Source organism: Opisthorchis viverrini (genome assembly GCF_000715545.1).
Source record: "Opisthorchis viverrini unplaced genomic scaffold opera_v5_37, whole genome shotgun sequence".
Lineage (NCBI taxonomy): Eukaryota > Metazoa > Platyhelminthes > Trematoda > Opisthorchiida > Opisthorchiidae > Opisthorchis > Opisthorchis viverrini.
In genome coordinates this window covers 1,533,005-1,605,093 of record NW_008751693.1, presented here as the reverse complement: position 1 = coordinate 1,605,093, position 72,089 = coordinate 1,533,005, and the positions used below count along the sequence as shown (strand labels likewise).

The 72,089-nt window shown below is 45.2% G+C and overlaps 3 protein-coding genes across 3 annotated transcripts; all 3 read left to right on the top strand.

The window, feature by feature from the left end:
• Positions 1 to 4,771: 4,771 nt before the first annotated feature.
• On the top strand, positions 4,772 to 6,893 carry T265_02849 (hypothetical protein; the record flags this gene model as incomplete). Its single annotated transcript, XM_009167193.1, has 3 exons — positions 4,772 to 5,045; positions 5,349 to 5,464; positions 6,693 to 6,893. The coding sequence occupies 3 exons, from the start codon at positions 4,772 to 4,774 to the stop codon at positions 6,891 to 6,893; spliced, it is 591 nt and encodes a 196-aa protein (XP_009165457.1).
• A 34,914-nt stretch (positions 6,894 to 41,807) lies between these two features.
• On the top strand, positions 41,808 to 56,757 carry T265_02848 (hypothetical protein; the record flags this gene model as incomplete). Its single annotated transcript, XM_009167192.1, has 6 exons — positions 41,808 to 42,506; positions 50,852 to 51,024; positions 51,138 to 51,812; positions 52,763 to 53,055; positions 53,727 to 54,915; positions 56,649 to 56,757. Coding segments are annotated over 6 exons (2,751 nt in total).
• A 10,935-nt stretch (positions 56,758 to 67,692) lies between these two features.
• Positions 67,693 to 67,920, top strand: T265_02847 (hypothetical protein; the record flags this gene model as incomplete). Its single annotated transcript, XM_009167191.1, has 1 exon — positions 67,693 to 67,920. One exon carries the CDS (start codon positions 67,693 to 67,695, stop codon positions 67,918 to 67,920), a length of 228 nt encoding a protein of 75 aa, XP_009165455.1.
• Between the last annotated feature and the right edge of the window lie 4,169 nt (positions 67,921 to 72,089).

Here is a 72,089-nt window from a genome sequence, read left to right as displayed (position 1 = left end):
CCACATTGCTAAGCTTGCAGAGTCACCACAGTGTAAACTCTACAAAATAGCTGGATGACACTTTCGCTAAACTGATACGTTAATTTTAAGGAAAATCCAGGTTACAGCGCACACTGCTGAGCTATGCCTGGTGCAGTGCAAAATAGCTTAAAGTAATTTGGAGTGATGGGTCAGAGTTTCCATAGTTAACGTCTGGTTATAGGGAATATGGTCCAAGATCCAGAGAGTATTCATGGATTGATACTGAGCATCTTGTAATTAAATCTAGGACTAACAGCCTAGTGATCGATAATCAACTGAGAACTTGTGATTAGACCACTTCAGAGATGACAACTAATCCAATTCGTAGGTGAAGTCAGCGGACAGATATGAAGTGTTTGACTACAGGTACGCTCCCGAGGGTCACGCGGCTAAAAACAAGCTGGTATGACTGTTGAGAAAGTAAATAATAGGGGAGATTTTGTCACGTGGATTCACTGTTTCGAATCAATGGACGGCCATGACAGCCTAGTCAATCTACAATTAGTTTCTCGCCTAACTGAAGCGAACCAGCACGTGGGTGGACCTTGCGCACAGTAGGAGATGCTGTAGGCACTGAGACAGACCACAAGAGTACAGACTTACCTACGACACCCGCTATCGCTGCTGGCATAGAGCGTATCGAATCAAGTATGGTGAGGGTGACAAAAAAGAGTGGGTGGAGTAATAGCGATGAGAGAAGCGCGGTGCTCACAGTAGTCGACCGATGAAAATGACTGCGCAACGGAAAACTTATGTGAGACCGCTTCTTGCCGAGCGAAATTCAGAGCAAAGACACGAGTGGAATCAAGCTACCTATGGTTAAGACAATCGATTACGGAACACGAAGGTTACATTCAGTAGCCTGCCGACAGACCCAGCATGGACAACTGATAGTGAAAACGGTAATTCATGTTACAAATGGAGTTAATTAGGAAGGGAGATGGCCCATCCTGACCAGGGCTCATCGATAAGAGAGACAAGCAGGTGACGTTCAGGTCCAAATTTTATGCCCTTAACCTCGATACGATGCGGTCTTTGACCTCACTTGCGTTATATCCACCTCATATGTTCCATTCAGGACCAGATGCGTACTGACTTGCTTCGCCAGAACTAACCTCACCTACTTTAGAGTTATCACTTGTAAAACTGAGCTCTCGGCTTGGTAGGGATCAGGTACCAAGATCGTGAAAAGTTGTAACGGACTACCTGATTATTCAGTCGAATTCTTAACGACCAAATGAATTGGACGGCGGTAAGTTGTTTCCATACTCATGAGGCGATATTTTTCAAGTGAATTATCGAGGCTGCGAAGCACTGGTATCGGTCAAGATATCACCAATACCTTGCATTATTATTTCACTCGGCGGATACATATATATCGTTCAGCTATAGCACCCTTCGGTGCCTAGCTGTCATGCCACCCGAAGGAAGCACGAGGGCTGGGATACCCCCTGGTTGCCCAAGCCTAGACAGGGGAAGTCGAGATGCAGAGGTCGGGTTGGAACCACGGACCTTCCTATTAGTAAATTCACGCTCTAACCACTGAGTTATAAAACACACCTCTTACAGTGGACATGACTCTACCCAGCCTTCAGTCTGCTCCGATGTTCTGTTGTCCTTATTCTTACTTTCCATGTGTATCAAACATCGTCCATCGTCATAGTCATCAAGTTGTTGCAAATGCGTCAATGACAGCGTTATCGCTTGTCCACGTTCCTGTTCTTTGACCCCTCCCCAGCTCCAAAGTGCGTCTACTAATCCCACGAAATCTAATCTCAAACTGAATTTTCAAGCATTTGGGTGCCCTCTTGAGTCTTGCCTGGTTCTCGTTGTCACTGCACGGTGATGGACACAACAGCTAACAAACGACTCTTCCCCAAATCTTACGCTGTCAAATCTTTGTTTGTCCAAGCATGTTGGACTGTATTCAGTAAAGTAATGCAGCTGAAGATAACTGCAAGATGAGAAATAAAAATGTCGAATGACTACAGTCGCACTAGAGAGGCGCACTGGCAAAGTGCAGTGAACTACTCAATTTCCGAATGTCACCCAACGCTGCACAATAACACATAAGCATAAGTCGTTCGGTAAAGTTGATTGCAACCGAATCTGCGACACAAGCTACTAACTCCATTTCAGACAGGCCCTTAAGATGAATAAAACTCTATTATTCTGACAATCTGGAGAAGAGAAAATACCAAAATTGGGGCTAGTTTCATCCCCTTTGAAATCTCGAATCTGCACAGACAATTACCAATCACCATACCAACTACCAACCAATACCAGTTGGATTCTAACGAACTGAGACTGCAGCGAGGATGACAAGTGACCGAGATGGTAAGTACTCTGTTGCGTCAAAGTCTTTATGTTTGCGTGTCAGGGAGGCTTGAGGATGGTCAATCAAATACGTTTAAAGAAAATAAGACAACAAATGCCAAAGAACCCTGGACTAATTAGGGGACCACAGAAAAGCCAAATAAGGATTTGGCTCCTAATAGCACTCGGTAGTTTTCTGCCTATTGCTCGGGAAATTCTCAGGTAAAGAGACCTCTATGAAAGAAACAGAGATAATAGGTTCCCTAGTAGAGACACGACAGAAGGGACAAATGTGACCAGATCAAAAGAAGAAAGAATCAATCGAGATTTCGTCCTGTAAGGGAAGCAAATCTGTGCCGACGAGTTGAAGAGCAGTGTGCAGCTGTTTAATCCTTGTGGGGGATCACCAGCAGCACACATCTGACAAATCTCCTGGGAGATTCAAAACCGTAATCTCACTGACAGTAGTCGAAGATCATGCTGTTCAGCCACAAATGACTTAGCAACAGTGATAAACTCGCACTTAAACTGAATGTGGCGGCACTTATCTTTGACTCATCTTATCTTATCACTTATCTTTGCTCCTCCGGTGACGATTTCATTAAATCTTCAAATCTCCCTGGAGGTTTGTGAGATGTGCATTGCTGAGAATTCACAATAAGGATTAATTAAATAGGGTCTTTCATCCAAATAGAGGTACACCTACGATTTAGTAACTCGGAACTAAATCTCAGGAGGCAGAGTGGCATGTGAGTGAGGGTGATTTCGCGGCGAGTGCAGATTAAGTGATCGTTTTGTTTGCAAGTGGGATCCCGAGGATGATCCATATCTGTATGTGGACTGCTCTCCTTTGAAATTTTGAAAACGGTATTTCCTCACAATCTTGTGTGGCTTTTGCCATAAAGATTTTGGCAACCTATGCTATCATGCTAGGAAGTAATATCGGCCAACCTATAACCGTATCACGAGATTTGACATCCTCAAGCTCGTGAATCGGGCTAGCGGTCTGTCGTCCAAGTAGCCATGAGGTGAAGTGGAATGTGGAATGACTCAATGGACAAAAACCTATGCAGGATTCAATGGTTATTCCACTCTTCTTGCTGATATGAGTGCCTCTCCTTCCGGAATTCGTTCATGTCGTACAATGAAAATATCGAAGACATGGACCCTGGTGCCGTCAAAGAATGGTTACAGACGAAATCTAGCGAAATAATCTTAAACCGTAGTGAGGCAAACACGAATAGGGCACATTTAACCTGACGTACGTACCTCATCGACAAACTGCTTTTTCTTTTGATGCTGTGGTGAAAGCGGGGCACCATTTTCGGCATTGATAATTTCTTCGAGAATTTTCGGACAAAGGACAAGGAGCATCATTTGCAACGGCCATACAAACAGCTTCTTCCGACCGCTTTCAGCGCACAAAGATGTGAACAGATAAAATAGGCGCTCACAGCACTCTACAAGGAAAACGTGCAAGTCTATAATTAGTTGACATACGTGAGACCAGATAGAGCGTTCCAACAACGAAGTAATGAAACTGTTGGGTTTAGGCTTCAGTTGAAAAATCTGGATAGTCTCAGGCGTTGAGACGATAGTAAGAGTTCTAACATCTATTGTCACGGGGAATAAAATAGTATAGTAAATATTCAGCTGTTACACCCTTCGAAGACTGAGGTCCTGTCAAGTTACCAAAGCCCAGACTGGAGAGTAGAGGTAGCAAACCGTTGTCTTATGGGGTTAAAATGAAAGAAATAGATCATCAGCTGGCATCCACTTACAGTTGAAACTGATGTACACCACGTACTTCTTCAAAGACTTTACGGTGGTGGGAAGTGAGAGCCTTGAAAAGTGTTCCTATGATATTACTCTGCACGTTCTGCTCAAAATACTAGCCCACTAGAGACCGTAGTGGGAATATCTTTTCACCTCTAGGAGATAAAGAAGCTCTCACTGAAGTGAAGGTGAGTTGCCGGCTCGTTTGATAGGTGCGAAGCCTATTTAGGGATGTCGACTAAACCCAGACTCCAAACAACCGATTTAAAGTTCACAAGAAAGTGGAAAGATAGTTTCCAGTGCGGTTCCAGCGCGACGATTGTACCATTTTGGTCAAACCTAACCACCTGAAGTTCATCAGTAAAGCACAGTTGAAGAATGGACCTATTATCTGCAGCGAATAACCTGAGGAAATCTGGAAGCAACTTTGAATCCAGAGGATCGCCTAGCTAAATGCTGCCAGTCGGAACACCTTTTTTTTCATGTAAGCCAATTTATGCTTCGTGGTCCACATTAAATAGTTCCTTTAAGGGGCTGGCAGACCTATGCTGGTAATACGATGAAAGAAAGGGTTCGGAGGGATAGGGGAAAACAGGAGCGTCCTAAACACTCGCTGATGAGTAGCTAGGGCTAGGGTCCCCTGAAGTAACTAACACGCATGAAAATGCAGACAAAATTTGTCGTTCCCGTGGAAACTCACCAGCAAGTTCATCGCTGGGTTTCTTTTGAAGTTCATCAAATTCTTGAGGATAATTTTCCAGCCAGTTCCAGATGGCCTTTGGATCAAACGAAAGCATACAAATTTCCCGTGATTACTTTGCTTCTGTATAACTGGTACATATCGAGAAATGTAGTGATAAAACCGCCAATGATTTACATCGGCGAACATTGGGATTATCCGCTTAATCCAGATGTCAACTGTTCACAACGAGGTAAATCACCCGCGTGTCTCCGGTTCTTCATGGGCATTTAGTATTTAACCAACACATGACAGCGAAGCAATTGGCTAGAGGCAGCCCACAGATCGAGAACAGACAGTGGCATTTTGGAGAACTGAAAAATCGCTGGAAAATTTCAGAATAGTTTAACGATACAACTGTATCCATGTGAATAGGGATATAGTTCGACTGTTGAAATCAAGCACACGAAAATTTTCAAGGGGGCTAGGAGAGTGCCTCATAGACATTAGAGTGAGAGATTTTATCGTGTTTAGATAAGCTGTAACACCCTTCCAGTGCCTAACTGTCATGCTACTCGAAGGAAGCACGAGGGCTGGGATACTGCCAGGTTGCCCAAGCCTAGACAGGGGAAGTCGAGAGGCAGAGGTCGGGGTCGAACCACGGACCTTCCGGTCAGTAAATTCGAGCTATAGCCACTTCAGTCATCTCTCGAAGCATGAATTGACGGAATGTAGACTACGAAGTATTAACTTCCTGTTACTACCGTTCCCACCATTCCTACTGGCAGGGCGTAAAAGAGTAAAAGGACTGCGCATCTTCTAGGGGTGAGGTGCTGATGTGAACTGATTACGTGGTGTACCTACCGACTCCGACTTTAGATCTTACAGGATGTTCCAGAATAATTCTAAAGACACCCCGGTGCTGGTAAAACCCTACGAAGACTTGACGAGCCAAATTGTAATGTACTGAGGACTGTCAAAGCCTACGCTTTGAGGTTCTTAAGAATATAGAGAATATGAAGTTGGCAGCGTTATGTCCTGTTGCTAGACTTATGAACTGCGCAGCTGTGCATGAGGGATAACCAGGTTTGCTGAAAATTAGACAGAACGAACGCGATGGAAAACGTCATAAATTTCTGTTGAAAAACGAGAATCACAACAGACTCACTCGTTCAAGGTACACCGCCAAGTGCAGCCAAATCGCCTTTTTAAGGGAGCGAAAGCGATTGCAAATTTCTATAATTGCAGGTAAGGATTAAGTAAATCAACTTGCCGAAAATGAGCCGCGAAAGCTTCCGCACATCCAAGTTGAGATGCTGGATGAGCTCGAGTTCGTTTGCCAAATCACCACTAGATTCGTCTTGGGCAGCAAGTGTCAAACTGAAACACAGAGGCACTAACTCCGAATCAACAAATTAGCATAATTGTGGGCAAATGACAGGTTTTATTACGTGGAAACTTCACCGTCTGTTCCACGAACATCAACTATTACTTTCAGAAATAATCGTCAATGAAATCCCAATTCACCTTCAGAAGAACAAGGAAGTTAAGCACCTTAATTTTGGACGAGAATTCCAGGGACCAGACGGTCGTGGTTAAGTAAAGTGAACCTGAGTTCCTAAATGCAAGTTAAGCTTCTCAAAAAGGCAGTTTTGCACCAGTATGTGTGGGCGTTCACAACCAACCAATAGCAAAAACCCAGTCAATATTCGACGAAGTGCGGACTGGATCAGCTTTAGTCTACGTATGACTAATGGATTCCTCCGTCTTCCTGAGACTCATTCAAATCCAGTTAACTAGGCGTAGATTACATACATGTATGAAGTACAGTAAGACCCCTTGAATGTATCTACTGAAGGAAATATCCGAAATCAGCTGCCCAAATGGATGAACGTTCTAGAGTTTCATAAACCGACGCCACCTGTTACGCGTGCCAGCATTTGATGCTGGAGGCGTTCCAATTGTGAAACCCATGTACTCGTGTGCAAGGTTCACGACTGAAAAACCGAGCAGAACAGGTGTCAGGGCGCGCCCAGACAGAAGAAAAAGTACATGTGCAGAGAGTGACACATCCCTAAGGTACGACGCGTCCGGAAAGTAGATGAGTTGGCGGCACCCACGAAACAAGGCTCTCACCAAACGGCTTAGCAACACACGGCCAGCGTAGTAGGCCTGAGAATGTTCACGACCGGAACACCACCATTGGCTGTACGGAACGAACAAATGAACGACCACATTTAGCCAATTAGTCATCCTATATATTTACGCAGACATTCTGTATGTTTTATCCTGGCAATACAGACGTGCCGCAAGTTCTCTGTTTTCTCACTATCGCGTAGTCTGGCAGGCTCAGCGCAGGCGTAACCAATAGCTCGGCCACCACCGCACAATACAACAACAGGACAACGAGATGTTAAGGAGGCACATCGGTGCGCGAGGGTTTTTTTTTATCGTGAATTGACCTCTGTCTCTGTTACTACATCTTCGTCACTATGTCCTTCCTAGTGCTTCCTTGATACAAGTGAGCTGGTTTCTAGGATCTAAATGCACGATAGGCATTTATTACTTGTCCCAAAACACAATTCGATGCACTTCATGCACTTCTCACGTGGCAACCGATTCCTTTGCCAAGCTTGTCAATTCGCTTGCGGACGCTTCGGAATCATATGAGTGGATATCGTCAGCATGCGGTTGGATGCTTATTTCCTGCGCGAGGGTCTGAAGATCTATCTGAAGATCTATCTGAAGACTATTGATCTCTCTAACCTGATTGGGCATTTGAGGTTTAGGATCAACAAAACTGTACGCAAGCGAAACCTCCAACAGTCAGTCAGGATAGAGAAAGTACATGAACTATACATGTGGTCATCCAGCAGCGCACATAAATGACGAATGTTAAGCTCACCGAACGGATCAGTCGCCAGCTGATAAACAAACATCTAACGCACTCGAGCTACAGATATTTCGACATATTGTCAACACAGTCCTCTTATTTGCAAGGCAAGTTGTAAAGGTGGACCGCTGTACAAAATACGGGAGAAGACAACTGAACGTGCATTCCGAGGAGACCAACGCTACTAGAGGATGATGGGTCATCTTGAAAGACCCAAAACAGGGAACTTAGAGGTCAAATGTGATGGGCCAAAAAGTGGTCACTCCAGGAATTGAGATAGACTAGAAATGCGAGTGTCCTGCTTGCAAGTCTTTGTTGATATGGCTTTCTGCTGCCTTCTCTAGATAAAAAACTAGCGCTGTAGCATATATCTATTGAACGAACTGTAAGAAATTATCAGAGCTGTTCCAAACCAGATGACTGAGAAACTGCAACTTACCAACTAAGGATTCGATTGAAAACAGCATTGAAGTATTGGGTGCTCAGGGCATAGAGAACCTGAGACACCAAAGTCAACAGCTGGTTGTACATCTTCACGTTATCACTGGTCAAATTCATAAACTTTAGAAAGATTAATGAATGAATGAGGGCGACCACTCACATTCAGTACGAGATTACGAACCCGAAACAACTCTTGAAGCAGGTTCTTCACCAAAATTGTCTCGTCTAACCGTGAAGTTTCACGGGTTTGCTAGAGGTGTAAGAGAAGTTGCTCCATGTCATGATAGCCCACTTACACAAGTTAAGCATTTTTCCAGCGTCTCCAAAACAATCAACAATGAGTCGCAAAAATTGCGTTCGGCGTCTGGCCCATAGACTTGCTGAGTAAAAAATATGGGGAAAGGCAATAGAAAACATGAGACCTTACCATACTATCGATGTTTTGAAGCATTTTTGTTAGGCCGGAAATCACCAGGGAAAATTTACATTTGCTGACAGTGATTAGACATTCTTTGTTCTGTTCCATATTCTGCGTCGACTGGGCGGTGTGAAGACCAGTTCGGATGGGCAACTGTGAAAATAGGACAATCGGAAATGTGATTCGGTGGGGACGTAGTAGGATTGAGGAACCAAATCGAAAAAAGAGGTTTCCAGATGGAACTATCCACAAACTTGGAGCTAAGCCCCAATGTTACTTTTCGCGCTGCGGGTGCAGATATCTGGACACTTGGATTAATAAAATTCGAGCAATTACTCTGTGAACAGTGTCGATGCACTGTGTTCAAATTGACAAAGACGAGTCCTATCAAGCGTAATCTTTGGGTTTTAACACGCGTGCATTACAGAAGGAATACAGAGAAGCTGACGGTTGACCTAACTGTTGTTCTTAGTATCTGTAGCATCGAACATTGTACGGTTATCTTCCGAAAATGAATCCCTCCAAAGAGCGCACATCCAAGGAGGACTCAAAACAACCTTTCTTCTTCGTGCTCTGCTTAAAGGGCATTACCGCAGATAAGCTTCAGCCGGATAAATTCAACCATTTCAAATGCGGTTGTAACATGAAAAGAGTCACTGCTCTCATGGACTAATGAATCAGTCAAGTGGCTAGCGTAGTTTCGGTGATTAAACGCAGAGGTCGAGATTCGCCAGATTCAAAATACCCAAAATGTTTGCTGTACACTGCACAGTGAATGGACTGGTAATGGCACGCCTCACTCGGAGAACCTCCGTAAACACGGAACCTGAACTTTTGGGGAAGGAGATTTTTTTCCGTTCATCTGTGACACGTCCTCGGACCACAGCTGCCATTCGATCAACGAAAGAAAGGGATATTGAAATCCTGCCAGATTTATACGTCTATCCACAAGCGCGTTTGTAATGGGAATAAACTTTACACCAGGAGAAGATATTAGCATGGCCTACAACGCAAAATTAGCTGCTGTGTGAGACTAGAGTAAGATTGAATAAGACTGATAATCTACGCCATCAGCTCGTGGAAAGCTGCAAGAAAAACATAGACTTGTATGTAGAATGAACTAAACTCGGTAAGCCATGACAAAACTGAACTACCTAAAAACTCTACTCCGCTGCAAAAAAGCTCTGTCGAACAATTCGTTTACGATGCTTGGAAGAAACGAAACGACTCAGGTGGCTAATGATGGGCTGGTAACAAAGGAAATGTTTTTCATCTTTCAGAAGGCTCTGTTCAGGGTTAGATAAAAGTTCAAGATCGAAAGCTTATGGTCTTGAGTTTCCCAAAGCCTGGCGCAACATACTGGTGGGCAAGGAAAGAGGACGGTTTCAAGATGGATCAAACGGCTATTCAGGAGCCTAAGAAATGGTATCATCAATTACACATGAGAAGGAATGATATAATTATATGCATCATAAGGCACCTGAAACGCTACTCCCACAAAGAACCCCCGTTATATTGTTCAAGAACAAAAATGAGACGAGAAAAGCACACAGGGAAGCTACAGTAAAGGGAGGCTTACCTGGGAGTCGAACCGAAGAAGCAAAAGCTGAACCCATTCATTCGGCTTTTTTTCAGCCATTGTTATAGGTAGTGAACAGAAACTATACTGGCATGATCAGCTGTAAGGCATAGAAAATGGTCAATAAATCACCGAAAAGTAGGTTACACTGACGAGGTTCAGTAATGCACATCAGCGAACCCAATGTAATCGCTCATCTCATCTCAACCCAGTGAAAGATGCACTGCCAGGGAGATGTAAACTTGCTCATACTAAGTGCCTGCAACTGTGTGAACAAGGCCTGAATCGAGCAATATGTGAGCCAAATATCTCAGCACGGTTGAAGTTAGGCGGTGTCTGAAGAAAGTAACGCCGTTCATTTGACTTCACTAAAATTCTCTCAATTAACCTGTCCGGAAGCTTCTTGTCACTGCAATCTCTTGATGGTGCTTCCAGTTAGATGAAAGGTTGAAGGCGGGTGCAGGGTGCCAGATCCCGGTTGACGGCACACTGGTTGCGAGTCCAGGGGAGACAACTGAGCCCTCGTTATGATTCCACGGCGAAGATAACGCGAATCAGCTCTGGTGAATGAGGTTATCTCAAATGACTAAGCACACCAACATGATTATATTCTATTCCGGTAGAAGTTGGCGTCTTCTGCGAAAGACTACAGTCTTACAGGGGAGCAGAAACTAGTAGTGTGGCGTTCCTGATCGTACCTTAATTCGAGGCTGTTTGAAGCTTTCTCTCACGGCACACTGAAAATTATATCCGTCATGATGATTCAGTGCGGCGCTCCATGAACAACCAGCAATCCAACAGTCTGCATCAACTTCCAAACCGCACAACCGATAGCACCCATAGACGGTAGACAACCGGTGGAACCCTTAACTGCCACTTAGTGGTCGAAACTCCACTTAACTAGGACAACGCATCTAGGTACGATATCCGGGTGATTGTACCCACGTAAAAGCTGTGAGACAGCCTTTGCCACGGATGACAGATCAAACAGCTCACCATGATAACAGGGCACGAAAAGGTAGGCTTCGTAATCCACATGGACCGGCCGTTCTAATTTTGAAGGGAAAGATATACTTTTATTAGATAGAAACAAATGCCTTTGATCTTCTTCAGGGCCTGGTCAGCCTCTGACAACAATCTTACGCAACATAGGTGAACTAATTTTTGACGCAGACGCAATTCAGCCGACGGGAATGGTACATTCCACTGAAACCCAGTAGAACAAATGTAGCTCCGAAAGATTCCAGTTAGACTGCTATAGGAATTTTCCCGTAATGAACAATCAAAAGAGGAGACGACAGGAACCACATCAAAACCAAAAAGAAGAACTAGGGTTCAAGTAGAGTGCACGGATGACGGAAACTGGGGTAGTGAGCAGCCTACCTCAAGAGTTCCAAGAAGGACGAGGTAGGTCGTGGACGTCCAAAAAACGTAGTGCTTTTCGTTCTGCAATATCTCAAAAACAGTCCCTAGCTGAAACACAAGGCGGCCTTTGCTTAGTTCATTCAGTTGAAGAATATCGAAATGAAAGATTCAGCTTGGATTCAGCATGCTGTTCCGTTAAAACCAAATTAGTTTTCAAGTGAGTATATTTTGTGAAGGTGCTTACGTCTTTGCACAATATTAGGTAGAAAAAGCTGATAATCAGGTGAAGCTATGGCATAGTTAGCAAAACGAATCTCATCCGACAGAATCATACCACACAACAAACAATCTTTACCTAGACAGTATTGCTAAGAAATAACTGCGTATGAGCCACTGGGATCGGTTGCGTTCAGGGTTTCCATATGCGTTGAAGGATCAAGTGAGCTAGAGTCAGAAAAGATCCCACAACACTATCTCAATGTAGCCGCTTTCATTCCACGTTGTTATGGTGTGGCTTTTTCCCGCCAGCTTTTTTCCAACAATCTTTTGGAACAGCGGAGGGAACATATGGTGCATGCTCTATCCACCGTAACCTGTTAAATTAAATCTACCACATGAACGACAATAATTCCTTACCAGTTACTCATGTACGCGGAGTCGCTGCCGTCAGCTGACGTTTGCTAAGCTACTGAATTAGTAGTGACCAAAGATCTGAAGGGGCCTGGTGGCTTCGGATAGGAGGGGTCAAGTTTCACAACTAAGTATAATCGTTCAGCAGTAACACCCGTTCGGTGCATAGCTGCCATGCAACCCAAAAAGAAGTATAAGGGATAGAATACTGCCAAATTGCTCAATACGGGACAGGAACAGTATAGATACTGAGGCCGATTTCTAACCACAGACCTCTCAGTCAGTAAGTTCGCGCCTTGATCATTGAGCTAGCTCGAGCTCCTCTTGATAACAGAGCAAGACTATTCTTAGAGTTGTCTTGTACACAGACATTTAGCTTCAGCGAATCTCGTTGCTCCCACTACAAGTGACGTGGGTTGGCGGAAACTGTAATGTTTTGAATTAATCTGTTACAGTAGAATCGTGACTTATGCGTTTGCCGACATAAGTTTTGAATCCTGGAATTCCAGAGAGGCACGAGAGGATGGGAGCTCTTGAAATGAGACTCCATTTTTAAGGTCCAAAGCGTGTGACATAAAACTGGACAACCTCCGATGTTCTACTTATGATATTTCACGCACAGGACTAATCTTCGAAAAACAGAACAATGTGCGCACAATTGAAGCCCATTAATCACTCCACAAATGAAATTTCGAAACCCAGATTCATGGCATCTTAGAATCTGCCTCCATGACAGCGTCGGTGACAGAGTCCAGCAAAAAAGGAGGGATCATTCAGCCTTGATGACCCCCTTTAGCTGTGAGGAGGGTTCCTTGTACGCCTGGAGGTATGGAGAAACAGGGCACGAAGGATGTTTATAACCTTTGAGGGTATCTCCGTCTTGTCAAGCACATTTAGAAGAGCTCATCTATCCACAAACTTGAAGGCCCCTTAAAGGCCAGGAAAACCAAAAGTGCCGGTCGGCAATGTGTATGCCGTTGCTCATGTGCTTGACGCAGTGTTAAGGTATGGTCAATGCATCCTCTCTCTCTGGACGAAATCTTGTTTGATGTTCTCAGCTGGTGTAGAGAGACTGGACACTATCGTGGTGTAACGGTTTGTATACCCAGATGACTCACGGGGCTATGCTGAGGGGTTTCAATTTGACACCAGGTTGGAGTTCGAAAAAGGTACAGCAACTTGTTTTTTAAAAACTTATACTACCGTATCAGTATGATGGCATTCACCCGCTGTCTTGCGGTCCGGCTTTTAGGCCAAAAATCTCTGATGGAAATCCTATCCATTGTGGGCAACGGACAAAGAGGCTTTGTATAGATGACAGTAGCCCAGCCAGCGTACAGCGATAAACGTCACAACTAGTAACTTTGTGATGACACATCGACCATCGCGTGGTGTCATCGATCGAGTCGCCTTACACAACTCAAACAGCGGGGTGGGTGAGCGAAAACCCTACACTATTGACGCTCCCTTCAAAATGTTATGTATTCTTTCTTCTACCTTACCCCACACTAATTAGCATATTTTCTCCACAGGTCCAAGTCCTGGGACTGACCGCTATATTCGCTTTGCATCACAATCAACTTCAGATTACGCGTGTCCATCTTTACTAACAACCTAAGCACCTCGATCCAGTCTATAAACCCCAAAAGCCGGTCTACTTAGCAACCAGGACAATAATAGACTCCTATTCGTACGCTAGATTTTCTCGATACTGATGCATGCTGTCCAGAAGGACCAATAATCCAATGTACAAGCAATGTAATTAAACAAACTGCTCTCTTACCCTCTTCCCTATTCTGTCTGCACACATCTGGTGATGAAAACAGAAATAAAGCTAATCGTTCAGCTATAACACCATTTCGGTACCTAGCTGCCATGCCACTTAAAGGAAGCACGAGGACTGAAATAGGGCCAGGTTACCAGTCTATACAGGGGAAGTCGAGAGGCAGACGTCAGGTTCGAATCACGGACCTTCCAGTCAGTAAATTCGCACCCTGGCCACTGAGCCACCTCATTCCCAACATCTTGTGATGTAGAGGCCGATACAGCTGGATATGTTGTAATGGGTATTGAATCAAGTCATCGGATGAAGGCGTCTTGAGAGGATACCCTTGACAGTCACCTTCGCATAGGGCAACGCGAAAGAATCGCGAGAGATCCATAGCTGCATGTTTACTGTATTGGCACAAGCCCGGACGGACTGTAGAGCTGAATCTTCCAAAGTCAGTTTCTATGGCGGTCTAGGTGCTCTTTTACAACGAGCTGAAGCTCTGACACCATCGTGGTCGCTGTTGACACGAACGCCCAGGTAGGTAGGCTTAGCGTTGCGAAAGCCCATTGGGTGGTGGTTTTGGGTTGGACACGAGATTCACGAACAAGCAGAGAGCCTACCACTGGTGTGTATTGATCACTTACTGTTCCTTTGTAGTACCTACGTAGACTCAGACCATGCAATTGTCCGCTGATGCTTTTTAGTGCGCCGCTCAAATCTACGTAAAACGCGCATATCTTGCTTAGCTAATGAGAAGCTCGTGGATGCAGAAAGTAAATAAACCTATCTGAACCCTCCACCGCTTGACAACTGATCCTATGTTGGGTGTTAACGATCATTGGGAACATAAATCCAAAACCTTACTTAGTGCCAAAACCCTTATTTATGGTAAACTAGCCAAACTCATCCAAGCACAGGTTCTCTGATAGAACTGAGGCTTTGATGGGGACTCGGTGATAGATTTATCCTGGTCCCAACCACAACTCAATCCGACGTCCCCTGCATCTTGCTACAGTTGCAAGGTCAAAGGAATGGAAAAATTCTTGGAAATGTCCCAACGCTGTTCGAATTGATTCGTTTGACTGGTCATCGGACACCTTTTAAGGACACCCTTAAGGATCACAATGGCTCTCTGATATCGAGAGAAAGTTTGGAGCCTTGGAAAGAATACTTCGAACAACAACAGAGGTGTGGGTCATGAACGTGGTGCAACTTCAGCCTTGGAATTGCTGGACATATATCACTACTCAAGCGTAATTGTGTTCCTGGTTAACCTGTTCTGTCCAAGGACAAGCTGTCCAAAGCTAGTGCTTACCTGGCCTATTTGCGTCTAACTGAGGGCAATAGAACCTCCCATACACTTGGAGCGAGATGGCTCAGTGGTTAGAGTGCGAATTTACCGACCGGAGGGTCCGTGGTTCAAACCCTACTTCTGCCTCTCACCTTCCCCTGTCTAGGCTTTGGTATCCTGGCAGTATCCCAGCCCTCGTGCTTCCTTCGGGTGGCATGGCAGCTACACACCGAAAGTGTTACGGCGGAGAGTATTTTTAAAACAATAGTGCCTATTTTCAAAGAGGGTAGTCGCAATGAATGTAGGTGGTAGTTCTATTTCTGTTGTAACAGGGCATCCGGTGTCACCGATTCTTTGTATAACGACGGCCCGTGAAACATTGACCATGGCGGTGAGCATCAAGCGGGGTTTCAACAGGGTAGAGGCAATGCCATAAGTGCAGACGGCACACAACCTTGGTTTTCCTTGACTTCAGCGATGCGTTCAATTCTATCGATCGGCAAATGCTGTTAACCACAGTTGCTCAACATGGCATGCCACAGAAGTTTATGAACACAATCCGGTCCCTATATTCACATACTTCTGGGCGTGTATACTGTATGGGTGGTAGTTCTATTTCTGTTGTAACAGGGCATCCGGTGTCACCGATTCTTTGTATAACGACGGCCCGTGAAACATTGACCATGGCGGTGAGCATCAAGCGGGGTTTCAACAGGGTAGAGGCAATGCCATAAGTGCAGACGGCACACAACCTTGGTTTTCCTTGACTTCAGCGATGCGTTCAATTCTATCGATCGGCAAATGCTGTTAACCACAGTTGCTCAACATGGCATGCCACAGAAGTTTATGAACACAATCCGGTCCCTATATTCACATACTTCTGGGCGTGTTATACTGTATGACGAGCTCTTAAAAGGCCTCCTCACAAGTGTTGTCTGAAAAGGATGCCTACACTCTCCATTCTTATTCATCTTCGTCATTGATGAAATAATAAGTCAGACCATAGAAGGCTTTCAAAACTCGCGTTCAAACCGCTGCTGATGAGAATCTTGTGGATCTGGATAACACAGGAGACGTCCTCATTTTTAGGAAGAACGTTAATCATACGCAGTGTTGAACGGGTTGATCAGCCTTATATTATCTTCTGGCATTCCATTGCGCTTAAAAATTTAGAAGGCATGCTTCAAAACGTGCAACCACTGCACATATACCTTACAATTGACGGACAGGCTCTGGATGTTGTGTACCAGACAACAGTAAGGACTGCATCGTCACACGTTGTAATTTATTGCATCTGGACAGATGATTTGCAGTGTCTTCGTCTCATAAGTGTTACTGGTATCGGATGGCGTCACGAAATCCATAACGAAGTACATAGAAAACGGGTATTTGATTGTGCAGCAGGTGATTCGGTCATAAAACCAACTACCACCATTAGTTGCGAATGCTCGGTCATTGGCTGCAAAAACCACCCTAACTTTGATTACTTCAAAGCCACCGTCGAGGAGAGTTGAGTTCACCAGCTCACTATCCTCAAGTATCGTGACCCGATTATGCTTCCCAACACCCTAGCCTTCAAAAACGCTAACCTTCACATTGACTGTGTGAAAACGAACCGTGGCAACCGGAGGATGCATTATAAGGATGATATGAAAGAGGCCTCAGTATCAAGGACCGCAGATATGGCCTTGACAGTCGCTCTCTTCTCCCCCACGGCAGAGATACCTCACTCTTTAATAGTAAATAATGGTCGTCCTGCCGTAACGCCATCTCGGTGTCTGGCTGGCATACCACTTGATGAAAGCACGAGGGACGATATGTTTCCAGATTATCCAAGTCCCGACAGGAGCGGTTACGGTGCCGGGTTGGGTTCAAACGATGGACCTTCCTGACAGCAGGTTTGCGCCTTAACCACTGAACTATCCCGAGCTGTCCGTCCCTTTAGCGTCCGACGATCGTTGGAAGTTAGAGGGTTTTGACCATGGGTGTTGATAACAAGATTGTCCCCCAAATGAAGGGGTACGAAAGCAATACTGTACTACGGGGGCATCCTGCCACGGTAATTCAATCAATCTGTTTTCTAAGCGCGAACTATATATGCGTGTACGGCAGTTCTCGCAGCCATCGACAGACGGAAGGACCGTAAATAAGGTCAATGGTGTGTTCCAGATGGAAGGAAGCGAGAAGGTTAGAAAATTAAGGGTGACAGTGAATACAAGAGCACTGCTGATTGCACGATATCACTATATCGGCGACAATATGCAACCACGTGTTATGTGAGTGTTTAGCCTTCTATCGCTGGGGCGCCAGGGTCCGAGTAGAGGGTGTAAACCAAAGTGTTTAGTTTAAGCCATTGATACTGCTTTGTTACGCCATAGCCTGACAACCTCTGACTTTCTTAAGCCCAAACCCTGGTATTTCATTCGATACTCGTCCGGGTTGATCATTTTCGTTCACGACTTCCCCTGATCTGTTCTGATGACCCTGCTTACTTGATTTCTCAGCCGTGAATGTGACTGAACATGTTAAATGGAAAGCCTGTGGTTATTTACGACCCCTCGCTCTAGTAGCCGCTCAAGTACACTTTTAATCAACTGCGTTAAGATGAAGTTAGGTTTTCCTGTACCTTTGTAGATGGATGGCTTTCCAGAGCCACGCTATTTCACCGAGCCCACTCTCCAACTGTGTGTTAACTCCGGCCGTGAATTTTGGTCCTCTTTTTCGGTGGAACTCAGTCTGCCTGGATTTCTTCAGTAAATTACATCCAAGTATAGAGATCTCTTCGTCCCTCACCTCTTTTATTTTGCATATTCTTATGACTTCTGGTAACAGTGTCACCACCTGGCTTTATGACGATCAAATCCACATAAATTCTCTTAAAATTTCGGATGTCCTCACCGTACAGCTTCGTTCTTAGGGTTTAAGAATCCCTGAGAAACCGTTAAACATTTCGATAAGACCTCACAGTCCTTGACATGTTAGACTGCACAAACTCAAACTTGCTTGTCTTACTTTATGGGGTACGCCCATGGGGGCGTCCACTGTGACTTTCCACTGAATTTCTTCCAATTAGGTTGCATTCCTTTTAGCTACGGGCACGAGGCCTGCACACAAGATTTAAGATGAAACTTAACGAAGGTGCGGCAAACGGAACCCATATTTCAGGCAGCTGGTCCGCTTACGTTGTCTTCAACAGGAAGGGGCCCTTCTAGTTTTTCGGGCTGCTGTCGCACATTCTGTCGTGATTGACAACTCCCGGATGATAAATTCACCCATATGTTTAAACACTTCCGACTTCTGGACACTCGAAACTGAGTCCACTTAATATAAACCTCGGTAAGTAAAAAGGAACACTTCGATGTGTCAGGTGGTACCTATGGGTATTTATCCCATTCAGTCACTACATTCAGACCATGCTGCAGTTGAATCCCCTAGCCTACAGTGCTGATAATCTTTATTTTATCTATGAGAACCAAGCAAACAAAACCAACCGGATGGTCGTTTGTATAAATAATGAACGGCAACGGTCCTAACACTGTTCTTTGTGTATGGGAACGGTCCCCGGAAGGAACATTACATCCTCCTGCTGTCCTGTAGGTAAGCTTTTTGGGTCAAAAGCTCAAGGTGGGGTGCCTCAACCAAACCCCCTTTCTCGACCTTCGCAACCGGGAAATATCATTTGCCCGTACAGTTCTGCGTCCCAGATGACTTCCCCAATACCTTTCCACCATAGAATAAAACGTTTTTGGATCAGTTGACTGTCATTTATCAGACCAAAAACTTGCAAAATTCACGAGGTCATTTCTACATAAGCGCTTATAACGTCCGTGCTCTATGTCAAATTGGCAAACAGGCGATGCTCGCTGACAACTTATGCACCCTTGAAATTGATGTACACTGTCTCTGAAACACGCATATAGGACCAAGCGTGATTATACATTACAGAACGTCAAAGACGAACCCAGCTCTCTCACATTTCTCCCTCTGTGTTCGTGGGAATTGCACTCAGTCCCAGAACTGAACGCGGTTTTGAGGATCGGCTCCTAGTGAATAGTCATCTTTGTGCCGTCAGGCTATCCAGCCCATTCAAGCTCAATGCTTCTCGACACAAAAATGGTGCATGTTTGTAGTGTCAGCCTATGCCCCAACGGACTACAGTTATGACGAGGAGAAGGATAATTTTTATTGAGAGTTATCTGAACTCATTCGTCGAGTAAGAAGCACTGACATTGAGATCCTTGCGGGCAATATGAATGCCCAAGTTGGTCGTCTGAGCACCTTCGTATCACATCTGGGAGGATGAGTTCGATTCGATACGGATGGTGACTCCTCCAGCCGTATACCAACCATCAACTGTTTCTGGCCCTTTCAGTACAAACGTTCGCACCAAGTGCAAATCAACCGTAGACAGAGTTAGATCACGTGGCCACCAGCCACCGATTAAAGGCCACCATTCAAGACCACCGTGGCATAAGTCTGGTAGCTGCGGCATCGAAGGTGCTCTCTGGTCTTATTCGATTTTTGGCTTAACACAGGGAGAGACGGATCTATGACAACCAAGCTAGGTGTCGCCATGCAAGAAGATGCATCGATCATATTTCACTCTCCGACAGTTCCCGGAACAGCGACACACTTCCTGCAACCAAAAATGGTCTTCCTGGACTTGAAAGCTGTCTCTGACTCATTAAAGCATCAGGTACTGTGACAGTGTTTGTGGGGCAAAGGTGTCCCTCACAAATTCTTGACCCTTCTCAAGGCGCTGCACGCCAACTCACGCTGCCGTGTGAAAGTCTACGGAGAGCTCTCTTGTGAGTTCACCACATCAAGTGGTGAAATACAGAGCTGTCCACCTTCATCTTTCCCCTTAAACTTTGTCACTGATACGATTAAAGAGGACTTACTACCAGTGAATGATGCCTGTGGAGCTTTAGGACTTGTATGGCATTCGTCCAAAGATATCCAGGATGCCCAGGACAAAGCCATTATTGGATCTGACGCCGTCGTAATGCAGACAGTACCAGGATAATCCAAATAATTCTGCGTCATGGTATGACATGCGTTTCACATCTGCAAAGTGCTGCGAGAAGACTGAGTGGGCCAGAATCCTAGCCTCATGCTTGCCGATGAGCCGATTGAGGAAGTAGACGAATCTGCTTACCTGGTGGCTATATCACACCCGGCTGACTAACCAAACTCGAGATAACCATTCGTGTTAAGAGGGCCAGAGTAGTTGTCCAATCTGTATCACCTTTGGCGCGGGGTGACATCAGCTTATCCGTCAACGGTAGCGTTACACATGCTGTGGTGCGCTCAGTAATATTATACGGGTCAGAAACCTAGTCGATCGGCACTGAGGACGTCAAAAGAATTTCAGTGTATGACAATCAAATTCTTCGCAGCATCGCCCGAATCTGGTGGGAGCTCCGGATAAGTAATGCTGAAGTACGTCTAATGGTTTTTTAGAGGAGACAACTCGTCCACGATAGATGAATTGATCCCACTCTATGCGTTACGTTGGGTTGGCCACGTGTTCCGGATTGCAGTTGACCGACTTCCTGGAAGAGCCCTTTTGCCACAATCACGTGAAGGATGAAAAGAAAGGCAAGGGGGTGTCAAACAATGACTCGGTATGAAAACCATTACCAGTAAACTTGGTTGCGCTGATCATTACCGTCTCCCAAGACGGAAACTCCGAGACGGTGCACATCAATGGCTGGAGGCATTTTCGGACATGCCCCAGTCGCACCCTCAGTGACACTTGTGCACCCAAGCGGTTGCCTACAATCCACAGCTCCCCTCCCAATCTCCCCAATGAAAAGTTTACTAACAATCCTTTATTTACACGGCAATTACATCAGAAACCGCCTGCAGCAGGTAGCTATCTACCCAAACCATTGGCAACCGTTGGCAGCATTAGCCACTGTACCACAAATACACGGTCTTTAGAGCTGATGATGATCAATTTCTGCCTTCCTTCCTCCATCGCTATGGTGACCTCCAGCAACATCACAGAGTTCCCCCAGCGGCTTCCTTTACAAAAGGGAAGAAATAATCTTACAGTTCGTCTGGCATATCCCTACCCTTGTCCTTAATCACCCTGTGTTACGTGGAATGTGACAACCCACGCCACTAAACGAAGGTCGAGTTTATGAGAGACGGTAATTAGATTCCTTATCCAATACCATAGACTGGCAAATTTTGGGGACATAGGAGTTCGTTGAAGCTGCTACTTTGCTCGGAAAGGTACCTCGTCGAGTTGTGAGACAAGTCTACTTCTGAAGTGTCATGGATGAAGCAGAAATTATTTCCGAGCGAGGGTGCGGCTAACCCGGAGGGAGGAGACGTCCAAGTGGGAGTCGCGATGACTTGTAATCGTGTTGTAGCTTCGAGAGATGACACCGAAAGTTGGCTGTTGGCGTTCAAAATAGCGGCGAGTGATAGCAATGTCTGGATGAGTTAATGATGCGGACATGAGTTCCAACAGGACTCTTACATCGTGGTCTACTCCGGCAAGACCGCCTCTCATCACTGGTCACTTGGTCATTAGAATGATGCAATATGCCGTTCGTTATCGCTCGAAAACATTATAATTCTTCATCTACGCCTTCGGAGGGATCTTGAACTTGTGGTAAAGTAATTTATTGGGTAGCCAGATACAAACATCGATAGCAATGTCTGGATGAGTTAATGATGCGGACATGAGTTCCAACAGGACTCTTACATCGTGGTCTACTCCGGCAAGACCGCCTCTCATCACTGGTCACTTGGTCATTAGAATGATGCAATATGCCGTTCGTTATCGCTCGAAAACATTATAATTCTTCATCTACGCCTTCGGAGGGATCTTGAACTTGTGGTAAAGTAATTTATTGGGTAGCCAGACCACTACAAACATCAGTAAATAGTTCATGCTCCAAAGTAATGGGAGCTGACGTCTTTAACTCAGCTAATTGATACTCTTACGTTTGAGCGACTGAACATGACGATCAGGGTAGCAACATAGAGTGCAAAAAGGCTGAGGTCTAACACATTCCGAGTTTAGGATGCACGGAAGCGCCGCCGACCCAGGCACCTTCCGCGAAGGTAGGGATGCACGGCAATTCCTGAGGACGGGAAATTGAAGAAAACATGATGGGCCAAAATCGAGTGACCAAGGTTGTACATCACCAGTACTTACATATAAATTAAACAAAATTGTACGCGCTGCACAGTACATCACGCGGTGCTTGAAAATCCGCGGGAGAGTGCAACGAATAGTTTTCGGGAAGCTAGTACAGTTCAACTTTGTTTTCCGTCCCCAAAACGCATAGTCAGTTCATAAGAGTGGTTCGTTTGAAAGGACTCAGGCTTTTCACGGATTCATGGATTGTGGCGCAAGATTGAGTCTTTCAACTAAACTTCCTAGGTCGGGTTTGCTCTTTCAATGGTTTGTCTTTCAATGGCCTATGTTCATCTGAATGGCACAAGGGAAAAAGGGTGTAGCATTGCTCACCAGAGCATAGTTCCTTAACACGATTCACCAACAGTCCGACAACTGTGTTTTCGACGAGGTGTGAAAACGTGCAAGTACCTGTGTGAGTTTGTGCGTTTTCCACCGTTTCCTACTGGGAATCCATGGTTGACATTATTGGGTTGATAGATTCAAGGATTGATACATAAAATCCAGGCGTTTACCCAAGTTTACGTGGTAGGACTCATTCTTGTCATTCGGCGGCTGCCATTCACCTGAATGGCACAAGCGAAAGAATGCGTAACACTTTTCTCTAAGTTCTCAGCACACAGTAACAAGTTAGCCGGCGGGAGCATGTACATATCGAGCGTCTAATAGTGATAAAACTGGGCACTAGACGCAGTGCGGACATCCGTCGGAGGAAGGTTATTCCACGCATCAACTACCCGAAATGAGAAAAAATTTTGTCCGACAAAAATATGCTCTCCGAGTTTGGAATTCTTTTTATTATATCACTTCTGCGTGTTAGCTGGGTCGACGGTTAAGACTGTTGGCCAAACCTTGTTCAAACATGGCATAAGTAATTATTAGGTCTCCTCGGGGGCGATGGCACTCCAGGGGAAAGAGGTCAAGAATTGCGAGACGCGTTTTATTGGCCAAGAATTCAAGGCTGTCAACAATTACAGTAGCAGCTCGCTGGATACGCTCAACGAGAGTCACATCTTTCTTGCGTCCTTATTAGACAACCTGGTTGGCCAACAACCGAACTGACGAAGGTCTCATAGAGGGTCTAGAAATTCATGTGAGTTGAAGGAGGGAGGGTTTTTAATCATCCGTAGAACGGTGAATGTCGTTTTATCCGACTTCCCATGGTGCAATAAAAAAGGACATTTTTGAAGAGGGCCAGATAACTAAACCCCTTTAAGTATCTACCCTCGCATGTCTTCTGGTTCATTCTCATCATGGGGCGTTCCCCGAGTTTCCTTCGAGTGACATATGGACGCACTTTCCGTCAGGAGATGAGGCATGTCTTCTGGTTCATTCTCATCATGGGGCGTTCCCCGAGTTTCCTTCGAGTGACATATGGACGCACTTTCCGTCATTCAGGAGATGAGCATCGAAAGAAAAATTTGGTTTATGGACATTAGAAAATTCGTTAGCCGTTATCCCACTCCTTCATAGAGAATTGATTCGTTTCCTTCGGTGGACTGTACCTTAATTTAATGAAGACATGAAGCTAGCCATGTCGCTCGTAAATAGTCCTTACTTTTGGTAGCATCAGGTGTTTTTATGACAACGAGAAGCTAACGAAAATCGTTCCTGATTTTCTCCTGGGGAGCAAATAGGTCCTAAGTGTATTGGACGGTCTGGTGCACCCTTTCTCATGCAAGATGAATGCAATACGCGTGTTATCATAATAAACCAGGCTTCAGCGTAACCTTTTATTAGAAGAGAGGTTTAAACTGAGAGGGCTAATTGCCGAACGAAACGACGGTACGAGGACGAAGAGACTTCTAATTGTGGATTTTCAGGTGGAGGTGAAACAACGTCGGTGAAGGTGACGGCCAGTTAACATAAGTCAACCACTTTCCAAGAACCAAGAATGACTGTGCATCTTGCCCAACTTTGTGGAACGAAGAGAAGACTCCAAAAAATTGGTTCCTCTTAAAGAATCTTCCAACATTTTTAAGATCACGGAAGGTTGTTTTCACGAAACAACTAAGGAGACGGAAGTCGCAAGCCAATTCCTAGACTCACACTCAAAATTATTCTGAAATCATAGATCAAAAGAACGGAACGTTCAGAATTTGACGGTATCTATTTCAAACCTTAGAATCTCTCATGGGGTCTGTTATATCCTCCTGCTGTCCCAGCTCTAGTGGCTTAGTGCAGGGAAAAAGATTCACCAACAGCTAGCGCAACACCTCTTTTGCGAACAAGTGAGTGCGGCTGTTACAAAAAAACCTCACGCTCTTCTGCAATTCACTTTTAATCGATCCAGGCTGTAGGTGAATTCATTGCTTGGCTGACTAGCCTGGTGGCTCGTCGGCTTCCCAAAGGGATGACGTTTGCTGACGCTTGGTCTCAGTGGGTCTCGAGCACTCTGGGGTCATCTTCAGGAGACTGATCTTCCCGACTTCTCTCCAACTTCTTCGTTCAGCATAAGATTGTCTGCTCTGATCAAATTGAAAAGGTTTCATCACTTTCCTAGAGTTGCAGCGCTGGGTCTGTCTTCAGCTGTAAGTGTGAATCGGTCGCTGTTGGTGCTGGTCTCGGAAGATCAAAGGTTTTGAGACACAGTTTGAGGGCCGGCAACCGTTCTTCCACTTTTGGGATAGATCATTCAGTCAGCCGTATCTCACTGGTGTGCCGTCCCTATATCTCCCGGACGCAAAAAGTCACCTCAACGATTCATTCGAGAACAAATTCAACGGTCCCGTCTCAGCGACCAGAGCGACACTGCCTCACGAGAACATGGTTTCTGGGCCGGAGCGTTAGTTTCCTCGTTTGGATGACTGAAAACAGGTTAATGCTGGTAGGATAGCGTCGTGGGTAGGGCTCAACCGTCCGTTCACCCTAACTTCTGATAGAAGCCAGCCGTCCGTAGTCTGTGGTTTGGGGGTTGCCCTATAATTCAGCACGAACATGTTCAACAACTCTGCCGCGGTCCCCCTTCCGCTTTTTTCAACTCTTGTTTAAAGGTGTTTACGAGCCATCAAACCTGATCGTCTGATTGGAGGTTGATTGGTGTGATTGTAACACTTGTGATGTCGTGTCAACGGACTAATTCGCTCAAATGATGCGATCTAAACTGAGTAACATCGTTTGATAAAACAGTTTCCGAAATGCCGCATATCAAAAGAAAAAATGAAGCAGTTTAGTGATGGTTACCATCGTCGTCTCCGACATAACAAAAACTTCGGGCCACTCACTAAATACATCAACAACGACGGGAAACTTTCTCCCGTCAAATGGTTCAGCAAAGTCCGCATGGATGCCTGACCACGTTTTATTACTGTGGCTAAGACTGCGACGACCGACGCTGGTGTAACCTCTGAGTAGCTGTGCATCGAAAACAACTTCGGCATACCTGCCGCATGTCTCACACATAGCGGGCCGATAAACAGAGCTGCGAGTGTCGGCCTTCAAGCGGCTTGTCCGTAAATGTCCATTTTGTGAACATGCCCGGACCCGGCGGCGAACCTTGGTGAAAATGATGATTGGGTCACTAAAGAAGAAGAAAGAACTCCGTCAGTGAAAAGGTTATCGGAGATTCCCGGGTGAACAGACTATTGGCCAGCTGGACTGGTGGTAGACCGTCATTTTGGTAACGTCGCGGACCTTTTGGAAGCCACGGATATTGGTTCATAGTCTTTAATCCCACCGCACGAACTTCGGTTTCGACGGCATCTGCTGCGTTAAATCGCGATTCTTGTTGCTTTCGTCCGCTTTATAACCTCCGGGTTTTGCCGCGTCTTTGACTAGCTTTTATTTTCGGGCACTGGTTTTCATTATGTCCACGTTGGATGTGCCCTCTATGGGGACACAATCGCATAAAACGCCACTCCCCGCATTGCCCCGTTTACTTCCGCCTTCAAGTTTCGCGCTACGGTATTTTCTCGAAGTCGTCTTGGCAAAATTGAAAGCAGGGTTGGATAATGGTTTTCCAACATGGCCGTGTCGTGTATGCGGTTCGAGAAGCGCCAGCGCTCGTTAGTAATCTGATGCAGCGTTATCTCAGATCGTTCAATCCTGCTCACTAGCCTCGCTTTGTTGTCACACTCTGAATTTAGCTAAAGGCCGCATATGAAAGTAAGGCACTTAAACTGGTCTCTGTTGTGGCAGATAATTTAAATTGCTGGCTTTCAAGACTAACTCTAGCATCATAATTGATAAAGTCTTCAGTATCCCTTTTCGCTAGTCTCAGCTAATATTAAACAAAGACGAACGTTCGCCGAAAATTGTTGAGAGTTGCGGATTGGTTACGTCAAAGCTGGGATTTGAACATCGTGTTTGTTCCACTGTGCCAAGCTTTCTGAGCAATGAGCACGTACTTCGGGGATCATCTGAGTGCTTCGTTTTGACTTTGAAAATATCTTCGTAATGCCTGAACCACGAATCCTTTATATTATTATCAAAAGGTTGATTTACCAACTTGTAGGGATCGTGCCAATGGAGGCAGCATAGGGTTACTGCAACCTAAACGCGGCGTGCAATAGAACAACAAGGAGGAAAGTGCAACTGCTCTTCCTGCTCGCCGACGACGGGTCTATTGCAAACAAGTGATTGCAAAACTTACAACGGATCCCATGCTCTTTTGCATTTCACTTTCTATTGACTCGGTCTTTGGTCGTATTCATTGATCGGTTGACTAGCTTGGACCCATGCCAGCTTCTTTAAGGGAATTTGGTGAGGCTTTAGGGTCTCACTATGTTCCGGGTTATTTTCAGGTAACTGACTTCCGACAGCCCTCGTGAAGACCGTGTGAAACTTCGTGGAAAAGTTAGTTTTTTACGTGTTTTTGCTGGATTGGATCATGAAGTATTTTGGAAGTAAACACAAACCGCGATTCGGTTTTTTTCTGTATTCACACGAACTTCAACGCCCATTGACGGTTGATGCAGAAAACACCCCCTATTTTGTAGCAGCCGCCATACAAGGGAGAGCCGAAAATTTTTCGCAGCTAGTACGGTTGATGGATACTTTTGTGCTAGTCAGCACGGGTGTGTGGAGATATCCTGTTTGACCGGTACACTAAACCGTTCATAGTGCAATGGGGGACTTATTTAGTTTGTGGGTAGCACGATAAAGAAGTACAATAGAGTGGCTACTGCTTTGAAGTTTTGACACAAATTCGGTGAAGTAAAACCTCGTTTGCGCGTCCGAAGCAGGATCGATGGGCAAATATTGGAGATGAGATAAATTACGGATATGGCGGTTTCGGTACCTGTGTCACAACGCCGTATTTCGCTCCATCGACAGCCCCATAAATGAACGTATTGGTCAATCAGATATGGTTATCGGATTATCTAATATTTGCATAGATCAACTACATTCTTGCGTCTATTGGCGCGGCGTGGTTCATTACTGCCATCCAAGTGAGGCAAGAAGACTAACGTGTCTGGACCGTGGCTCCGGATGTCTTCAGATGTCCGGGTGTCTCCTAGAGCTCACTGGGGTATAGGTTAGAATATGACCCGAAATATCAGGAAGCCTAGCTAGTCACTATTTTTACCCACCGTTTGATGTTGAAACGATGGCCGACATTCTGGCCAAAATAAGGATTTGTAGATGTGCGTCAGATGTGAACGTTTGCTGAACGCATGGAAATATGAGGAAGGCGCACTAATCAAGTGTTAAATAAGTAATATCATGGCTGGTTATGCATTCGTCCATGAAGGTGGGAAGGGAGCGCGGAGGTGATCGTGAGTGTCCACCAACACTATATCTGAAGCATACGGGACTTCGAATTCAGCTCGTTATAAGAAATTTCTCATCCGTTAAGCACCTGGTACGCGGGAGTTTTATGTTTATGAGCATGCTAGGCCAAGAAAGGCCGCTGGCTATTCGCACAATGAGATTGATTTCTCGAAATCTACGGCATTTTCAGACTTGCCACTTCAGATTGTAGAATGTCTATGTATAATGCTCCTATATTACTGAAAATCCTTTACTATGGCGATTTGCTTAAGTGAACGAAATCTCCAGGTCAATAAACACCGCCGACTGTGAATACGTTACCTGATGATAAAAAATCGCGAATTGTGGAAAAGGTTGACTCACATACAATGAAGGTAACTTTCACGTATTTTTCCACCGGAACAGATTTCCTCAACATTCTAGAATCGAAATGGCGTTTGGAGGTGCAACATATCCGTAGGCGCATTCGTGCAAACAAATTTTGGTCGATGATTCTTTGTTGCCAGTAAAAATTCCGTAGTGCACGCTAATTATTGGTTAAACATCGCGCACGTTTGCTCGCAAAAACCAGGGTATTTCATTACAGGTTCCGAATTATGCTAGAAAGACCTCGAGGTTCATCGATCTTAACCGACGCACACCACTAACATGCGGTCAGGGGTACGTGATTCCTAACTAACTACCCACATAGGGCCTATGTCGATAATACCAGACAGCTGAACGATCTTAACCGACGCACACCACTAACTTGCGGNTGCTTAAATATGGCGGCGGCGGGACTCCTGGGTTCCAGCCCCTGAAACCTATCCATCACTCGATTCAGTTGTTTTACGAAGACCATCGAAAGCTCTCGGGGGTGGTTTGGGAACATGTGTCAGGGGTACACCCTTTCCCCGTAGGTTGTAATCTGACAGCCATCGTTGGTGGATTGTGAAGCAAGCTAAGAAAAAGTCAATGATGAATATTCCATACTGCTCGGAACGACTGATCTTGAAATACGGAGAACAGGTGTACGCAGAGGAGCCACATCGCCTGATAGAAAGGGCATGTGCATGCTCCAGCAAAGGTGTTGACAGTCTGGTAGCATATGGGTGTTTGCACCACAAACTATAAGTCAGTTTACGTAGCTCAACCTCACCTTGTTTGTTCCGACACTTTCATATGGCAGCCGCGGTGGTCGCGGACCCAAGTGCCTCAAAACGAGACAGCATGCATATGCCATTCGAAAAACTACGTTTAGAACGTAGGCGTCACTCTCCAGGATTTGCCGCCTGTCGCAGTGGTACGGCGTATGCATCTCAAACTCCCGCATGAGCCAATCGGCGTGCCGGGACACGTTTTGAATGGCGTGCTCTAACGTGTCTGAGTGGTGCACCCAATATTTAAGGCGCCCGTTTGCATTCTCTAGTGGGTTGTTGGTTACATTACCGAAATGAACCATTCCGGACTGTGCGCGTATGGCCCATTTTCGGGTGATGTACAACCGTAAGATAGGAGAGAAATCGGGGATCGGTTCGGCGCGGAAGCTGTAGATCTTGGCGGAATCTGTGTGCTTGTAATATGATGAGCATAAAACCTACTGTACAGCACTGTCCAGACGAGCCATGCGGTGAAATATGTGCCTGCTGTTCGCAAAATGTGTCTATGACCAAAAATACATGGATATTAAATGATACATAGTGCTTCCTTGTGGCTTTGCGGACATGAAAGTAGCAAAGCATAATGTCACTGCCGAACACGACTATTGCCGCCCGCATTTGCACCGCCAACTTACCCATTACAAAGGTCCTGACCAAATACGCTTCGCCCATCATTTCTTTGAGTAAATCGAACAGCTTACGCATGGGAGCAAACTGCTCACTCTCTACGAACGCATACATATCCGGACGCCCGGTTCCCGTGCCGTCCGTTATCAAGAAAGTGTATAGGTTATATCTAAATGCGGAAGATTAGATGCTTTAAAAAACTTACCCAAGGCGGTTTGTTGCATTTGTCCCGTCCACAGTTACTACATCTGGAAAGCGTCGGAATAATGCTATCTGCTGCCATCGGGAGAAACATATGTGGATATAGTGACCTTCCTCTCCCTGACACACAAGGGGGCGTCCGGTCTCCCGAAGTTTTGCCATGACCGAAGGCATATCATCTGTTATATTAAAACCCAACCATGTGACACCTACTCAACATAGCCAGTTGACACTTCCGGCAGTAGTTGTGTATATCCTTAGTTGTAAGAATCTTTCCGAATTCATCCGCCACAAACTGCCGCACCTCAGATGACGGCGTTCCATATCTCAGCAGGGCCTTGCATGTACCCAACTCGTCTTCGGTTAGGCGTCAATTGACTGGGAGCCGATCGTACAGAAACTTTGACAGTTTTTTCTTTCTTGGAGGGCGCCTGCTGCATTTGTAGTGCACCCATTCGTAACACAATAAAGTGTCGGTGCTTCGATTACTGGATGAACGCACAAATATCACAAAATTATCCTTCATTTAAGATCTTCTCTGATGCCGTGAAGGATGAAAGTGATACACTCACAAATTTCTCAACGAAAGCCACTTCCGAAGCCATAGCAGTCGAACTTCAAAGCCGAATGTGCGCCAATAATTTTCGGAAGAAATCGATTAAAACAAATCGCAAGAAATGACGGCAGATGAGGGGGTTTTTCCCTCTACGCATACATGCAAAGAAGTGCAACATTTTGACTTTAAAGTTTATATTTCACCCGCAGGGTTTTGCAGAAAAATGCATTGTGCTTCTAGCCGCTGGCACAAAAAAGGTGTGAGAAAACCATCACAAACTTTTTATGGAATGGCTCAGTAAGTTTCAATCTGAAAAATAATGTGGGAACTGCAGAGGAAGACAAGTTACCAGTTGAAGACTACGGTGGCAGTGCTGCACCGACCGGGGATAAGGATGGCTTCATGATATTACGCTTTACGAGTAGTATGGTCACCTTCATAACAGCAAGACGCCTGGTCAATTTTACCGAAATTTTCAACGAGATGTAATCGGATATATATTGGATTTCAGGTTCATGGTCGAGTGAAAACGGTTTGCGGAAAACGAAGCGGGATGATGCACCAATACCGTCGTATGGAGTCAAGATGGCTGGGTGGTGAAGGCGCAAAGCAATCAGATAGTCCGTGGTCTAAACCCAACCTATGCTTCTTGACGTCTCCGTCCAGGCCTGGAAAGCTTGGCAGTATCTAGGCTCTGGTGCAGGGAGAGCAGATTAGTGAAGCAGGTGGGCCCCGCAATGTTGCTAAAGTCGACCCTTTAGTGAAGCAGGTGGGCCCCGCAATGTTGCTTGGTTCCTTGGTTGTACCAGTGCGCTCAATGGATACAACACTTAGAGAATATTTATTTATCACATTTTTAGTCGAGACCATGCCGTAGCAAAAACGCTCAAGGTTATAATGGTGAAGGCTCGTCACTGGTCAAAACATCAAGCTATCATTGTAACGATCGAACGGTATCTTCGAGTGACGCGTAATACCAGAACCGCCGGGTAGGCAAAACAAAGTCGAAGCTGAGTTTCTATACGTTACTATTAGGGTAAGAGGCGTTCACAATTTGTACAAACCTCGATAGTAGATACGCGTCCAAAACAAACAGTCCGCTTGGACTTCAAAAGTGCAAAGCAAGGGAGCAAACAGGCTCCCACGTGCGACAGTCACACGTGCAAAGCCAGATACAAATGGCCGGATGACCTCAAGGCCAAATGGGTGAAGTGGTAAGGACAAGCAAACGTCAGTTCATATATACACACTAAACGCAAAAGTGGGGCTGGGGTTACAAATGGGGACATAATAAACGTAGGGATTTTTATTGTGAACATAACGGATGATACAATCATATATGGTTGGGACCTCATTATCGTCGTCGCACATGGATAAGGGCCCAGCGGTTAAGGAAAGTGGCCAGGGTAAACGAAAACACGTACGTTCACAATGACGAACGGCAGCGGATGGCCACATCGTTATGTTGGTAAGCCACACGCGGTTACCAGAAAACACTGCATCATCCGCTGACTAGCCGTGAATACCTGAGAATGCGGCCATCCTCAGAGGTACATACACCGCATTGCGACTGCCTAACGCATTAGGTCGCCTTCCGTGATTATACCGAACTCCAGTCGATCGTCCCGAAATTCGGCGGATTTGTTACGTGTAAAGATCGTTACGCATACAAAAGTTATTCAAATGTCCACCTGAGTGGGAATTGTATTGTACGTTCTGTAAACGTTATCGCTGATTTAAAAAACACTACAAAACGTTGAACTGTACTTGGATTCGATTTGATACTTTATCTCGCAAACAGGTACTCAACCGCAACTCAATGTGGTTGTTACCTATGAAAAATTTTCTCACTCAAACAAAACGCTGTGGCTAATTTATCACTGAAAGTGCAATCGGAGTGGACTAACTCGCCGTAAAAATTGCATCTTTGCTTACATCATGGTTCCGTCAAAACTAATAATAATAATGTTTATTCCCAACCTGTGGGTGGCGTACCATCTGGCATGATCATGCGTTTACCGTCAGAATGATGCATGACTGGGGAGTTTGCGGGTAGTGGGGATTCCGCAAAAAGGGGACAATGTCATGAACAGTGAGAAGTATTCGGTGAAATAATAATAACAGGTTTTTTTCGCAACTCGTAGGGAACAATGGGTATGAGGTCTGATTAACTCAAATACTCAGTCGGCTGACATGAACCAAAACAGAAAACCATTGCTGGCCACGAGTGGCCTTGGGCGGTTGAGTAAGTGTCCGGAGTCACAACGAGCAAAAGTGGAGGTGGGGGCCGGGTAATTCGAATTGGGAGAACATAGCAAGTTTAGTCTCAAAAGTATGGTGTAATCTGGGAACAAGCAGAATCACTGGTTGCACTGTCGTAGGGAGGTCAGTTGCAGGGGTTAGGTTGGATGGGGACACAGAGTTGGTTGAATTCGAACGAGTAGTCCATCAGGTTGAAATGAATGTCATGGTGGTTGTTGGGGTCAGTGAAACGAGTAGGCAAGATGGCTCAGTTGGGAGGAGGAATGGAACAGTTGCGGGTGTGCTATCGAACTGAGTATGGCAGTGCCGTGCCATCATTGGCCCGACATGCTTCAGTTCTTGGACAGCCTCGTGACGGACATCACATTTGTGATGATTCAGTTGGAGCTGTGCAGTTCATTGGGCAGCTTTATTCATTTCAGCCTGATCAAGGAATCTAGCTGGAACGAAGCCGATATGGGATTGTAGGTTTTTTGTGGTCCGCTTGGTGGTCCCGGAGTTGTAGATCATAGGCCAGTTGGAGTGGATATCAGCTAAGAAGGTCGTCCAAAACGGGCACTTCCGAAGTTCAGAGCTTGGAAAGATGAGGGGATGGAAGGAGGTTTGCAAAACATGGTGAATTCGAAGGGATATAAAATGGTATAATATGCACTAATATACACAGAAAGGAAACTTGACGTCTGCTGTAATTAGGGTGGTGACAGGTGATTATATGGAGTAGGAAATAGGTAGGTTTGTACTTAGCAGGCTAGCGACCAGGGGTTGAGTTTGCTAACATACGACATTACATTACAAGGGATCTAGTAAAAGCCGATAAAAGCGCGTAGACACGTGTTTTGGGAATCAGATGCATGGGGGCTGGCGGGAGTGGAGTTCTAAGATGACTGGCTAATCTGGTGTTTGTTACATGAGTTGGGTTATACCAGTAGAGCAACTGTGTGCAAGAGAAATAGTCACTGGTCCCCGAAGCACTGCTATTAGCTCTAATCTGTAGATGGTGCATAGCAAGTGTCTACCACTGGGAGCGGCTAGTAGATGTATTCTCTGTTTGGATGACGAAATTGGCCTTGGTGCGGGGTAGCATCTGGTCTGACGTAGGCAGTTACAGCTATGCTCGCCGTTGTTGGTCATGGGCACTTGCAGAGTATCTTTGGGCTATCCCAAGTGAACTTCCAACTTTTTTCTTTACAGATGAGAGGCCAGTTATTTTGTCTGTGGTTTATGGCATTTCCAGGTGCATAACTCAACCGAGGCGAGCTCAAAACCAGCAGCAACAAACAGAAGTCATCAGTACTAATTTAGATTTATTTCTACTGATCGGCACCTCTTTCTGGGACGTTCATACTGCAAGACGTGAAAGATATGAGGAGGATTATTTGATTTTGTATGCAAAGGCATTGATGCATTTTGAAGGACGCGGGTTAGATGCAGGCCCACGAGGTGGATTATCGAAGGTCAAACCTGGCTTGAAATAACTAGATTTTTGGAGTTCGGCGTTTATCTACCGATCTTGTGGCACCTCGTTTGGTTTCTGTTGTGAAAATGCCTAAGATGTGTCCATCATTTGCTTGTACCTTAGCAGATATATCTGGGAGCATTTTGGTCACCTTTTTCAGGAGAAAACAATGACCCAACCTGGTTGGCCATTAGCCAAAATTAGACGTGGTCGAAACACACTCCATCAAGGGCGCACATTTTTGGGTGACCTTTCGTGTGTGGTAGCCAGGAGGATTGTGGGCGAACGTATGGACAAGGCCACAGTCGAACTGAAACAGCATTCATCAGTATCTATCTTACGTTTGCCGTTCAGGAGACCTTAAATAGAGTTGGCGTTCTTAAGCCGTGGACTGCTGACGGAATGACGAAAGGACGAAAGCGGTCACAAGCTTGGGACCTTTTAGCAGCTTTAAGGGTTTCCAGCCCTTCCACTGAGAGAATGGGTAACGGAAATCAGTTAAGTTTTTCGGGACAATACTCACTTTAATCCGCTTCTCTGGTATCCTGAAAGCTGTAGAATAGCAGGTTTATTGGACGTTTAATATCAAGAACTCCAGGATCAGAGAAGATGTTCACCCCCACTGAGCAGCGGTCTCGTGACATCGTCCGTTACAGAGCGCCTACGGATGAGGCAAATCTCCAGTAAGAGAGAATTACCCTCGTTGCGGGTTTGGATCCAAATAATGACGTGTGACGAACGTACGCGGGATTTGGTTGCCAGTAGGGCGACGGTAATGAGGCATGATTGTAGGGATATCGGTGCTTTTAGTTTATTAAATGCTGCATTCCAATTCTTTGAAATAAGCTTATGTGAGATGCGAAGGAGTGAAAAGTGTGACTGAAGGTTGGTAAAAGCTACATATTATTGATAAGGGCATTGGGAGCGAGGGACAAGCCCTGGTTTTAGCGCTTCATGCCCTCGTGAACCACTTCAGAATAACGCGTTGAGAACTGAAAGGTGGACCAAAAATTTGAGCACCACGGTTACGACTTGCGACGCATACGTTCCCGGCGCACCTCCAAGTCAGAACGATGGACGACTTAACTTGGGAAAGGTGATCTCTAAATCCAGTACATCTGTGGCAAGCCGAGGCCTCTGGGCGGGAAGGCGCCGATGATAACACAACATATAATCCATGGGAATCATCACACACGTTGGCGCAGTTACCTTAGACGCAATTTATCATGACCTCATTTGTCGTTCCCACTGATTGGACAAATCTGGGGGAATGGCGCGTTCTAGGCCGTATGAAGGCAGGAATAACCAAACAGGGGGAAATGAAAATGATTCACGTTAAATGAACAGACGGGTGGGGATTGCACTCTGTGTTACAGGTCATTTTGGGGTCACAGTTTGTTATGGTAGGCTTCCAAGTGGGGGGTGTGAAACTGCAGGTGGGGTAAACTAAATGGCGGACACGTCACCGAAGGAGAGGGAAGTGGTAAGGAACCGATATATAGATACTGAGTGGTGGGACAGGGGCTAGGACATCAGGTGGCTAGTGGACTCGGAAATGTGTACCGCGAAGAGAATAATACGAGTGATGGGGAGCGAAAATTTACAAGGAGATCAAGCTGGCGTATCATTGCCCAACTCTGGCGGACACAAGCCTGGACGTAGGACTAGTCCTGCTTCAGTACAGCAGGATCAACATTTTTTCCACTCTGAGCACTGCGAAAGCGGATAGCTCTCTTTTGCGGTTGTTGGCGGTATTTTTGGAGGTTGAAAACGGAGGTGTTCCTCCAGACGATGAGGGCGATTTTAGAACTGGAGGTCCGTGCTTAACTTGAGGCGTGTCCCTTTTTGGGCGGCTGGCAAAGTGATTCAACAAAGCCCGAAGCTTTATAGTGGGATAGGAGGTTGAGGACCCAGATGAAGAACCGAGTAGATCAGCAGGGTTACAGGTGACTTGGGCAGAGTAGCCTTTGAATCTGCCTTTTTTTAATTGTAAGTGTCTTGGTATCTGGAGGCTTCAAAGTAAGCTGCTTTGAAGTTCAGTAGGTCTGTGCGATTTCTGTTTGTTCTACACCTGGTACTGTGATAACAAGAAAATGGATCATGGACTGAGCCTTTCAAAGAGGGCTAGGTCGATTTAAACTTACAGGAGAACCAAACTTATTGCGATCTCTTGGTAGCCTCTGAGCGAGACGGCAGATAATATGAAATGAGATTTTATGAGCTGGGCTGTACGGTCTTATCGGAAAATGGGGCGACAAACCCCCTCCCTTGGCCATATGAGCTGCTGGTTATGTTGTACGAACATTCAAGCATAGCAGTCCAAGAAATGGAAAGAAACATCGTTACAAGTCAAAGAGGGGCTGTTTTGTTTGCTCAGTCACTTAAGAAATGATGAGAAAAAATCTGAAATGAGTTATCGGTGTGGATCTGCATTAGGCCAGGTATCGCCTTATGAGGATAAGTACAGTTTTATGGTTCACTCTAGGGTAAAACTGGGCCAAGACTTAAAGCTTTGAAGCCCGAGGGACAGTTTGAATGAGACGGCAGACATAAAGACGAGCATCTATGGCTAATACCGTGCGGTGGAATCTTCGGGCAAGCTACAGAAGTACAAAAGCCGAGAGCATTGTTCGTGTCACGTATTCCTTCGTCGGAAGTACCTGTCGCCGAAGTGTGAATAGCTTATCATGTTAAAGGGCATGATGTTAAGGCAATACTGCATTTAGGCTCTTGTTGCGGATAATACTGCGGCACATACGTTGGATGAAATAAGCTGTGTTCACGTGGGACAATTCTGTGCTCACTTTAGACACCTCGTTTCATTGAAAGCACGCGTGTACCATGAACATTTCGCTCCTCTCGTGGAATATTTTAGACCGCAGTCGATATATTCTACCTCATGGCCCACTTAGATAACGCGCCAAGTAAGTAACTATTCACCAGAACACAACCCCGGAGATTTTACCCTGAGTGAATATTCTGCGGAGGATCGACTTTAGCCTTGTTACATATCTGGGTGCAAACAGGCTGGGAATCACTCGTGTTTGAGCCATTCTTGCATAGTGCCGACTGGCTCACTCCTGAAACATTACTAGTAACCCTCTCAGAAATTCGAACGGGTGTTTGAATAGGCATTACACTACGCCGATTAACTGGAAGAGGCCATCCAGAAGGTTTTCCGGCTTAGGCACGAGTTTGAGATGTACGCAACTTACTGGTGTGACATGTGAATAGTTCGGGAAGGGGCAGAGAGCGACAGCTGTTCTTCCCGTGGTTTACCGTGTAACGACACATGCCAACAACCAGGTTCTCAGACACGTCAGCACACGCACTCTAAAACTGAAGCACCATCTGGTTGATTGCTCTGAGGTGAAAGGCATTTGGTTTTTTAGTGAAAATTCCCATATTTTTTCAGACGGTCAATACCAATCATATCATTCTACATGATCACCCCATGCAAGCCTTTTACCACACGCAGGGGCAACTCGGAAGTTAATATTTCACACATGCATCGCCCCAGTTGATTTCCATTCAACAAAGTAACTGGTGAAATGCATCGCATGAGAGAAGTATTTTTCCGTCTCTGGTAGCAAAGCCGTGGTCGTTATCTTTAGAAGGATTTCACAAGCAGCTTGAACGTGTGGTCAAACATTTGAAGTCGGCGGAGCCAGGCAAGGCCACAAAACGCACGAAGCGCTTAAGCGCACAAACCCAACTGGTGTTATGCCGATCACTGGGCTGAACAGTCAACTCTCAGTGTCAGGTGACACTGGTGGGGCCTACAAGGATGATGCCTCCTGTGGACCCCTTGAACTGCCTACAACCCCTGCTTATTACTGGTGTACACGAAACCGGCAGATTATAATAAAATTCACTGCTAGACGCAGGACAGGCGATACAAGCAGAAACGTGGTTTCAAACTTTCGTGATTAAATTCATCCAATTTTGCTAAACTGGATAATAAAATGGGGTCCAAATGTTACTTGGTTATCCACTAGAGTGGATTCGCTTTTGAAGTGATGTAAAAGTTGCCCCTGATTTCCAGGAAATAATGAACCACCAAACTTTGTAAGATTTTGGAGTCTTTTTGTATTATTAAATTGGTATTTATGTACGAATAGATGGTGTTATGTGACCTTGAAAGTTTGCCTCCCTAAACCCAGCTATGAGCACAGTTTTGGATGACTGTTGGAGAGCTTCCACTTTAAATGTTCCAACTGAATTTCGCTTCGCTTCCAGAACTGGAATTATCACCATAATCAAACCCACTGAAACTTTTTGGCCCACAATATTCCGGTGGCGCTAAGTAGCTACTGTAACTTCAGACAGGCCATCAAAACAAAAAGCACCTGCGCTCCTAGCTGTCTTGAGATCCACATACATCAAGCCCTGTTTCTTCGGATGTTCAGACGGTTTCACGCCTCACGACGCAAAAAAGCAACGGTTTTTTGGAACCAGTTTGAACACAAGACACTGAGCTTAGAAAGGTGACGCGTAGGATTAGCTGGCTGAGGTGTGACAAGTCCGCGTACTAGCGCTGGCAGTACGCTCCAGAGGTATGTTCAAGAGCACGGGTTTAGGCATCAAACCAGGTTTCACATACCTCACTGCACTTGTCCAGTAACCGGCGCCCGGGTCCGATTTGCCCCGTTCCTTGGTCAATCTACAAAGCGTTCAGGTCTGGCATCCGGTGTCCTTTGCGCTCGAGGTCAGCCCAGGTACGGTGAACCGGGGTCCAGCCAACTTTCCTGGGTTTTATGTCTTGCTCAGTAACTTCGTTTTAAAAAACGACCGCATAACCGCTCAACCTTAAACAGGAAGACGGGGAGAAAAATGTTATATACCGGCAAGAAGAATGCACCCCACAAAATTAAAATTTTTGTCGTGACGAGAAAAATTTGTATACAATAGGGCCACAACTGTGCTACCGAAAGGCCTCTTCGTATCCGACGAAACGAACAAAGGGACAAACGCACCGGTTGCGGGGTTTCGCCCGGGTGAAGTACCCTTGTGTAAGCAGCCGAAAAGTGAAGGAGCAGAAGGTCACGATAAATGCGCTTACGAGTATCCAAACCCCATGATATCGGTGAGTCCTGCGAGTCGACTACATTCAAACGTACCAGCTTTGGTCTGTCGACGGGTGTCGAATAAGGTGTACCCAGTTCATTGATAAAACAGCCACCTCTCATGGTAAGGACTTTGCCAGTTTTGTTGTAAGGAGTTCGAAGCGACTATCCCGAGTTTTGTATAGAGAGTCTGGCATCAAAACGCGGGTCATTGTTCTTTTATGCTGGTTGGCCTCAGGTCGCGCATACGGTACTGTAGATTTAGTATTTAGTGCAGCCGAAGTTAGACGAAGGTTGGTGGATGTTTAGCTCGCTATGTGTTCGAAGGGGACACCGGCAAAACAAGGCCAAACCACATGCCTGTAAAACGCTCTTTTTGAGGCGAGGAATATATACCCTTGTCAAGGAAAGCTCTGGGCCTATAGCGTCATTCTGATCTGGAAGAGAAGGGGTTCATTCAACCTGTTACCTATTACATGGCTAGTCATTGTCTTGAAGTGTTTAAAACCAGATGTGATCAATGAGTATTAAAATGTGACATCTTTTCCGAGGCAACCGGGGTGTGTGGACAATGGTTTCTGGTGTGCATTCAGGTATCTCCACTACTTCTTACCACCTAGAAATCGGGAGATGGATGTCGACGATGCAAGGTTTCTTCTAAAGTTCTTACTAGTCCGGACCCACGTGCATTTAACGGAATCGGGTGTCTGAGATGGAAATCTTGTGGAATAGTCATAGCGCATCGGTGAACCTTCGCTGGCTCACTGAGGGTAGTATATGTCCCCTTGGATATATGAATGATAAACGTGTCTTCTATGGGTAGCAAGTTTTGTGATGTAATCGAAAGACTAAAACCCGTTGAAAGTTCCTGGCAGTTAATTTCCAAGAATCACAAATGAAGAATATATCACCAGTGGGCCCAACAAACACTCTGTCTTCCAGTCCGCTTTTAAAATGCCGCATCACCTATTAGATGACAAGCATCTAATGACCGAAAGTAGCGCAGCATCCTTCGACTGGCTGCAAGCGTTTGATGTGAAGTCCAGAGGGGTAAGGCCGTTCCTCTCCACGTTGTTTCAGGATACCGCATAAGGCCACTTCCGAGGCACATGCCATCAGCAAAATCAATGCCCCGGGGTGCAGTGGGCGGCTAGTGCTTTACTTGGAAGTGCGTCAAAAGTTTGGCTAGTGATAGAGGCGAAATTCAACCTCCCCTTGATGCGACAGAGAAGTCTTGCAAGAAATTGCCGTCAGGGGCGAGCAATAACGTAAACCGACAAGACCGTCAAATCAGTGAAACTGTCTAAAGAAAGCCACCGATTGGTGTGAAGTGTAATTTCTAGAGATCCCTTGGCAATTGCGGCTGAAACGCGGTATTACAAGAACGTCACATGCGCGCAAGCGAATGGGCATTCAGCTGTATTGAACACTACCCCATTACAACATGAATGAACTAACAACGCGTAGTGAGGCTTTGCATGTTCCCGAGAGTCATCACTGGGGGCTGATTTGTCGCAGAGAGGTACATAGACAGAATATAAACCAGAACGCACATTGTCGATAAAAAATCTGCTAAATGACCTTACACTGCACGGGATGTACGGCATTCTTCGAGGCGCAAAATGAGCTTGTGATCTCTGACTGTTTTTCTGTCGGCTACTGCTGCTTAGTTCTGGCCGCACATCTTCAACAGATCATTTCTCTCAATCATCGCAATGGCGGTGGGCGACAACGGAAGACATCAAGTTAGTAAGTGTCTATCCCTGTGTCAGCACTGCAATTGCGGTCACGGGCGCGTATGCGGTCCCATGACGCTCTTGACAGCTGGAGACATTTTGGGTATGTTGTCAAACAACTTGTAGGCTTTAGCGAGTTTATCTGAGACATTTTGCCGGGTTGCGTCGTAAACCATTAACCGCCCAATGCTCTCAGCTGCAAAATCTTCAAGAGAAGAGTAAAACATTCTGTACCAAAATGTTGCATTTTGTTGCATACGTGCTCAAATCGACAACTATTCTAATCTACATTCATATTTTTGCAGCCCACCAAATTTCATCATAGACTGGAGCAATCATACCTCTAGCGGAGTAGTCTGGTGGACTAATTTTCTAGCATCGCTGGGGCTCTTGAATGCCAAAACAAGACTCCTAAGTTTGAACTGCTACTCTGAACCCAATTACTTGATTACTTTGGTCCATTACGGACAAGCCACAACTTCCGAAATTTCGATTCATTGTGCGGATACTGAACTCCGGGGCTGGGTTATGGGAGTCCGCCATTCCCCATGTTGTTCCCCTATCTATTTTCGACTGGACAAAAGGCGCTGCACATGCTTTAAAGATGCCTGGTGCTGACCATCGCTTGTCTTGAAACACCAGGAGTCCGGATTTTATTTGTTGAATTTATCGTTTTCGTGCTTTCCCACAAGGCGCTCATTTTGACGTGCCGGGTTGTCCTGCGCTGCTCGACCGGCTGAACTGTTAATTAAGTTACTACGAAATTGGATGGTTTTGTGTCCGAAGGAGTCATAAAATAGGGATCTGATTTATACATGAGTTTTCTCTGTAACGGTTCGGGGGTCGCATCCTACGAGTCACTGAAACCAATGAGAACGCGAGACTTGGCTTTGCGTTAGCTGAACTGCTGGACACTTCACTCTGAGCTTCGCGGTCGCCTCACCTTTACCGGGCGTTTCTGTCTGCTGTTTTGAAGCGTATCCATTGTTCGGATGATTCCCGGATACTTTCCATTTCTCTCCTTGTCAGGGGACCCAACGGCCATTCCACTGCATCCATCCATACTTCATTCAGCCCTCTTGCAGGGGACCAGTGGGGTACAGCAGCCACTGTCTTCAACCCAACTTTTACAGCATGCACTTCTTCAAGACTCTCTTCGTGTTCTCGGCGCCAATGTTTTTACTTCGCTCCTGTGCTCTCCGCAGTTGGGTTGCTCTGCCACTGTCGGGAATGTCGGAATTTTAGGTGGGCCTCTACAACCAACCCCTGTAAATTCTGCTACCGGTGTTGCCCCACTGTTGCTCTATCCTGCATTAAACGCTGCTCCGTTACCCGGTAACTCAACCGAGGATCCGTCTAAAAGTGTAGATTCTCACACAATCGTCCGTGCTCCAGTGATCTACAAGAATGCTGTAAGTTCGGGTGATTATTTGTTGTTTTGTTCTGGCAGCTTTGTCATTGCTGTGGTCTAAACCTTTCTACCCTGTTTCTTTGAATGCAAAAGTAAGCGTGCCAACATGCCCATCCCAGTTTGCGGTTGTCTGTGCCACAGAGCTGTCCTTTTCATTTGTTGTGCTGCATTGGGTGTAACGCTTTTCAATGTATAACCCATGGCGTATGGTTTGTGGCAGTTTTCATCCAAATAGTACATGAAAATATGAATAGTGCGGTTCTTGGTAGCCTACGTTCCGAGTAGGGGCGTGCGCGCAGTTGCATTGTGGATCCCTGAGCATTGATATTCCATAACAAGTGGGTTGAATGGGCGGAGTATTGATCCTCTAGTAAGGCATGATGGAACAACGTAATGCTGTTTACAGTCGTGGTATTATCATGCACTAATCTTGCATCCGGTTCTCGATTTGAAAGGCAGATAGGCTGATGAACCGCCTCGCAGGATCAGTTCTTAGGGGACAAAGTATCGTCAGCTTACCCAAGTAAAGGCAGAATCAGTCGAAAACTCAGGATTTATTCCGAACCACCGACCTATTACTAGTTGCTGCCTCAACCGCAGATGCACATAAGACTCACAGGACGTTGAAATGTCCAGCTAGACTAACTTTTACAGTGGTGGTCACAAAATCTATCCTTGAATCTTTACTGGTTAGCACTGCGGGATATCCAGAGAATGGCGGCAAGCCTTTGCTGACCCAAACGAGAACAACCCAGTTAACTCAGATGCTACCGCCTCGAATGGACTTGGAATGTTTATCATTGAGAGGCCGAACACAGTCCAAATTTACACGGCGCCTCCTAACTAGCCATGGCTCACTTTGATTTGGTATATGCGATAAGGGAAGTCTTTAAGGCATATCTTAGCACATCACAGCGGATCACAATGCGCCTGCTATGTGGTCGCTGTGGTGGTTGCCGGTTTGGTCGTCATATATCCTCTGAGAGTCCGCACTACCTTTGAACGGTATCCACTGGCGCTCCGTAGAGCGGAACGCTGTGCTTGTTAGTAGACAGACAAGCTTCTCTGATCGTAGGTGTACTCCTACCCCTTCATTGTGCAATAGATAGAAACCAAGCCGCCGAACGTTCAACTGTTTCCGACGCCAGTTTCAACGGCTGCGATGGTGCTCCTGCGTCTTGTACATCCCGGTCCGAATATGATAGGCTGACGTGCTTTCTGCTGACAGTCAAATAATCCAGTGATATGCTTGTATGGTGGGAAGGGATAGCAGTTAGCAAGGCGAACGATACTTCCCAGTTGTCCAACCCGAGAATGAGGGGTTGATTGAGCGACCTCATCTTGAATCTTTCAAAAAATCTGACCCACACTATGCTCGGAGGAGGAAGGATTTTTCGGGGAGCCTGTTTTTAGCCACTGACTCGAAAGTTTGACCAGCCAGGCATCCGAGAAGATCGGACTCAGCAGTCTAACTTGAGACAAGTCAATGGAATTTAACACTTTTGGCTGTCTCTGGAGCTTCAGGCTTAATTTGCTGAGTTTCACCCGCTCTATAGTAGTCGGTGAATTATGGTACACAATGTCTTTCAAAAGTGCGTAGGCATCTTTTCCAACGGAACTAGCAGAATACAGCTTTCTTGGCATCCAGAAGGTTTTCTTGTGTTATACATCGTAATTCGGATCGTTCATTGTCTTTAGCAGAGAGATTATTGTCCAGGATTTCAAGATTTAAACTTGACATCGGGACTGCTAGTATGAAAGATGCAGTAACTGTACGAACACGCAACTATTTCCGGATCAAACTGTAGCTCAATCAGCAGTACAATTGACAGCAACAATGAGGAACGCCCGTGATTCACAGCCGTATGACTTTCATTTTATTTGAATAAGGCCCTGCATCGTCATCATCATCATCATCAGCTGTAACAACCGCTTGTCGTACAGTGGTCATAGCTGCCACAGTTTCGTTCGCCGATGATTTGGGGAGGTTGGGTAGATAGCTACGCATGGAAGTTGGTTTCTAATGTAATTGACGTGTAAAAACATTGTTGTCAGTGGACTTTTCATTAGGGAGAATTGGAGGGGAGCTGTCGATCTTAGGTAACCGGTTGGATGCACGAGTGGCACTGAGGGCGCGACTCTGCCATGTCTGACAATGTCTCCAACCGTCGATGTGATATGCCTCCATCCAGAGAGATGGCAATGACCAGCGCAGCTAAGTTTTCTGGTAATCGTTTTGATACCTAGCTACCGAGTCACTGTTCGACACCCCCTTGCCCTTCTTTCCACTCCGCGTGATTGTGGGAAAAGGGCTCAACTGCAATCCGGAACGTGTGGTCAATCCAGCGTAACCTATAGAGTCTGATCAGTTCATCTAAAACCATTAGACGTCCTTCAACGTTACCTATCCGGTGTTCCCACCAAATTCGGGCAGTATTCCGAAGAATTCAGTGGTCAAACATGGACTTCCTCGGCGCGCGGCAGTCGGGTTTCTGACTCCTATAATAAATGGATCTTGTGAGATACACTGGCTGGAACTCAGTTTCTAAGGGTTCACCCGTGTCACGAAGACCAAATAGGAGCAGCCAGACCCCGTTCTGTGAGTAATCTTATTACGAGGCGGTTTGATAGTAAAGTTGTGCTGCCCTGTGGGATGGGTGTGAGAGTGATAAGGTGTTTCCTGTAGGCAAACAGTGTGCCTATACTTATAAGGGTAAGAATACTTCTTTCCTCCGCGAAGGACGGGCTACCAAAGGTTGGTCCTAAACACCGCACGTCAATCACCCAGCAGTTGATTGTGACTGCCGGTGCGCTGTTCAATACAGTCAAAATACTTTCCGAATAGTGTGCTGCTGCTCAAAAGGCATCCACTGCGTGCAGCCGCATTACAAGTCAGACGACTATGCGTCACTTCCTGCGCCCTTTGGCCATTCCAGCTCCCTGCAGTCAGGTGGGTCAAACTATAAAGTCATTGGCTCCGTCAAGAATCCCTCAAGAAAACCATAACCGTCGCTTCGAGGTCTAGACTTTTGAGCCAGGGGATAGGGAATGGATCCTGGAGCAAAATGCTACACCCTTCCACTGCAATGCGGGTCAGACTTTTCAGTCAAAGACTCAAAGTGGGGTATCTCAACCAAAATCACTTCTTCGACCTGGTCAACCGGGGTGTCATCTGCATCTGCGGCTTTTCGTTCACCGGCCCTTACACCTCCCACTAATCGTATATTGCATTGCGGTCAACCCGTCTTTTAGTCCCCTAACCACTGTCCTGTGTACTATCGCCTAGCAAAATAAACCAGACTATACCCTCCCTGAACTGCAGAGATCTGATCCACGTTTCAACCTTTGACGCCCGAAATTGCGGCAGCGAACCATCCGTGTTGAACACTGATCTGTCAAATTGGGAAACAGGGTGAAGCCTGCTGAGGCCTTGCTTTCCATTTTGGTTGATGTATGTTACGTCTCTGAAATTCGTATACAAGGCGTCACTTCTATCGTGAACCTCAAGCCACTTGGGATGAGCTCAAATGTTCCACATTCCACTCTTCGGTGTCGGGTGATCCTGACGCAATGGCTCGTGGTATGTATGGTGTGGGAGTTTCAACCGCTTCGGTGAGCGAAAACAATTCTATCATTGATATGAATGCTCAAGCTGGAAGAATAAACCCGGAAGGAACGCACTTAGGTGATAGTATCGAAGTCGCTGCTTAGTGTATGGATAATGGAGAGCGACTTCAGTTTTGTGCTAGATGTCATCTGTTCTTGGCAGTACGAACTTCCAGCACAAGCGCTCACATCAATTCGGTTGGAGGCCACTGACTCTAATCCAGACATGGGCTGTTTGATCGTTTGGTTGTCATTTACCTCTGGAGAGCCTCAATTTAAGATACCCTTTCCTTCTGAGCTACGTAAATGTACTCCGACCATGACAGTTCGCCTTCTGTCAGCATTAGGCGTGCCTAAGCAAAGCAACTTGGTCATCAGCTTCGATACCATCGAGCTAATCTGACTGTACTGCTGACGGTTGTGGTTTGAATGGCAAAAAGTGAAAGTAGCTATGCTGCTAGTCTTCAGGACGGTCTTTCTAAGCTACCCGACTCGACTAATTGAACACTGGGTGTCATCCAGATTAACAGACCTGATCACTGCCAAATAGCCCTACCAGTCACCGATGACTATGACTATGACTACGCTCACAGAACCTTCAAACGCCGGATAACCTGAAGGCCTGTCAGCCTGAAGGCTGACGGAACATTGGTGGATTGCGAAGGCCCGGGAGATGGAGGAGGCTTTCGCTGCAGGCAACAGCCTCGTCCTGTTTAGCTGACTCGGGCAACTGTCTAGAGGAAGGAAAATGTTGGCGAAGGTATCTGTGAACAAGATCTGACAGCAATTCACACACAAAATTTCATCTTGAGCGATGGACCGAACACTTTAGCAAGCTCGAGGTGGCTCACTGGTTAAGACGCGATCTCTGCCTGCCTAGTGCTCCTGTCTGTGCTTGGGCAAGCTGGTAGTTTCTCGGCCCTCGTAATTCCTTCGAGTGGCACGGCAGATGGGCACCAAAAGGGTGCTACAGCTAAACTTACTTACTTTAAGGCGCACTTCACTTGGCCTCCTTCAAAATAATCTTTAGAAGAATCTAATGAGCCCACTGTAAATAACGTGAGATATCATCCCTCCAACGCGACGGGGTGCCCGTCCTGCAAAATTCAAAGGCGGTAAAAACTTCGTGGGTAGTTTGATGACCATACTACAGGAAATTTTGAACGAAAACAACACCAGTGCAATGCGACCTCGGTCTTCAATCAGGGCGCAAGAATGTCAGGCGAGAATCATCGTGGTATCAGCCCGGCAACTTTCATATGTAAGATGCTCTCTGGCGTTGTTTTGCGCGGGGTGATCAATTATTGGGGAGACAAACAAGCCGAGTTTCGCCACTGCCGAGGAAGCATCAATCATATCTTCACCTTAGGACGAATACTTGAAAAGCCCCGCTCTTTTGGACGGCACACGTTAGTCTTTTGGTATATATGCTACTTCTAACTCTGACGATCGTCAGAAACCTGGGCGATCAGAGGTGTCTTTTCTTAATTTATATCTCAATTTATATGCGATCTCTTGTGTCAGTGGACGAGTCCACCACGTCCTGTGGTGTAATACAAGTCTCCATTCTCTCACAACTCTTCAGCTTTTTTGTTGGCACATTACTTGAAAATTCTCTGCCTGCCCCTGACGCATCCATTCTCACAGATTGACATATCCCCTCTTCTACTTCACCCCACTCTAATTTGAATATTCCCTCCTCAGGTACAAGTACCAGGACTGACCGCCTTGTCCGTAATATATCACACTGAGCTGGAGCTTCTGTGTCCGACCTGAGAAACAATCCGAACACTTCACAGTCTGTTTTCAAATATCGGAAGCCAGCTTGTTTAGCTGCCTTTAATGTTCGCACACTGAAACAAGCAGGATAACAGCAGCTCTTCTGTTTTCAAATATCGGAAGCCAGCTTGTTTAGCTGCCTTTAATGTTCGCACACTGAAACAAGCAGGATAACAAGCAGCTCTTGCTCGTGCGCTGGATTCCCTCTGCATTAATATATGATGTATATGAGGAATGAGGATACGGTACACAAGTACCATAGTTGAGCTGACTGCCCCATCTGCACACATCTCGTGTTGTAGTGGCCGTTGCAGCTGAATACGTATTGGGTAATTGAGCGGAAGTGCCTTTACTTGATTGGATACCCGTAGATATTTGCCTTACCACGGTTTGTCTGTTAAAGAATACCGAGAAATTGAGGTCTCTCGCCCCATGTTACTGGCATCTGCTTACGCTCCGACAGACTGTAGCTCTGAATCTGCAAACGACGGTTTCTACGATGCTCTAGGTGCCCTTTTACAGCCCACTAAACCTCACACATCGTCTAAGTTGCTGGCGACATGAACACTCGAGTAGGTAGAATAAGTTCCCTCAAGGCCCAGTTGGGTGGTCGTCTTGGGTTGGATAAGAGAAGGACGGACAACGGGGAGCGCCTGCTTTGGATGTATGCCGATCACAGACCATTCCTTTGTAGTACCGATTTCCGGCGTTTCGGAAATCACTTGACAACGCTGTGGCAACCAGCGTACCAGCCACTAATCAGTTTCCAGGGGCGAGGCATCAGGTCACTACCTGATGCTTTTGGAATTCTTGCGTAGACTCCGACCACGTACTTGTCAGTTACTGCTTTTGATTGCGCTTTTCAAGTCTACACGAAACGCGCGCACTCTGCTTAGCCACTGAGAATGTCGTGGACCCAGAAATCAAAAGAACCTGTCAGAAGCGGCTCTTTGAACGCCCATCAACTGGTCTGATGTTGGATATTAACAACCACTGGCAACAGATGTCCACGGTGTTACTCAAGCCGGGAAATTCTATTTTTAGTACAACCCAGAGAACTTGAGGGCGAGATGGCTCAAAAGTAAGAGCGCGAATTTACTGACTGGAAGGTCTGTGGTTCGAATCCGACCTCTACCTCTCGACTTCTCCTGTGTATGCTTTAGCAACCTGACAGTATCCCAGCCCTTGTGCTTTATTCTGGTGGCATGGCAGTTAGGCACTGAAAGGGCGCTACAGCTGAACGACCCTTTTTTCCAGAAAACCTTATCCAAACATAAGATCTCTGATAGGACCGTGGATTTGTTGGAGATCTGCCGACAGACCCATCCTGGTCTCAACCACAACTCAACTGGACGCGTCACCCGACGCTGAGTGAAACCGGCTGTCCATGCAGACCGAGAATCTTGGTGGACCAGAAAAGACGAAGAAAGAGAAGATGCGGAAAATGCTGGAAACCTCCGCAGGCTGTTTCAGTTGATTCGTTCGACTGGTCCTCCGTAGTATCTTGTCAGCAAAAGTATCAGAGATCAAAATGGGTCACTGGTATCTGGCAAAGGAGAACCCTTGAACTGTTGGACACTACTTCGGACAGCAATTAAGTTGCCCACCTGCTACCTCCATTTTGGAATGCTAGCCTCAAACCGAAGGACCGGAAAGCGGCCCGAACTTTTGACCATTTTTGTGCGGGACAGGCTTCTCGGCCGTAGCAGCGCCCAACTGCCAGCGGTAAAGCGGTATTGGTGTGGAGTTCCGCCTAAAAGAGGCAGTGCAACGTTTTCGAGCCAACACATAACACTGGTAACACTTCTATGAAACTGTACGTGAGTTTCATTTCTGCCCCTGTCACCAGGTTCCAACCGAAGGACAGTCTGTCGGTAGCCACAGCTAGCTCCGTATATTCATTCGTATCAACCTTCATGTGTTCATCTCACGATGATGCACTTGTCGGATAAAGTTCATAAGCACATCCCTATCTCACTCACCATAGAACGAAGAATCATAACCCAAGCGATATCACAACACACATTCGGTCGAGTTGATTCCTCCAATGGAAGGAAATGCCTTCCAGGTGATCTCCCGGTTGTCGCTACATCGATCACGAAGTGTGATATCCTGTTTGCTATTGACTGTCGGAGCCGTTAGAATTCGGTTACGCAGCCTGCTGTTGTCGCACACTGCCATACGACTGTGCTTCGGAGGATAATTATAGCAGTTAGACGGACTACTGTATAGGCAAATCTTATTCGCGCGGAACATCATCTACCTGGGTCAACTGACTCTATCGTGGTTTGTGAGGCGAAGTCCGATAACCGCACAATCCTTACTTACTCCACCTCCTTGTCAAGATCCAGCATCACTGATCACCCTGAAATTAGTACCTCCTTATTGCACTGGTAGTTTCAGTTTGGGGGTTGGGCGAACTTGTAAAATTCATTGATGGTAATTGTATTGGTATCTAAGCCGACCACTTAGGCTGAGCTGATTGTGCGGTACGCGTTGCTATACCGAATTCCTTATTCATCATGATGGTTTGGTGTTAGTACGTCTTCGAATGTCCTGTTTTTTCGCGTCCCAACTCACGTTTAGTGAATCCGCTACACGCCTCGCTTCTTGTTTGGATTTTTTCGGTTTTACATTCGCGTTTTGCTGTGCCTGGTTTACTTACCGATCTCGGTGGGGTTCTCACATTTATAATCCTTGAAAGCAACCTCATTTTTTTCAGAAGTATCTCTCTTTGGACATCTCTTAAATCGCTCCTTCTGTATGAAAATCCAGTGAAACAAGTTTTGTTTGCGTGTCAGTTTCACTGAATGGACATACATACTAGGATGCATCATATCTTTCGCCAAGCTCTCATAGGATTTGCATGATTCCTGACAGACTGGGACTGAAGGTAAGTTGTAACATAGTTCTCACTTATTTGTGTTACCACGCATGTTGGGAAGTGAGTTTCCATTTCAGCCCGCCGTTAAGTGGTATCGTGCATTGAGAACTCCTTCCGTTTTCGCTTTCCGTGTGATCCCACTGGTTAAGCGCCTGGAGTTGCCTTTTGATTTCTATATTGTCTTGGTGCTTTATCTCTGTTTTCCTATCGCTTTTAGTCCCTCGGCTGAATCACAATCCGACCAATCCTGGTACGCTGGCTTTTCGGTAACGAAACTGCCCTAGCACTCACCATATTTAATTTGGATCTATTCATGTGAACGGTTGATTACTCATCTTTTCATCGATCCTGAGTACCACTCAGCTGGTTCGTGATAGGTGCTTGTCATGCGGTTTGCTGCTGTCCTTATCCGTGTATGTGTCCTTTATTGTTTGTGGCACTTGCATCTGCACACGTACACTTTTGTGGTGACTCTGTTACTAATTGTTTTTCTGCGCCAATCGATGCTGGTATCCTCGCGCTCCGTGCTTTGCTCGCCTACTTTGTCCGTTTAATTCCATTACCTGAAGACGACTCGGTTGTTGATACGCTTTGTTTGTTCATCTATTTCTGTTTTTCGGGAAAGACGACTAACTCTGATGGTGACGGTTCTCAAAGCGGTTCTGATGCCTTGAAAAGCAGCGAACAGAGTCCACCTGACCGCATCGTTGCATCTTACGCGGCTGCGGCTCATGCTGCTGCTTTGGTCAATCATCAACCTGTCTCCAAAGCTGCTGAAAATTTTCTCTCAGTGACGTCGACTGTTCGCCCCAGGCATTCAAAACGATCCCGTATCCAGACGTCTTCGGTTACCAGTCGGCTAGGAGTCTTTGAATCTGCGCCGCCGTCTACCACAGTTCCTGTGTCAGCAAACTGTGTAGAAGGGAAAACGAGCACCTCTACCCTTCAGTCGGGTGTTACCACGTCTGGCGATAGCGAAAGGCGAGCGGGATGGTCACGCATTCTTGATCGGAAGACCGGGACTGTGGAGTATATTTCGTAAGTTTCTTACTTGTAGGCGACCATCGGCAATCCATTCACGTCATTTACTAATCGAGTTCCAGCTTAAAGCACCTGACTTTTGGTAACATTCGCTACTCTATTACCGGTTTTCCGTGCGTCGTAATTTTTGGGCTGCTTAAACAACTGGTGGCTAACAGTTATTATTTACCTGGATTGCAAAAATGCACAAAGCGCTGGCTGACGCCAAAGACATCAGCCAACGCTTTGGGGTCTTCGAAGTTCTAGGTTCTTTTAGATGCTAGGGTGAGCGGAACCCTTACTTCTGGACCTGGTNGGCGAGCGGGGTGGTCACGCATTCTTGATCGGAAGCCCGGGACTGTGGAGTATATTTCGTAAGTTTCTTACTTGTAGGCGACCATCGGCAATCCATTCACGTCATTTACTAATCGAGTTCCAGCTTAAAGCACCTGACTTTTGGTAACATTCGCTACTCTATTACCGGTTTTCCGTGCGTCGTAATTTTTGGGCTGCTTAAACAACTGGTGGCTAACAGTTATTATTTACCTGGATTGCAAAAATGCACAAAGCGCTGGCTGACGCCAAAGACATCAGCCAACGCTTTGGGGTCTTCGAAGTTCTAGGTTCTTTTAGATGCTAGGGTGAGCGGAACCCTTACTTCTGGACCTGGTGACTAAATCTACCCATCAAAGTTTTTCTTATCGCATTGTCTAGTACTAACCTTTCAAAATAGACACTAATTTTCTGCACTACACTCCTCGTTTCACGTCCGCTTCTCATAGGTGGGTTTCAACTTTTTATTCACCAGCAAGGCCCGGTCGTTGGAACGACCGATTCCTAGTTTTGACACTTAAGTTCTCGTGTCCAACCTGGCTTTCTCAGGTCTTTTCACTGTGTGATGTTGATGCGTGATGCCGACTGTGATATTAATTTACATTGTATGCATTTCCCTGTCTAAACCTTTCTAGACCAGAAGGGTCCCATCTTCGAAAACGTGAGGAGGTGATCATGTACCTTCGAGCGAAATATCCTGGTTTGGACAACTCGGATCGGTATGACGATTTGGCTACCAGTTTCGTCTTCGAACCAATTGCAGACGCTCCAATCCCTACAGATAGTTTTCCTGCTTTCACTCAGGTCCTATCATCTAACCAATCCATCAATCCTTCCACCAGTCCTGCGCAAACGACAGAAACGGCCACATGTTCTCCGTACAATCAATCTTCAACCATATCAGACCAATCCGGAGTGAAACTTGCAGGTCAGTGTTAACCTTTTTCGAGGATTTTTTCATCTCTTCATAATTGGCAAACTCTGAAAGCGGTGGATGATTGCAGCCTTATGGAACCAGGCTACGATAAGCGGTAACCGTTCGACGTTGATGTCATCTGTAGCAACGCAGGTTTTCACGGGTTTTCGCAGAACGAGGAAGCCTTACTTTTGGGTTTTCGTGCCTCGTTATCCTGTAGAATGGTTCTGATTGTGCTTCACTGCTGTGAAGTTTAGGTTTTCATTCGGAAATGTGTGATGTGAAATGGACGGCAAGATAGCGAAGCGTCACTTTCTGGTGTCTACTTCAATTTGACGTGTTTAGCTATATATGATTCTCCTTGCATTTGATAATTTTCTGCCTCATTGTTTACAGTGACCACATTTAACTAATCTGTCAGATTATTTTCGGAGGAATTAAACAATGCGATTATGTCAAGATCACTATTTGTTCCGTTCTTCGTATTTGTAACGGAGGCACCTACTTTCAGTTATAGAGTTCCCAATCTTCTTCTAGGTTTTGATGAGTTAGTGGACATGCGTGATGGTCTTTTACTTAGGAGGGTGATGTGTTTGCGCACACTAAAATCCGTCATCTCCAGTCCTCACTAGCCTGCAGCGACTCATTATCAGAACATACTTGTCTCTGACTTCCATTACTAGGTTCTGCCTGCCGAATTTCTTTCAATCCAAATCGCTCCATAGAAGAGGATTTTTGTTTGACCAAGCGGCGACGTGTATTGTCATCTGCAGTTCAGGAGGAACAGGATAAGTCGGCTACAAAGGCAGATTCTCACGTTCAGCCGGTTGAACACGACCAGTTGCCACCTGAATTGCTTCCCGGTTCTTTTCCAGAGGCAGATGCGCCTACTTCAGGCTCAATAGATCCACTGCCGTCTTCTACGGAACTTTCTTCCAAAAAAACTGAAAATTGTGAATTAAACACTATCCACAGCTCTTCACCCGCCATTACCAAGACTGACTCATCAGAAGCTTCAATAATACCAACTGTGATGGCACCATGTGTGCTTAATGCAAATGTGATAACAGAAGATCGCCCAACCAATTCGGAAAATTCAGCGGCAGACTGCTTGTCTTCTTCCCCAAAACCCATAGTCAATGGAACTTCTACTTCTTACGAACATACGGGATTCTCGTCTCCCAGCACATTGGGTCAACGAAACATTGATACTGTTGCGAAGGTTAACACCGAAACAGTCACAACAGGTCTTCTTCACTCATCACTTTCTTCCAGTAGTTTATCAGTTTTACCATCTGTTGTTCCTTACTCTGACCGGTGCTCTGCACCTAACAGTGAGGCGGGATCGGCAACGCCAGCCCAGGTTACTCAGATCACGTCCTTTTCAGTACCCGGGAGCACTAACCAAACGATCGCTTTAAATCAGCTGATTGCCACTGCGCGTTTGGCTCAAGTTCAGCAGCAGCAGCAGCAGCAACAACAACAACAACAACAACTCCTAGCAGCAATAGCTTCCCTATCAGCTGATACTATGAGCAATCATTCTCTACCAGCGACACATTTGGTTAACAGTCCATCTCATTTGAACCCCCTTCTTCTTTCCAACGCTTCGCAATGCAATGCACCATGGAATACAGGTTCCTGGATGGATCTAGTTTCATCAACTACCGCAAATCCCTCTTCCTCTCTTCAGCAACAGCTAATGGCAGCTGCCGCCATACAGCAGCAACAACAGCAACAGGCTGCTCTCTCCATCTTATTGCAGAAGCAACAACAGGCTTTGTCAACAGTACAACCCCAACTTCTCAGTCCCGTCTCACAGGTTCAGGCCTACCTAGCTGCTGTTCAGCGCCAGTTTTTCCCGACGACTTAGTGGTATACTCATCTATGGTCCACAGACCCACAATCTTATCCTCATCAGACAAGTTCCCCCGTTGCCCGGTTCACTGTTTCCAAATTGACTATTTGGGATCATTCGTTTATTTACTTATCGTCCGTTGTTTATGCAACATGCATGGTAACGTTGTACAGCCTTTCTCATTTTTAGTTTCGAGTTCTTTTCCAGGTGTCTATTGCTGTTTTTCTCGATAGATGAAACTTTCGGAATTACGTGTTTGTTACTGTTGCGTTACATTCATCTCAACGCTAGTGACGGGTGCTATGAAATACCATGAGTTGCACACTTACAAATGAGCTTATGCGACATCGGTCGTCGTGTGGTGTCTTCAACCGGGTTGCCTTACTTCCTGCGTACAGCAGGGCGGGTAAGCGAAAACAGGCTACTGTTGACGCCTCCCTTCCTCTTTCGCATACTTCTCATTTCCCCTTCTACCACCTTTTTAATAACACTCCTTGTAGGCTCAGCAATAAGGACTGGCGACTCTGTTCATTCTGCGTTTGTTTTGCAAGCAACATATGCGCGTTATCCGGTGCTGACATTCTCAGAAAGCTCAAAATCAACCTTCAAGCATCGACACCCCGTCTTTTTGGTCGCTTTTAATTTCGAACAGCTGTGTATAAAAAAGGCTTAGGATGCAAACACCGGTTGACCTAACCATCCCATCATTCTCAACTCGCCTCTGGCTACACCTGGTGATCCAGGGCAGGATATGCAAGGGTTGGTATTGTCCTAAGTCGCCAGCTGGAAGGATCCTTGCTTGACTGGGTAACCATTGATAGTCGCCTATGTGAGGTTCGTCTGGAAACCTTTATGAAGGAGTCTCAAGCGGGAAATTGATCGATGTCTGTATGAAGTGTCCGCTTAAGTTATATGGCTCAAGTTGTTAGAGCGCGAATCTGGTTCGAACCCGACCTCTGCTTCTCGACGTCCCCTATCTAGGCTTGGGCGACGTGACAGTATCCCCTCTTTCATGCTTCCTTCTGGTGGCATGACAGCTAGGCACCGAAAGGGCGATACAACTGAACGATTTCACGCCCTAACCGAGTGTGACTCTGACACCATCAAAGACCCGAAACGACCTGTTGCGGCCAGCTAAAATCTCATATCGTTGTGGTTGTCAGAGATCTGGATTCACAAGTAGGCAGGCTCGGCACATCAGTTAGTTGGGCGACATGGATTGGACTTGGTACGTGCTGGCAACGGTGAACGATTGTTTCAGCTGTGTGCTGACCGCAGGCTGTTTTTATGCAGTACTATCTTCCGAAATAGCCGAAGTCGTCTGGCCATATGGTGTCCTCCAACGCTGTGCCGGCCACGAACTTAAATCGGTCACATTGCCATGAACTACCGATGGCGCGGATCAATAACGGGTTAAAGCTCATTTTGGAGCACATCTGTTGATTCTGACTACCCACTCATCAGAAGGCGCTTTTCCAGGGCCGCTTAAAGTGCGTACAAAACACTTAGCAACTGAGAGAATGGCAATTAGAAAGCGAGTTTTCGGTTGTGCAACGAAGAATTTAATTGAAGGATGTGTCCAGCACCAGAAGCTGATTTGGTTAGGCCATGTATCGCGTACGCAGAACCATTTTCGTGCTCAGTTCAGAGTGGCGGAAGCAGAGAGGTGGCTAATCCTTGACCTGACAGAGGGGTATGAAAAAGCTTACGAAACGGTCTGGTGATGTCGGTGTTTCTCGCTTTCCAGGATCGGGATCGCGTCTGGTTGGATACGCGGCGAGATGTGGCTGCTAATAGATGTCTATGGCGTTCTTGTTAGTTTCTATTCATATTACTTGGATGAGAGTCTGGAAGTGGTAGCACCAACTCCCTCCATCGTCCACTCATTCTTCACAATGAGGATTTCAAAATAAATCTTGGTCGAACGGCAGCGAATCATGTGTTGAATACTGATTTTATATCTTCGATAACGGTGATGTCGCCATTCTTAGGGGTCGCTACGGGTCAATTGAAGCTGTCGCTCAAGGAATCACATCTAAATGTGTTTGTCCTTTCCAGTGATTTCTGTTTAATTTGATCGTTTGTACCCTGTTCGCATAGTCCTGTGCTTTCCAAATCCTGAGGAGCAACTTCCCGGGGTGTCCGCTCAAGGACGTCGAACGCGCGGACTACATTGCTCTAATCCAATCAAATGTTACTCAAATGATTTGAGTAACATCTAATTTGGCGTCTTAGTTGGCGTGCACTTCGAACTCGCAAAATCTGAGGCGACTGTGGTGACTCGATGCTTGAGGCGCGAGCTTATTGACCGTAAGTTCTGCGGTTTGAACCCAACCCCGGTACCTCAACTGCCCCCGTCAATGTTTGGGCGTCCTGACACTATCTCAGTCTTCATGCTTTCTTTGCGCGATATGGAAGCTAGATACCATAAGTGTCTTACATTATTATTATTATTATTATTATCACTATTATTATTATTATGATTATTATTGGTGGGGTAGACCGAAACCTGATGCGTAACTTTACGCGACAGCCCGCGATTTGCAGATGAGTCGACGTTACAGCTGTCTTCGATTGTGGCAGTTCAATCCCAAACGTTTGAAGCTTAGTAGGTGTACATTTCGAACTGTGCTTCTTTATCTACGGTATACAGATACGTATACCTCAACAAGTAAGTGGTTTCCTGTCAACTGGTAAAAATGGGTTCGCTCTTGGAAGTTCAGAAAGGCGTTAGCTAGCCTCAAACCCCTACGACACGGGCGCGACACCACTTTGTGTCAAGAGTAAAATCCACTCCACTACTTAAGGAACGATCTGCTGGGTTTGTGCTCATTGAATATAAGAGAAGACTTTTGATGCCTTCAGAATATCGCCCGACTCTGGTAGGAACATCGGATCAGTAGTACTCAATTACGCTTGACGGTTTTAGTCTGCGGGCTAGTGATGAAGAAGACAGATACTTTGTATAATAAACTGTCCGTGCCATAGAAATTCACCCAGCCCTATAGGTGTGGAAACTACTCAAAACTGGCTACTCTGTAACTCGTGTTGAAAGGTGACAGGCCGAAAATCATCGCTCTGAGTACGTAATCGTCTTGATCCACATTCTGTTGGTAATGTTGAAGTCACTATAGACCCGCTACTGAGGTTTCTAACATATGGCTATTCCGCCATCTTCACTATCGGTGAGTGACACTGCAGAAACTGAACACGATCCATGTCGAGCAATCAACCAGTCTGTTGGGAGCTGTATTCAACTGGTTTCTGTTGGAGCATTCATCTCCCGAATCATGATTCTGTCTAGTTAAGCTTAGTAGAGCACATCTACGTTTGCTGTGATTCGCAAATTAGACGTGTGGAACAAGCGTGTTATCTCTACTCTACCAAAAACACACTGGACGCATTCTACCGGGTGAATCATTCGCAGTTGAGCTGGACAAAGTGGTTGCTAATTTACTTTACTGACCGGAAGGTCTGTGGTTCGAATCCGACCTCTGCCTCTCGACTCCCCCTGTCTAGGCTTCGGCGACCTGGCAGTATCCCAGCCCTCGTGCCTCCTTCGTATGGCATGGCAGCTGGGCACCGAAAGGGTGCTACAGCTGAACGATTATTATTATTATTATTATCATTTGTTTTTGAAGAGCATGGTCACAAACATAAAAAGTGGATGCAAGCGATGAATGCGAAAGAGTAACAGGCGTCTCGAGGGACAGTCCGATCGGTCGACTCCGGTCGATCGACTCACTTTCCTTACAGGTCTTCTCAAGCAGGTCTCTTGAAACCCCGTAGATGCAGTTTAATTAGTTCGTGGCATTTGTACACATCTCTCCTGTTCAAACAACCATCATGTTCTCGCACATCAAAGAGGAATTACTGGGATTATCGCTTCAACAGAGCTCGTCAGCAGTGCATATCACTGGATTTGCCTGGCTTTAAGTCCCAGACATCTGGTATGCGAGACCTGCCTATTACTAGTGCTTAACCAGAATACAATGGATGAAATATGACGCCCTCCATGCGTAGGTGAAGTAGTAATGACACTCACCTCGCGTGTCAACTATCTGAGGTTCAGATCCAACCATGTTCAATACTGGTGAGTTCCCATAAGAACTTTCACGTTTCTGGTGCGAAATCACCAAACTACCTTTTCAGGACAAAAGGAAGACCATTCAAATGTGGGTGATCCGAATACAAATTCTACATACACACATAAACATACAGTAACTATCCAAATATATAGTTTTTTGAGTTTGCGTTCAATAGATAATGCGCCTTACACACGTTTTGACTTGTTCGACGCCATTTGTCGCATTTCACTTTATGGATCCTGGGCACCAACTGTATTCAGTTTAGTTCCTGTGGATTTCAGTCACAGGTATCACGTAAGAGTGCGTTTCCAGCGGCTTTTTTCCGACAAGTCTGAAGGGTAATCAAAGCCGAAGACAGAATGGTAGTGTAAACCATCCGTCCAAAGTATGCAGGACTAACGTGGTTCGTCCGTGAAGTATAAGTTGACGAAAAGGTCACGTTTGTACAGTGTTTATTCAGGCCTTTTTTGTTGTCTCAGTTTTTCTTGGACTTGTACTTTGTTGAATAGGGAAATGTTTGACGCTGCAAGCATATTACGGTCTCATTCTGTTGCTCGTTGGTCGGCGTATGCGCCCAGCTTAGAATATCGTACAACCAATTTTCCTCGGTGCAATTCTCAACCTATTTTTACATACATGGCATAATTTCTCATCAACTCTTCTGTAAGCGATGGACACTATTTTTTACCTGTGTTCATAATTTAGTGCGCCATCGGAGGGTGCGCTGCCTCGTGTCGAAACAACTTGTGAAATTGATGCCAATTGCTTCAAAAATGACGGCAGCACCAGGTTCTTGCCTCATTCACCATTTTCCCTTCTCTTCACTTTAGGGCTTTAGTTATAAGTAAATAAACTTTTTGGTTCATCACTACTTATTAGCTCTTTCTGATTGTTATACCGATTGGTTGGCTTTACAACTACTTAGCTGAGGGACAGGAGATGGCCACTTGGTCAACAATTTGGTCCCATTTTTACTACTGGTTTGGGTCAAGAGATAACGTGGGGGAATTATCGCGTTAGATTGAACTGCCATTCAGGTTCCTAACTAATGGTGGAAGTGAGATCAGATCTTTACTATATGCTGGCTGTTTTGCTATTGCAAACATCCTATTCACGCTTGGAAAAGATCGCCTCGATGCTGTTATCCTCTCAGTAGGAAAAGTACAATTCACAGGGGTACGAAAACACCTACAACCTGACTCTGGCTCTTCAAACTTTTGAAAAACCTCCAGAGATATCGAGTTAAGAATCGCACCCGCATCAGACAACACTTGAAGCACAAAGTTCCATGTCAGTCCTCTGCGTGTTCCAGTGGAGACATATGTATCGCCTGAGCAAGGAAGAACTTATACAAATATTCCGGTAAGTCTTCTCAAAAGATAACAGCGGGCAATCAGCTGTTCAGTCTGAAGCTATCTGCTTGATAGAGGAGATAAGTTGGATGTTGTAACGGCTTCCAGTTTCCATTAAAGCCACCGAGCGCTAGCAGATCTACGCCACTGTTGAAGCCGTTGACAAATATGGTTACAAGCCTCAAATTTGTATTCATTATCACCTTGTACACACTGGCTTTCACGTGATCAGGCAGTCACATCGCCTCAATTGGCTCTTAAAAGCTGTCAGTTGTGACGAACACATTGACACTTTACAATTGATTTTCAGCTTGAGTGATCTGTCATGTAAACGTGTGAGCTGAGGTATCACAAAGATTAATGCTTTTAAGATGGAATATCTATCGCGTCGATATATTTTCAGGTACGTTGGTTAGAAAACTCAGCGTCTTATATTTCAGACTACCTGAATTGTCGAAGAATACCGGGTGGGCTTTTCATTTTTCCATGAAGGAAAAGCATGGATATTATGATAGAGACTGTATCCCAAAGACTGGCGCATATATTTATGAATTGTTTTAAGGCTACGGAGTAAACGGTACTTGAAATCCGGAGTTAATAAAGCGTTCAAACTGCAACTACCGAAAAACTATTCCACAAGGTCTTCGGAGTAAAACAAGAATAATCGTTTGGTAGCTTGCGATGGTCTATGGGAAGCGTCACCACTCTTGTTTGTGAGAAAAAGAAAACGGTGATGTTTTGCAGGTCTGCGAACATTACTTCGTCTGACACAATGTACGGATTACCAGGTGGAGGGAGGGAGTGTGAAGGTTCACATGGGAATTAGAAACGGTGGTCCATGGCCTTATCCGCTCGGCTTGCGATAATGGTAGTCCAGGTAATCAAAAGAGTCTACTCGGTTTTTGGCTTTTCTTCAATGTGTGTTGCCCCGTAGCACGTACTCTACATCAATGCCTGAAACCACAGAGATCTGCAGATCATACCACTTTAGTCCCATTTCCCATAAATGCATGAACTGAACATGAACGGTCAGCGTATAGGTATGTTGTAAGCATGGCGTTTTGTGAACGACAGATTATTTTTGCAGCAACGGTCGTAGTTGAGTGACTTTTTAAAACTTTTGAAAGTACGAATTTACCAGATAGTTGTTTGTTTGAACCCAAAGCTTATTAACAAGACATGTACCCGTTTCGTTACTGAGTTAGAAAGGTTAGTGAGGTTTTTGACATTTCGAAAATGTCATCGAGCATGTATAAGACCAGTTCCGTATTCTCTCTGTCTCTCACTAGACGTCATCTAATGCAGTTGCATATTTTATACTAACACGGTGATATTTGTTGAAGGAGCAGCTGTGACTAGGTGTCAGAAGTTGAATATTTGGAACACAGCATTCCTTTCGTTTGACAGGACTTTTGGAATTTCGGAAGGGTTCACAAGCGACCGCATTCTCCACGTGATCATCCGCTGCTGGAAAAGGTTCTGTTCAGATAGTCTGCTTCTCGTGCGTCACTGGTGTGATTGTGTATCTACTGTGGTGTATGTCGGTTCTCGTCGTTGTTCAATATGTAATGAGGTTAGATATAAAGCGAAAAGTCACCAAATATTTATCAAAAAAAGAACAAAAAGTTCCATTGAAAGGCTGATGAGTTGTCAGATATCCAGTCCGTCCAGTTTTCTAGAATAACTGGGTACACTCGTTTTATTTTTCTGCAGCCTTTTTTTAAATTTAGGCATCCACCTATCCGTTAACTGCTGACTGTTTTTCACTTCATTACGGATGTTCCGTTAATACACATCGGTCGTTTTGTGAAATAAGTTCGATCTTCTGTCCCCGCAAAAGCTAGCATACACGTGAAGCGGAATTCGTCCTTGTTTTTGGAGAAGGCCGGAACTTGCCTAACTATAACGGAAAACCTATTGAATTTTGAATGCCCTGGGGAACTCCCTTCCACGTGACCCCCCTGTTCGTTTGAAAGTGACATTCGCTGCTCACGATTCATATTTTGGTTACTTTATCTTAAATTCAAAATTGAGAATATGTAAACAGCCGATGAAGGTACGCAAACTAACTGAAGTCAATCGGCTCCGTAATCATTCTTCTCTGAAGTTTTTGAGGTGATCTGGACGAATGGATTGTTGAAATTTACTTGATTTTTGGTCAATACACAGGCGTCCAAAAACTTTCTATCGGCGTTCAAAGTTTTGTCAGCGGCTAAAACCAAGTATGAGGATACAACATCGATACTGACTGACACAGAAACTCGGGCGAAATGGCGACATCAGCTGAACAGAATTTTAGCCATGGTCAGCTAACCGGGAATCTAGAAATATTCACTCGTGACTGCACAGGCTAATGATGATTGTTCTAATCACTGTGGCGAAATGCAGCCCACATGTGATCAATAGATTTTTATAAATCCGGATCAGGTGACGATAGACTATAGAGCTGTTTGTGCTGACTTAATTAGGTTACTGTTTATTTTATCCGACAGAACTTCTGTGCCAGGAGCAAAAACAAGATAATCAACCTGATCTAATTCTAGGAGGGCAACGGTTAAGTCTGACTAATCGGTTCTCGTGGCCACTCAGGTCAGCGTATGAATAAATCGATATGACCCAACATATTCAGACAACTAATTTTTGCCAGAAGTGACATCGCCATCGGTATGTGCCTGGCGTACGCTGTATCACTCAAGGGATTAGCATAAATTGGAGCGTATTCACTCTGTTTGCATAGTTCCCCTCCTATGCTGCCCCACTTATTTTCGCTAGTGCATCAGACTCTAATTTTGCACTTATTAGATCTTATCGGCAATGTCGTGCCGGAAATCAAACTCCGGACTTCTGGCAGACAATACGCTCATGTCACCATTACCTCACCAGCACACTAGATGCACAAGAGTCACCATAATTACGCAAGCGACTAGTGAAACAAGTCTACGAGTCCCATGACGCATGGAAATTATCCGGACGCCTGAGTCGGGAGTTCTGACATGCGGATCGATTGGGTAACATAGCGAAGACAGCTGTCGTTTGAGGCGTCTGTAGAAACGGCTTCTGGCTGCTTCTACTATGCGCCAAATAACACCTTTCTCATATTGTGCAACCTAACTACTCTGTATAGTGTTTGTGCTGACCATGAATGTCGAATAGCCACATCACAATGATAAGCTGACTAAGCCCATTTGGACCATATTTTTATGAGATGACCAGCTGTGAGCAATGCGCCAATAGTACATATATAGTAATTAACAGTGATACAAATTTTAGGTGAGCCAGACGCATTGAAGAAACGAGGAAGTGTTTGTACTGATAAAGTAGTGGACAGTGAACTGTAAGTCAACTGAAACCCACGAATAGTTTTGAACTCCGATAGACGTGAACCCAACTGTTCTTTGGTGCCCAAGCATTGTTCAAAGATTTTTCATTTTTATGGTCTGCTGTGACGCCCGAAGGCAACTACACTTCATCAAGATTCATCCTCGACGCGTGCATGGCAAAGCACGATACTAGATCACTAATAGTTCTGTTTATATACACCATATCCAACCGATCAATACTCGTTTTGGCGCCAATTAATAACATATTAAACGGCTTCACCGCTGACATGCACTTCTCTACTAGTGCCATGACTAACTGTTTACAGAGGAATCTCGGTGGGCTACGTTAGACGCTGAAGATAGTAGCTTTTGGAATTTCATTACTTCCACTAAGTAAGAGGCAGTATATTCTAACTACTGTACTGTATGGTGCTCCATCAACTTTATCACGGCTATTGTTTTTTTTTACCGAGTTAGTATCATTTAACATACATGTTGTGTGCGGGGAATGCCAGAACGAGTTAACTCGGTCATTTGTGTCAGTCTTGTTCGTAAAGGACGGGCCGACTATTTTACTAGCTGTAAGAATATGACTCATATGATAGACCCGCATAAAAATGCACACATCGTATGCGAATGACAATTAAAATCACCCGTCATTTTGCCCACATCTCATCCCCTTTCAAACTAGGATAACCAATCAGTGGTTAATCAGATGGTCATTGTTTTGTTCACCGAGCTTGGCAGTTAGCTCACAAACCTCTCGTGCCACCGTAGGAACCCCAAGGACTACCAATATTCTGACACATCGATGGGATAATCACACTTGAAATGAGTTTATCCAGAAACAGATGGTCCCAAAATATCTGAGAGATGAAGCTGAACGCGCAAACTCGTGGAACTTTCGTCTGACCCACGACCAGAGTAGGAAACATTTTTACAACTGAAACAAGTTGAACACGGAAATAACCAGTTCACTGGCAAAAAAATCCTGTGCTGTCCATTAATGTACTGATTAGTTTTGGCATACTTTAATGTCCGAAAGAAAATCAGAAATTCTCCATTTTTTTCATGATTTTTGCTGTCAAGTAATCGTTTGTTTTTCGCCATGACTCTTCAGACGTTCTCAATGATAGACATGGCCGGATCATTGGTCGATCATTTAGCATAAATGAATATTTGTGAAGTATGAATTCACCGTCCAGTACACGTATTTCCGGACTAGGAGCATGGTGCCACTTCTACTGGATGTGGTCCACAGCAATCGTGTCTTGGTTCTTTCCGTTATCTTCCGCATGATCCGTTCAAGCATCATCCTGATGGACAGGCAAGAAACGTGATAACTACCGTTCTTCATTTACTCAGTTTGGTCACATCCGCTACTCACCTTTATGTTTTCATATGTCAATAGTTACCCCTGACTGGCCATTTTTTATTCGATCCAATAATTCATGAGCTCACCTTATGGACACATCCCACCAGAGGTAACTGGTTAGTAAAAATGTCATAGACGATCTTCAAGTTCGAAACCTACTATCCGAATGAAATTGACCCCGTGCCCCATTCATGCGAATCCACTAAGCCACGAACTTTGTTGTGAAAATGGTAGAATTCTGCAATCTCGGGCGATGTCTGATGATATTTTCACGGGTTCACGTATCTCCTTCCAACAGTTCACACGTAATCAGACACTAGCTTAGCTTGGGTAAACTCAATTCAACTTTGAGGAACCTAATTAAGAGGACACAATGAGTTAAAGGCTGCGGACTTTAGTAGCATTGAGTGTACCAGATTACAAGAACAAAATTACTGGTCTTACAAGCCACAGTCGATCAGAAAATGTTGTTGCAGATAGTGGCGAAAAGCATGTGTGGGTAGCAATCTGACACGAATGAGTGTACGCATGATGATGTGAGTCGGTGCATGAGCCGCTACGGGCGTAACCTTTTACGTGGGTGATTTTATAGAACCCACTGAAAGTTATCACTTCACAGATTTAGGTGCTATGCAGGGTTCTCTTGGGTCGATGCTCCGCCTTGTATGATAATCTATTTTGTCGCAGAAGTCTCGATCAATCATAGTCTTACACGGAGCGCCTTAATGAGTTGAGGCAGAGGAGACTTGATGGCTTATTTAACTACAGCGAATAAACACTGATGGTCCTGAAATATACCTGAAAGAAGAGAATTCCTTGCTGACCAGTTACTCTTGTGAAGCGGAGTTTTACCGTACAATTTTGGCACTACTGAGGATATCGTAGTTAAGTGGAATTATTTAGAGGGTTCTTGTTTGTAGAATTCCTCCGCAAGTGACAAGTCAGTCAATCTTGTTGCAGGTAAAGCCGGGTACCGGTGATATGTGTTCTGTTCCCTAATTGGAGTGAAATTATTTCGGATTGGAGATCTTAGTGAGCTCCCTTGGTCGATCATTATTTCATCTGAACAACGACCGACAGGTGTTTATGCTGTGGTGCCGAGAACCACGTGAACCGGTGATGACGCGACTCATATGTGGCCAACTGAGTTGACCGAAACAGAAGTAGAACGTATAGATGATGTATAAACTTTCGGGAAACTTGTTAGCTCTTCAGGTACAAACAGACTACTTCGTATGCATTCCTGGGAGCAACCATAGATTACCAGAATAGGTTCGTTCGGTATACAGAATTTCAAAACGATTGTTCGAAACTCCCGGGCCTCAGACTTATGTTTTCACTGGTTATTCACGTGTGGCCTGTTTGTAGTAGTCACTTGATAAACAACACAGATAATAGGAATGCATATTTAATGACATTCCACATCTCGACGGCTCATGACCGCCCTTAGTAGGGAGCCTAATTGGATAACTGGTTTCAAGAGCACGAGGATTGGGTTCAAATTTGGAACAATCATGTGGGTGCTGTGTTCTTTATCACAGAACTGCATACACCACTAATCCAGTGATTTCAGTGTGCCACAAGTTGGCTTACTTTCTCCGCATAGTTGGGATAAGTGCGAATTTTGTCGTGTAATGAAACTGTTCAAAAAAATCAGCGCAAGACTGATTCATGTTCTGGTCTTCGCGGGGTTACTAAACGCCCTCATCCTGGTCCTGTCAAGCTGGAAAAATGTATTTTATGAACAATGTTCATGAAGCTACACCCAGCATCTTTTAACTTAGAGCTTACTTTGTCAACGATTTGTCCAAGTTCATTGAACTCTTAGTGGAATTTTTGAATAACACCTTCCAAGGATTCCACAGGTTCAGGTCAACAGCAGCGTACTGGGTGCAATACTCGCAATAATGAGACGAACTGGCTAACTTTGATCAAAAAAGCACGCCGTAAGACCTGAGTTAGAGGGTTGCAACAGACTTCTTCGCTCTATGGGAGACAGTTTCGGCGCAAAATCGTTTGCACTCCCTTTGAAGTGCCTTTCGGTGGTCGTGTTTTCGCTGAAGATAACCTAACCCCCATTATCTGCTAAGACGAGCACCCTAGTTCAACGATTGTTCCTGTTGGACTTTTGCATCGCTGTGTATGCATTCTGTGACCAATGAGGGAGTATGAAACGCATTCCGGAGTGACATGACATTAGCAGCCCTGGATGTAGTGATCACAGGCAAAAGATCCGTCAGGCTAAAATATCTATTCGATGTCACCATAAATCCTAGTCCACAACCTTTGTTAATTGATTCCTTCTGAGCATGAGCATATTCATAACAGTGGTTCACATTAATGACCAATTCGAGTAGTTTTGGTGATTTAGTGAGCATTGATTCGCGATTCCCTATCAATTTAGGAGGAGCGGTTATCAGATTTCGCTGCTGAAATCCAGCCTATATACTTGCAAATAATATTTCCAGGTATTATGTGCTTAATCTTTGTACTTAATCTTTGTTTTACTGTACCGGTTGCTGTTGCAGAGTTGTTCCAGTGTGTTTCTAGGCATCAGTTTTAACTTTGCCATATGAAACCAATTCAGCCGGTGCTAAACGGTGCAGAAGTGTATCACTCTTGTTGCAATCTATCAGTTTCAAGGGAAGTCGAACTAATGACCTTCGACACAGGATTTGAATGCTATGACCGAGTTGGTCATGAGGATCCTGTGCTTATATGGGACACAGTCCCACAGTTCCACTCGGCCATGCGGATGCCTGTCGAGCGACCAGATGCTGATGGACACTTTGGTGACCATCTGGTCGAAACGTCTGCTTATGCAGTGGAATGCTGTCTTTCTGAACAGTTCGCTTACACTTTAGAAGTGGCCACGGGTTTTTGAGGTTTTCAGTTATGAATTTTCGGGTTTTCAGTTTTGGGTTTCGTCTCGTGGTGGACGAGGAAGAAGCATTGTCCAGCCGTTTGTCTCTGTTTTATTAGTGTTTTTTTACAGCACAAATTCCAGATGCTACTGCAGACTAGTGCAGTCGGTTGACCGTGTTACTTCGATTCCACACCAACAAACCAAATTTTCCAGTGTGGTTATTCTTCCGTAAGGATTTACACCTTGTACGCTGTTTGAAGAATTTGAACCTTTTGAGATTCAAGTGAGTTTGAAACCATCGGAGTTTATTTTCGCAGGTGTACTTTGAGGGTCTTGAGGCGTATTCGATCAAAACAAGCCCGGATTTCACTAAAATGATACGGTTTATCAGCTATTTATTCTTTGTATTCTAGACGATGCTTAAATTCATACGGAGGTTTTCTTGGGCCTCCTTTGGCATCCACGAGTTTGCCCTTCTGAAGATAATTATAGCGGCAATTAGAGAGCCCAAAGTAGATAAACCAAATTGTTAAAAACAGCTAAACAGTTAGTCTTTATTGCTGGTTAGGAATTTTTTAAAGTTAGGACTCTGTAATACGAATAGAACAACATGCATATGGGTGGACAACATTCTTAGTAAACGACTTTGTTTTTATTTCCACAAAATGAACAAAAGTAATCGTGCTGTATGAAACAGTCAAATAGGAGATTGATCTTTGTAATGCGCTGTTTATAAGGTTGCTGAAAACTCTTCGATAGCCCACGACCGGTTTCGCACATCTTGGAGCTTATCAGGTAGGCGCAGTCCCCGAGGTTCCGTCAGCCTCATGTTCTACTTGAGACCAAGGTGCACGAAATTGGAGAAATACACTCATTTACAAAATAATTTGGTTTTTCGGAGGGTTGATTTTTTCCGTCTGAAAAAAACTAATTTCACAGAAGAGGTTACAGTCCAGCTAGTAGGATCGGAAATTATGCTGTTCTCTGATAGAAACCTAACTAGACTGATCGGTTACACAAATTGCCTGGTCTGAAAACCTTTTGATTATTACTTTGGCGTTGGGTGGTTGTGTATTTGTGTATCTATCTCACGCAACTGGATTTTTATCGACTTTACTGTCTTGTTCGTCTAAATAACACAATTTTAGTCCCGCCGGTTCACTTGTAGTGTACACGAAAAACAGAAGCGATTATTGATGGGAAACTTTGTCTTGGACGGCGGCAACCCGCCTATTCATACGCTCTGGTAACATGATTAATAAAACGTAATCATGGTTCATATTCGCTAGACCATGAAGAAAGTATCCGCGACAGCGTGTGCTTCCATCTGCAATGATTTTCCCACTGATTCAGACGTAGGATAAACACATTTTGAAAGAGTCCCATAGAAGAGGACAGTTACTTTCGGTTCTGCCGAAGCTTGTGCGAGAAGACACAAATAATCCGTATTATTGGTAGTTTATGTCGCTCTAATTATTCACGCATGACTATGGTGGTCCCAGCAAACAATAGTATTCCTCAACTGGCCATGCTAAAATCTCAGAATACAAGTGAGATTTAATTTGGCAAAAGATGTTTATATCCGAGCCGGTTTAATGCGGATGAATTGAGCGGCGAGTAATACTCGAAAGTGAGCTGTCTTGTTGATGCCTCCCTATACTATGGAATCTGATTTATTGAAATCCGACAGAATTGTATAAGATTCATTTGTGTGTCAGCCAGGAGTCACATCTGACTAAAAACTGCAACTTCAGGTTTGTTCTCTTTTCATGGGGTCTGGACATGCTGTGTTAGCTAGGCAGCTCAACCTGAATACTATGAAGCTGATAAATGCAAAAGTATTAGAAAGTAGTTTTCTCATCTTATGTAGTGATATTCGTCTGCGTGTTTGTTGTGCAACACCTACAGTCAAAAACCTGGTGAGATTCAACTGAGTTTCTCTTTAACTGCACGTTTTGCACAAAGGCCCCCTGATATTTCACTTGGCATGATACTCTAGATTTCGCAGAATATTCCATAAAGAAAACCATTCTCAAGGTTGCTGGACACCCGACAACAGCCCGCGACAGGTTTCATCCTTCTTGGGTCTCATCAGGTAGGCGCAGTAGCCGAGTTTTCGTCAACCTTATGGTGTACTTGAACCCAAATTGGACCGGTTTCGACAAATACGCTCACTTGCAAATCAAGTTGGCTTTCATGAGAGACCCAGCTTAATCTCTCGTTCACGATATTCTTTAACTGAATATGCCGCGCAAAGGCATATTTCATATTTCATATCACAGATGACACTATATTGGAGATGTCGCAGTATTCTCAGCAACCTTGTGATTTGTCTCCTTTATGATAATGTACCTTGGTGAGAACGTTGATGCATCATCAGTACTCTAAGACCAGTATCCACCGAACTGCATTCTATCACCATGTGTATATGAATCCAACTGGTGACTTTAAAGGTGATGCAGGAGTGTACAAAGGAAGCGACGAGAAATCCAAAATGTTGTCAGCAAGTGTGTATTGGAACTGCTACACCCAAGTAAGGACATTCCATAGACAATCAGTATCACTCCATGCGTGCGAACTTTCGTACTCAGTCCGTTTGGAAACGCAGGCCACTGACTCAACCAACTCAGATAAATCGAGAAAGTTTAGAATTTGCTAAATGACAACAACTCTGGATTAAGTGCAGGTAAAGACGAGCATCAGACCGTTTCACGCATTCATGAACTGGGTAAATTTTGGGCAGAAAATATCACTTTATTGAATTACCTTGACCTCTTTTCAATAAGCCTGTTTTTCAGTGAACTCTTGGGGGACCGAAACTCACCCACCCACCTAAACCCAGTCCTGAGTAATAAGAGGTCTAAATCCCTGTTCGCCGCGACTTGACTATCTCAAGAGAAACCAGTTCTCACAGTGGAATTTACGGCACGCAGTCAGCTAATAAGTGCCTTGACAACAGTCGATCAAGTGCTATTGGATTGCAGTCGACTATTAACAGTGTTCGGACGTGAGTGAGATGACACACTGAGAATGCCGGGACAAGCATGCATACATGTGCGTACATAAGCAGTGCGACAGTACGACAGTGCTGGTGCTGATCCCATTGGACTGGTCCACTATTAGCGGATTCGCAGTGGTCCGTTGGCATTAGTGAAGCTAATCTATGCAGGAAAGTGGAGAACAACTGTACTGCTTCATTCCTATTGAAGGTCACCAGCAGAGCACATGTCGGTGACCATCAGACCTGCGTCCTTTTTGACTGGCACTTGTAAGCTCAGGCGTTCCACCATGAGCGGCTTAACAGTACTGTGAGTAACACACACTTAGGCAGGATAAAGCGCCTCCTCATTATGTCATGAAACATACATTTGCACTTGGGTTGTGTGTAATAGGCGTACACAACAGTACTCGTTATTGTTGTATGTGGCCAATTCAAGCAAATTTTATGGACGAATTGTGTTTACCAGTATTTCGAAGGCTTACGGAGGCTGCACATCTGACTGTTTTAGCAAGCAGATGAACTCTCCACAACATTTTCTTTGTAAATCGATTTTCACATACACACACACACCACATGGCATCATATCCTACGGGTTGTTTACACCAGCTGCCACAAAATATCCGGATTGCAGTGCGCAGACTGGACCATCTGGAAATGATCACTGGTGCAAACATCCAGTGTCAACTTTATGCAAGAATTCTCGTCTGAGGAGAAGCCCTTTTTTAGCAGAGTACGACGTCTTGTGCTCACTGACTTTGCATTCCAAAGAAGTTAAGTACCTAACGGTATATCAAAAAATAAGGAAAAGGTTCGCTTTTCAGCGTCGCATGAAAACTCTGAACAGTTTAGGCAATCGACATGAGCCAAAAAACATGAATGCCTTCTTAAAACTGTGCAAGCTTCTACAGGTTTCTGTGATTTAGGACCATCGGGTCCCATGGAGATAAAATGTGTCTCTGCGGGGAACAGTTAGCCCTAAGGAAGGTCAGAATACCACACCATTTGTTGTTGTCTCTTTTCGGGTAGTAGGTGACACCCAATGAAGACTGTCGGCTTGTAACAAGGAGCTGCCCTCTCAATCGCCTGGGAAAATGCCGTCAAGACTTATCACTCCCTTTAGTTTATCCAGGGGGAGGCGTACAAGGAAGAATTTAAATAATCACACATTTATACTTATTCTACTTAT